Below are 72089 nucleotides of genomic sequence, written 5' to 3'. Positions count from 1 at the left end.
AATGGAAAGGAACCTTGATATCAATGGCTTTTATTGCCAAACTATTTACCTTATATATATTTTTTTTCAATAAACTTTCAATCTCACTACCCCTCACTTCTCTGCTAAATCATCACCCTTCCAGGCTAAATTCTTCCATTCCCCATCTTGACTCTTTCATAAAATTTGTTCACCTGTTCAAAAACTTTTCAAAAAGATACGACTTTTTAACTCCTTTATCCTTTATTTAACTACTAATCTTTCTTATCAGGCCTCAATCATGCATGACTTTATCTATTGCCTTCACTCCTATTCATTAGCTATTGGACTAAGCTAGAAAAAAAAATCAGAAATTCTATAAATTGGACCTATTACAAGTTTATGTTATATAATCTAAACTGAACCTTCATTGGGGTAAAGCAATTCTTTTAGACCTCCCTAATTGAATCTCCATCTCATTCATTACAGAGACTTTTCCCAAATTTTTAATTCCTTCTCAAACTTTTCACAGTGTCTCAACTACAAAGCTTACTTCTTATTTTATTGAAAAATTTGAGAGTATTATGAGAAAGGCTCATTTTTCTCCTCATCTCTTACTATTCAGATGCCTTTTTATAACAATCTCCATCTCTCTTACATGTAGACATAAATCAAAGGAGGGTTCCTTTGCAAAGGAATGCATATCTACATGGACAAAGATTCAATTTTACATCATCTTCTCTAACAGATTCACCCTTCTATAATTCCCTCTCTCACTTATCTTTGAATCTGTAAACCTCTGTGAATACATGAATATGTCTCCTTGATTAATGATTGCTTTTTTATTGCCTAGAAATGTGGCTGTCTCCACCACACTCAAAAAGCTGTCAACCTATATTTCTTCTCCCTTCTGTGTCTCCCCCACATTCAAAAACTTATCATTCCTTATTTCCCTCTCTTTTTTTTTGGCTAAAATACTTGAGAAGGTTGTTAAAATAAGGGCCTCCATTTCCTTTTCAATCACTGTCTTCTTAATGCTAAAATCTAGTTTCTGATTTCATCATTCAAATAAATTTGCCTTCAAAATTACTACAGATATGATTGCCAAATAAAATGAACTTTTCACTATTTTTATACTTCTGAACTTTTTTATAGTTTTTGGCATTGTCAATGACCCTCCTTTTTCTAGCTTTTGCCACTAATTCTATTCTGTTCTCCTATTGAAATTTTCTTCTCTGTCTTCTTTGCTGGATCTTATCCAGGTCATACTTATTAATCATTTTGGGACCCAAACCTTTCTCATCAGCCTTCTTATCTTCTTCCTTTGTATAATGTCACTTATATTTATGCATATGACTCTCAGATGTACTTATTTATTCCTAATCTCTCTCCCTATCTTCAGTCTTTTTCCCTTAAAGTCTCCACTCTTCCCACCTTGTATATTATTGTTAAGACTACCACCATCACCCAAGCATGAAGCCTAGATGGCATATTTAACTCCCTACTCTCTCTCATTCTACTACATTTAATCACTTGCCAAATCCTGTAATTCTACCTTCATAACATTTCTTAAATATAACTTTTCCTTTCCTCTGATGCTCTATTCCTGTCATTTTTCAATAACCTATTGCTTGTTCTGCCTGTCTCATCTCTCCCCCATTAAAGTGCATTCTTCATTCAACTGTTAAATTAACTTTCTTAAAAAGCAAGTACAACCATATCACTCCCCTCTACAGTATAATTCAGTACTAACTGAAATACCGTGTTTTAACTTTAAAACTATTTCTAGACTTACTTATTCCTATATGTCCTAGATTTTTTTTTTTTTTACTTTTATTTCTTACTCCCCTGTATTGGTGTTTTAGTGACATTGGCTTCCTTGTTGTTCCTTATACATTATATAACTCTCAATGCACCATTTTTACTATTTCTAATACCTAAAATAATCTCCCTTCTCCTGTGTACAAATTTTTCATATTATCTTTCTTTTAGATTGGGAGATACTTGAGAACAGCAACTTGCTTTTGAAGGAGAAAATGAATGTTTATTTGTTTCTTTTTATTTTACTTGGTTTGTATTCCAGAGTTTAGTACAGAGCCTTCATTATAAATAAATAAACAAATAAATGTCCATGTATCTGGGTCCTCTATGTCCAATGTTCTGTTCAAGGGGTAAGTGGCTAAGTCAGGGCCAGATTATCCTTTTATGAAGTCAGTATTCTTTCCCCACTTATAAACCCTTCTTCAAATTTTGAACATGACACGGTCTACTGCTTTTGTGACATATTTGTGTATATGGCTTCAATGGCAATAGTGAACTAATATAAAGCTTTATGATTTTGATCTATTCATATTATGCCTATATGTATGCTTTCTACATATTTTCATGATAAAAAGAAAATGTAATCTTATTCAAGCTCACTATGTGAATTTATTTGAATAATGATTTTGTTATGGATATTTGTATTCCTCTTCATTCTTTTATTAAGTATGGCAGAGAATATTTGAGATTCTGATTAAATCAATCAGGATATGTCAGTCTTTGGTATTCTTTCTTGGGTAAGGGCTGTGATTTGTTAATGAATATGTCACTTGTGAAATTTAGCTCTTAAATGGGGTATGACTGAACCATGTCATAGGCAGAGGTAATGGTAACATAAATAGTTATTCCCCTGTACAGTAGACTGACTCTTTGCTACTCATAAAGATTATGCCAACTTTGAAGCAACATAAAACTCTTACACTGACTGTTGAAACTATTGACATAAGCTTTTATCATTTTTGATTATTTTATCTCAAGTAATAAACTAAAGTAAGAGTGAAGAAATTTCAGATATAACTGAATTGTAAAAAATGACTTAATATTCATTTTTCCATCCAGTTCTCTTAATCTCTATTAAATTCATGTTTAATCCCTTAACAAGGAAGGGCTGATGGGAAGTAAATATTGTTTTCTTTTGTTTTGTTTTCTCAGTTGGAATAAAAGGCCATATAATAATTGGAAATGTGAGGTACTAGGACAGGGAAGACTGAGATCTAGGAGTTCTAGGAAACAGTAATAACAAAGTACATGCTCCAATATAAAGCAAATTTCCAGTGACCAGAATGTAAATGTGAACATTTAGAATTATATCTAGCTCATTGAACTGCATGTTTTGATTTGGGTGGAGAGAATTTGCTGTACTTCTGTTATGACCCTAGGATGAGGTGAATTCATTCAGTCTCCATATCTCCCTCCTTTTTGTCATATCTGCCTAGCAAAACAGATATTGGTTGCCCTCATCAATTTTTGGCTTCCTTTAAATCTTATGCTACCTATAATTTTATTATAAGTTTTATCTCAAAATAAAGATAAGCTCATTTTTTATTGCATTGTGAAAGATGGTCTTCTTTAAAAGAGCAGATAATATAGAAGTAAGAAAAAAAGTAAAACCTGTGAGACTATCCTAAATCTAAGTAAAAGTTTATTTTATTCTCTTTCAATTTTCTCCATAGCTCTATCATTATCCAACTTCTCCAGAATCAGGTTTACTTCCTTAAATTCTATCTTGTTTATTTTCTTTTTTGTTAGACTTTCTGAAGGAAGAAAATTGAGGTCCTACACTAGTATGTTTTTATTCTCTATTCCTTCCTGAAACTTATTAAATTTCTTCAAAAATTTGCATGCTATTCCATTTGTTGCACATATATATAGGACTGATATGATTCATTGTCTGTGATGTCTTTCAATAATATGTTTTTCTTTCCCCATCTCTTCTAATTAGATCTAATTTTGGTTTTGCTTTGTCTAAGATCATGATTGTCATGACTGCTTTCCTTGTTTCAGCTGAATATATTAGATTCTGCTTCAACTCCTTATCTTTACCCTATGCTTGTCTCTGTTTCATATATGTTTCTTTTAAACAAAATCATGTAGGAGTCTGGTTTTTAATATATCCTGTTATCCTCTTCTGTTTTATGAGTGAGTTCATCCCATTCACATTTATTATTGATAATTGTAGAGGGCCTGACTCTGGAAAAAATATACTTGAAAAAAAGTGTTAACTCGGTGAAATTGATGAGATAATGATTCTCTAGCTCACGTATATACTTAGTACTTAGTATGGTGATATAATGGTTCTCTAGTTCACACATACATAGTATACTGTAATGATGTGATCATACCATAGTATTTTAGGGGTGAGAAGAATAAGAAAAGAGACATTCCATTTTTGACCATCCTCCTGATGGTTTCCTCCCTCCTGCCCTCCTCTATTAAGATTGAGACTGGGTCAGAAATAAAGATTTTAGACTATATTCCTGACCATTCTTGTGATGTTTATCCTGCTGAGACTAAGGCCTGTTTGAAAGACTTTCAGAAAGCTAGCCTGAACATTACATTTTAGAAACCAAACATGGACGTAAGGACCTACACTCAGCAGTTCAACTGATATGATGTTAAGTTCAGTCAAGAAGTCCCTGTGACTAGGAAATAAGGTGAGTAAATTTGTAGCTTTTATTTTTCAACTACAATGGGGCAAATACTAAGAAAGGAGCATTCCTCACTGAAGGGAAGTGTGTAGCAAGCATAGTTAGGAAAATAAAGGAGCAAGGTTTGTTGGTAACTTGGGAGCAGATCATTGGACTCTTAGATATATTAGAATACACATCTTCTTGGTTCTCTAAAAAAGAAAAATTAGAGCCAGGTAAGTGGAGAAGCAAGTAATTGAATATTACAATGATAATGATCCTGATTCAATTCCTGAGGAAACATTCTATATATACAACATAATAAAATTGGCTATAAGGAATTATATAAATTCTAAAATAAGGAAAAAGGAGAAAAAGCAGGGGTGGGGGGGTGGGGGGGTGATACTGACAAAATAGCTGAAAAGCATGAAGAAATGGACCAGAAAGGAGTTAAGTACAGTGCTGATGAAATTAAGTAGTGGTGCTTCTCAGTCAGCACCACACATGCAGCAGCTTTGTCCACTCCTATGACACGATTACAAAAGACATTAATTAAAGCTAAAAATGAAGAACAGGGTATATCTGATTTGAAAATAGAAGCATACCCTGTGATTGAAGAGTTTGACTCTTCAGGTCAAGAAAAAAGAAAATTCACTCTGTTTAATCTAGAAATTACTAAAGATCTGAAAAAGGCTTGCACTCTTTTTGGATCTACATTATATATTAAGATGTTATTAGAGAATTTGGCTTTTGGTGTTTTAATCCCTAATGACTGGAAATACATAGCAAGGACATGTTTAGAATCTGGACACAACTTGTTGTGGCTTTCTGAATATAATGAACTCTGTAGAATACAACCTCAATGAAATAGGCAACCTGGAGTTAATATACCAGCCACCTTTGATCAACTAGCAGGTTTAGGTCTTTATGCAGATACTTTAGCACAGATTAATTACCCTATAGCAGCATATAAGTAAATTGATGCCACTGCTATCAAAGCATAGAGCACACTCCCAGAAAGACAAGATAGAACGGAAGCCTTCATGAAAATAGTGCAAGGTCCAAATGAACCCTTTGTTGATTTCGTGGATCATCTAGAGAAAGCTGTCATGTGAACTATTGGTGAAAATGTAGCAACAGAAATTATGATAAGACAATTTGCTAAATAAAATGCTAATGAGTTTTGTAGAAGAATTATGCTAGGACTATACAAGGATGTTCCTTTAGATGAGATCATAAGAAGTTGTGCCACAATTGGCACAAATACCTTTTATACCAAAGCTATGACTCAGACTTCCCAAGATTCAAACATGGGAAGACAGGGTACCTTTTGGCAAGGGACTTCCAGAGAGACTCCTCAATGATTTCAATGTGGTAAAGTAGGGCAACTGAAAGCTCAATGTTGTTAGAGAAGACAGGATGGGGAAGACCCAAAAATGCCACAGAAGCTTCCATTGAGAATCATAATGTAGACTAATTCAGAGAAACAGGATTGGGAGCCCAGCCCCAGGGCCCAAGGCAAAAAAACACTTGGGGCATGATGGCAGCCAATGTGATGATCCAATAGCCAAGAAGTAAGCCAATGAGATAAAGGGAATATAATTGGGGAGAATAGAGTTGTATGCAGCTGGAACTACTGAGATACCCTTGGAGAGATGAAATCTGCCCCTGTCCAGCCTATGGATCCTTTCCCTCCAGGCACAATAGACTTGAGCATTTCACCTCCTGAAAGTGCTTACAAAAGAGTGTTCACCCATACACTGATGTGGGAAACTGGGGAATACATAACTAATATCCCAGTCACTAATATGAGTAGACAATGTGTGACTTATCACCTAGGAGAAGTAGTAGCATCAGGTTTACTGTTACATACCCATAATAGGCAATTTAGTGATATTTGCCCAGATATTGACTTCCAACAACAGAATCCAGGAATATTCTGGACTGCAGCTGTTAGAGCTGACCAACCAATGCTCACTAGCTATGTAAATGACATATCATTAGAAGGTTTGCTAGACACAGGTGCAGATCATACAGTCATTGGAGCTGCCAGCTGGCCCAGTCACTGACCAAAGATTAAGGCAGACACCTATATGTCTGGCATAGAAGGATCAATAGCAGCTGAAATTAGTGCTAACCCTTTGAGATGGACATTTAAAGGTGAAACAAGAGTTTTCACTCCTTTATAGTTGAAAAAATCCCCATCAATCTATTGGGGAGAGATATCTTACAACAATTAGTATTACAAATGAATGTTTTGGTTTTTTAGGCAGGACTGCTATTGAAGGCCTGCCTGCACTCTTAGCTGTTCCCATTTAATGGAAAACTGCTATACCAGTATGGGTAGAACAGTGGCACTTACCAAGTGAAAAAATTCAGGCCTTATTAGATATAGTACAGGAGCAACTTGACCAAGGACACTTACAATCTTTTCTAAGTCTTGGAATTTCCCTGTATTTGTTGTAAAAAAGAAATCTTAAAAATGGAGGATGTTGACTGATTTAAGAAACATAAGTGAATAGATGGAAACTATGGGAACACTTCAGCCTGGACTTCCATCTCCTACTCAGTTACCTAAAGAATGGCCTCTCTGGATTATTCTATCCCTATGCATAAGAAGGGTATGAAAAGATTTGCCTTTTCAGTATACAGTCTTAATTTTGCTGAACCATATAAAATATATGAATGGACAGTTTTGCAACAGGGAATGAAAAATAGCCCTACTATGTGTCAAATTTATGTTGCTGCTGCTCTTGCTCTAGTAAGAAAAGCATTTCCAAAAGTTATGTTGTTACATTATATGGACGATATCTTGGCATGTGTACCTGAGGAGCATATGTTGGAAGTATGTCTACAAAAGACCATAGAAACACTAAGGAACTAGAAATTGCATATAGCTCCAGAAAAAAATTCAAAGGCATGCTCCTTTTCAATAGTTAAGATATGAAGTATATCCTAAGATACTTACAGTATAAAAGCTTCATTAAGAACAGAATTTGAACACCTTAATTGACTTTCAGAAATTTATAGAAGATATCCAAATGGATGTGTCAGTATTAGGCTTAACTACTTATCAATTAAAACTATTATATGACATTTTAAGAGCAGATACTGATTTAAACTCACAATGCCAGCTAACAAAAGAAGTTCAAGAGGCTTGAGAGAGGTTGAACTGGCTTTACTCAATGAGGTTGAAAGAGTCACTCAAAAACCCTTGGAAATAACAATTTTTGCTATAAAAGAGGCCCCCACAGCAGTCCTTCATCAAAGAGATCGTGTGATAGATTGGGTCTAACCTCTCAGCACAACCAGACCAAAGCCTCATTCTTTACCCCATGCTTGTGGCTAGAATTTTATTAAAAGCAATTAAACGAGCAGTCCAATTATCTGTGATAACTCCTGACAAGATATACACCTTATATACAAAGGCACAAATTTATCTATGCTGTGAAACCATCCCAGATTAGCAAATTTTATTGGTCACAGTCCCAAATTTTACACCCGAGTTTCCATTAAAGATAACCAGACTATTACATAATTGACAATGGATTTTTGAAGAAAAGTTTTCTAAGATTTCTCTTAAAGGATCAACTGTCTTTATGGAGGCATCCAAACATAATATTTGTGCTGTATACTCTCATGACTTAAGTATAAAGAGAGTAGTCAGACTTCCTTTCCAGTTCACTAAGCAGAATGAATTGTATGCAATCATGCTAGCTTTTACTTATTATCAAGGAGATATAAATATAATATCTGATTCAGTCTATTCAGTAGGTGTGGTACAAAGAATTGCCACAAGCAGTTACTAAAACCATTTGGTATTGGCTAAGAAATAGACTAGTTGATCAATGGAATAGGTTAGGTTCAAAGGACAAAACAGCCAATAACTTTAATAATATAGTGTTTGACAAACCCAAAGACCCCAGTTTCTGGGATAAGAATGCACTATTTGACAAAAAATTGCTGGGAAAATTGGAAATCAGTATGGCAGAAACTAAGCATTGACCCACACTTAACACCATACACCAAGATAAGGTCAAAATGGGTTCATGACCTAGGCATAAAGAATGAGATTATAAATAAATTAGAAGAGCATAGGATAGTTTGCTGTGGAAGAGGGAGGAATTTATGACCAAAAAAGAACTAGAGATCACTATTGACCACAAAATAGAAAATTTTGATTATATCAAATTGAAAAGTTTTTGTACAAACAAAACAAATGCAGACAAGATTAGAAGGGAAACAATAAGCTGGGAAAACATTTTTACAATCAAAGGTTCTGATAAAGGCCTCATTTCCAAAATATATAGAGAATTGACTCTAATTTATAAGAAATCAAACCATTCAATTGATAAATGGTCAAAGGATATGAACAGACAATTCTCAGATGAAGAAATTGAAACTATTTATAGATACATAAAAATATGCTCCAAATCATTATTAATCAGAGAAATGCAGATTAAGACAACTCTGAGATACCACTACACACCTGTCAGATTGGCTAGAGTGACAGGGAAAGATAATGGGGAATGTTGGAGGGGATGTGGGAAAAGAGGGACACTGATACATTGTTGGTGGAATGGTGAACACATCCAGCCATTCTGGAGAGCAATTTGGAACTATGCTCAAAAAGTTATCAAACTGTGTATACCCCTTTGATCCAGCAGTGTTTCTACTGGGCTTATACCCAAAATGTTTGTGGCAGCCCTGTTTGTGGTGGCTAGAAGCTGGAAAATGAATGGATACCCATCAATTGGAGAATGGTTGAGTAAATTGTGGTATATGAACGTTATGGAATATTATTGTTCTGTAAGGAATGACCAGCAGGATGAATACAGAGAGGACTGGTGAGACTTACATGAACTAATGCTAAGTGAAATGAGCAGAACCAGGAGATCATTATATACCTCAACAATGATACTGTTTGAGGATGTATTCTGATGGAAGTGGATCTCTTCAATAAAGAGAGTTAATTCAGTTTCAATTGATCAAAGATGGGCAGAAGTAGCTACACCCAAAGAAAGAACACTGGGAGATGAATATAAACTGCTTCCATTTTTGTTTTTCTTCCCGGAGTATTTGTACCTTCTGAATGCAATTCTCCCTCTGCAACAAGAAAACTGTTTGGTTCTGCACACGTATATTGTATCCAGGATATACTGTAACCTATTCAATATGTAAAGGATTGCTTGCCATCTGGGGGAGGGGGTGCAGGGAGGGAGGGGAAAAATCGGAACAGAAGTGAATGCAAGGGATAATGTTGTAAAAAATTACCCTGGCATGAGTTCTATCAATAAAAAGTTATTTTAAAAAAATCGCCACAGCCCAAATCAAATTTGTAGCTTCTAATTATATCAGCTCTTTAAGGAACTTCAAGTTTTCCCAGCTTATTGTTTCCCTTCTAATCTTGTCTGCATTTGTTTTGTTTGTACAAAAACTTTTCAATTTGATATAATCAAAATTTTCTATTTTGTGGTCAATAGTGATCTCTAGTTCTTCTTTGGTCATAAATTCCTCCCTCTTCCACAGCAAACTATTCTATGTTCCTCTAATTTATTTATAATCTCATTCTTTATGCCTAGGTCATGAACCCATTTTGACCTTATCTTGGTGTACGGTGTTAAGTGTGGGTCAATGCTTAGTTTCTGCCATACTGATTTCCAATTTTCCCAGCAATTTTTTGTCAAATAGGATGAGAAGGCATCCAGGAAAGATTTATATCTTGCATGTCCACTCTCATAGTGGACTTCCAGGTTCTATTTTTTATTGAAATTCAAAGGCAGATAGCCTTCTAACCATGTTTGCTAATACACCTTTATTTCAGGCAGCCCAAGAATCTCAATCTAAATATCATCAAGCTGCTCAAGCTACACATTTGCAATTTAGAATAACAAAGAGGAATCTAGGAACATAGTAAAAGCCTTCTTTTTCTTCTTTTCCAGGCTCTTACACTCCCTCCAGGGAAAAACCTCATTCTTTGAAACCCAATGAAATTTGGCAAATAGATGTGACTCATTATAAATATTTTGGTCATTTGTCTTTTATCCATGTTGTAATAGATATCTTTTCAGATTTTACTTTTGCAATTCCAGCAGCAAAAGTCACTGCCCAAGTGGTCTCTGAATTCTTTATACAAGCTTTTGTAATTATGGGTGTGCCATAAGCAATGAAAACAAATAATGGACTTGTCTCTGAAAAACTCAGATCAAAATGCCTCCATGTTTTTTGACTCTTCTGTTTTTGAAAACCTAATTTTCAAGCAACAGTAATTGGTTTCATTGCAATTTCTTGTATTTAATCCTTGAATGAGTATTAGTTGCTTTGGGGTGAGTTATTTCTCTTTTCAGGCATTAAACTGGCAGAGTGAAGAGTGTTAGGTTTGGAGGAACAAAGACTCATTTTTTTAGTTCTAATGGGACACCTGGTAGCTAGGTGATCCTGCAAAAGCCACTATTTACCTTAATTTTCTCATCCTTAAAATGAGCTGGGGAAGGAAAAGACAAACCACTCCAGTATCTTTGCCAAGAAAAGTCCAAATCACTTTCTAAGAAGCAGCAGCAGCAGCAGCAGCAATAGTTCCCAATCTACATTATACATATACATATATTGTTGTGACCTTCAAAAGACTTATGAAGAAGTGTCCCAAAGACTATGTTCATTATAACTATTATGAGGAAAACAGACCCCCAAGGGGAGAAAATTTCAGAAAACAGGGTTTTAGAATAGGTTTGGAGATAGTGAGTAGGGGGAATATACAGCAGTAAAGAGACCAGGTGGTATAGTGGATAGAGTTTTGGCCCTAGAATTAAGAAGAACAGAATTCAAATCTGGATTTGGATCCTGGACAATTCACTTAATCTGCTTGCCTCAGTTTGTTCATCTGTAAAATGGGATGATAATAGCTCCCATCTCATAAGGTTTTTGTGAGAATCAAATGAGATAATATATGTAAAGCACTTAGCATAGTACCTGGCTATTAAAATGTTAGCAGTGGTGATGACCTCATATAGACCCTATTTTTTTTTTTTTGGTTTTGTTTTTGTTTTTGTCAAATACCTAAAATAACTTTTAGACTAATGCAGCATCCATTATTTGGAGATCCTCAGTGGTATGAACTCCTTTGACCTTATATACATTGTACTAGTCACTGTTTTGAATATCTTTCCAAATGTTTTTTTATATCCTTACAAGCTGAGTAACATATAACACAGATAATGTTACTTTTCTATGTTCTAAATTAACATGTAGACAGTAGTATTGGACAGATACTTGATTTTGACATCACTGATTTGCATTATGTTCCTACTTGAATGTAGTCTGGCTTTCAGAAGCCCTGCTAAGACAATTTCTTCTTTATCTCAATTTGAAAGCATTGCCTTTCTTGTTCAGATCAGTATTTTCCACTGTCTTTAGTGATATGGAGATATGTTCTATCTCAATCCATTCTTATCTTTATATTTTCCATCTAGAATGAATTTTTGCAAGCATGAATAGAAACTCATTTAAGTGCCTTCTAGGTACCAGTTACTAGGCAATAAGAATCGAAATATGAAATAAGACAATGCCCTCATTACTTATATTTCTATTTTTTTTTATTTTAATCTTAACATATACCAAATAAAATCAGATGTTATACATGAAACTATCAAGCTTTATTATATACAGCATGATTTTCATTTTAAATATGTAATAAATGGTAAATGTAACTTTCAAATTCTTCCAAACCTTCCTCTTTTACCTGACTATTAAAGTTACCATCATATTCAATGCCTCACTTCCTCATACCTAAATCTAAGTGGTTGTCAAAGCCTGTTCATTTCCATTGAAAAACAATTCATATATAGACTTTTTTCCTTTGACACTGTCATGAATCTGGTTTAGGCTTTTACCACCTCACTCCTGATTATCTTAACAGCTTGCCTTATGTCTCTCCCCTCTCCATTCAATTCTCCATTATGCTGTCACATTTTCCCAAAATATTAAACTTATCCTGTTACCACCTCATCAATTAATCAACCACTAAACATTTATTAAGTGTCTTCTATGTGCCAGGCACTGTTTTAAGTGTTGTCTACTTAATAAATAGCAGTACTTCTCTATTAACTCTGGATCAAGTATCCTTATACTTTACAATCCCTCCTTATCTCCAACTTGTGTTAGGATCTAATAATACCAGCCTCCTTCCTAGTTGTTGCCCAAGACACTTCATCTCTGCATTTTTGTATCTTTTTTTAGGATATTCCTTATGCTGGAGACATTGTTCCTCCTTATTTCCATGTCTTGGCTTCCCTGGCTTTCTTGAAGGTCTAAACTAAAATCACACCTTCTCCTAGAAGAAATTCCTTTAATTCAAGTGCTTCTTCTCTGTTATTTATGATTTATCTTTTATATGTTTTGTTTATACATAGTTGTTTATATGTTGTTGTCTTTCTCATTAAAATATGAGATCCTTGAGAGCACAAATTATTTTTGTGTATTGCATTCCCAGAGTTTAGTACATTGCCTGACGTATTGTAAATGCTCAATAAAAGTTTATTGACTGGCTGACTGATTCATCCTGATCCACCTTTTGTTCTCTTCTGTATGTTAAAATACATGTTATGTGCTTTAATTTATTCTCCCTTTCTCTCTCTCTCTCTGTCTCTCTCTCTCTCTCTCTCTCTCTCTCTCTCTCTCTCTCTGTGTATCTGTCTGTCTCTCTCTCTCTCTCTCTCTCTCTCTCTCTCTCTGATACTCTATCACTAATATTCCTAGGGGTAGAAGTGAAGTGGGGAAGATGGGAGAAACTTATAATGAATATACATATTCATGTAGAAATTACTGCTTTTATATTTAAAATTTAAAAGCCTCACAAATTTGGGTTGTCAAACAATTAATTACTCACATCAAGCATGTTCCAAAATTTATGTGTTATTCTCCATCCCGAGTCTACCAGTTCTCAGGAGGTAGAAAGCAAGATTTATAATCAGTCTTCTGCAACTGGAATTGTGGTTGAGCAGAGTGTTTTCAGTATTTCAAAATATTTTTGTTTCTAAAATGTTTTTTTAATCTTTTATTCTCTCAGTTCTGCCTACTTGATTGTATGTCAATTTTACAAGTTTTCCACACTTATCTAAAGTTTTTTTATTTATTTATTATAACATAATAGTATACACCTATCCCATAGTGTATTCTGCCAATTGATGGGAACTCCTTACTTTTCAGTTCGTTGCTGCTAATATTTTATTATTATCATTTAAAAATGTTATATTCTTTTTTGATATCTTTGTGGTAGAATCCTAGCAATGGTATCAATGGATCAAAAGGTATGAAAAGTTTAGTAACTTTGGGAGAAAATTTTCAAATTCCTTTCAAGAATTGTTCTACTAACTTGTCTCTTCAACAACAGTGCCATTACTGTTTAGATCTATTTTTTCATAGTCCATCTAGCATCTGTTGTTTTCCTTTGATTTGTCATCAGCTAAATATAATTTGGAATCTCAGATGTCCTTTACTGAAATTATTATTCATTTGAAACATTTTACATAATTACTAAAAACTTAATTGTTTCCTCTAAAGTGGTCTATTCATATCTTTTGACAATTTATTGATTCTCATCAATAAGAATTATTTCTTTTTATATTTTAGATATGAATCCTTCATTAAAGAACCTTGCTGCAAAACTTTCTTTCCCCAACACCTAATTTTCTTCTATTTTAACAACATTGATATTATTTATGCAAAAATATTTTTATCAAAAATTACATCAAAATCACTTTATCTTCTGTAATCATTTCCCTCTTCATGTTGTAGAAAGTATTTCTAGCTTTACAAAGAACTTTCATTCTACTAGGAAAGCAAATCCATATAAAAGTAGTGGTTAGGAAAGGACAGTAGGCAGCTCATTCTTTAGGCAGGCTCAGGTTAAACCAATTAAATCCTTGTGAAATGAATACCTAAGGGAAAGGATTCCAAATATGACAAAACATAAGTATCTACTCTCTCTTTCTCCCCACATGGTGAGAGAGGGAGAAAGACAGAGACAAAGACAGACAGAGAAAGAGAGGCAGAGAGACAGAGAGGCAAAGAGACAGCGATAAAGACAGAGACAGAGACACAGAGAGACACAAAGAGAGAAACATAGACCCAGACACAGAATGACAGAGAGACAGAAAGTGTGTGAGAGGGAGAGTGTGAGAGTGTGTGTGTGTGTGTGTGTGTGTATGTGTGTGTGTGAGAGAGAGAGAGAAAGAGAGAAAGAGAGAGAAAGAGAAAGAGAGAGAGAGAGAAAGAGAGAGACAGACAGACAGACAGACAGAGACAGAGAACAATTCCTAGAACATAGAGACTTGAATAAGAAAGGCCTGAGTTCAAATGCAGACTAAGATTGTTCCAAGAAATGTGACCCTAAACAAGTCACTTAACTTCTATTCTCAGATTCATCAACTATGAAATAGGTATATTTGTAGCATCTGCCTTGCAGGATTTTAGAGATAATATTTAAAAAGCACATATCACTGTACAAGCTCATAATAAGTTATATTTGTTTATTCTCTTCTACTACTCAGAGGAAGAAGGGGATTTATATTCTTCTGACATGTGCAATTAAAATGAAAATTTTAAAAACTATGTATTTAATTTCTAATTTACCCCTATTTCTTGTTGTGAGGAAAAAAGCAAACCTTTGAGATAAAAAAAAAGATAGCTTATTCTCAATTGCATGAAATTGTCTTCATCATACCAAATAATGTTTTCTCTGACACAAAGAAAAGAATAAATTCATCCAAGTGGATATAGGGGCAGTGAATACATCTTTACAGTTCGTCTTTTCTTCAAATCTCTTTTAATTTTATAGCAGTACTTAAACTTGAAGTGTTGTGTCTTTTGTTTGTTTGTTTCAGCTAAGATTAAACTTCTGATGTATCATTATATTTTATCATTTTGATTACAGCCTGTGATTTTTGAAATCTCTTTTGGCTGAAATTAATGTATAGTTATTTCAATTAGGATATTGTCCTTAAATAAGTCGCTGATAGATAGTTTTGGTAAAGATTTTAAAAAATATCTAAGAGTTTTAAGTCTTCAATTTTAAGCACATCACCATTTTTCTGTTAATTTCAATAAGTAGCATAAAAATAACATTAAAACCCACTAAATTCAACATTTATCAATCTTGTCATAATGAATAAGATATATAAAAGCATATATCCCAGATAGGCACTAAATTTGCCAACCAATCCTAGAGAAGTATTACTCTAATTAACTGATTAATTGAAGAGAATAGAAAATAACTCTATAAATAAATTTATAAAATAGATTTCTATGATTTCAGTAATTATATTCTACTCATTTCCTTCTTATTTAATGGATAATTTTATTAAGGGCAAATTCAATAAATAAATATCTTGTAGAGAAGAAAATATAGGAAAACATATATTTACCTCTTGCCAAAAAAATAACTTTTAAAAGAAACTATATATTCTAAATCAAATATTAGGGCAGAAGTATTTTCCCTTTCCCCCTCCACACCTATTCTATTTTTCTTTTTCTTAACTTTTTTAAAGGAGATTCAGAGATTAAAATGTTTAAGAACAGTGGTGGAATCTTCTTTAAAAGATTAGAAAATATATTTCTATAGATTTCCAATGTCCTATTTTTGCCAGGAGCATAGCAAAGCGTTGGAGCTAATAGCAGAAAGACCAGGAAAAACAAAAGGAAAAAAAAAAAAAAACAACTCAGACACTTTGTACCTGTATGACTTGGGCAATCACATAAAGCTGTCTAAAAGAAATGGGAATCATAATCACAGCATAAAATTCACAGGATGTTTCTGAGGATCAAGTGAGATAATATTTCATTGAACTTTTGCAAACTTTAAGATCATCTTTTTTGTCTTTCATTCTTGAGGAAGACATTGTTATCTATGTTGATCTCAAGGTTTAGAATGCATCCAACCATGGATGATCAGAGCAACATGAACTCACTACTATAGGTCAGGCACAAATATTCCATGTGAATATTTGGAGAGAAGATAACTGTAAATTTGTGTATCTTCTGTCTCTTCTGAGCTACTATAATTCTGTTTTATTGATAAAGCATAATGTCTTCTTCATGAAGGCATATTCTGCTAGATGTTCCTGGACCAATATTTCCTACATCTCACAAAAATTTTAAAGTTCTTCAGAGAGACATTGAGAATGTATTGTATTACTTCTTATGAGTTTGAATATGGCATTTCAGCTATAGAAAGGATCTTGATTTATGGTACCTTATGCTGCCAAATGGTCTTAAGAATCTTCCTAGGACAATTCCAATGGAAATGATTTAGTTTTCTTTCATGATGCTCGCATACTGTATAAGTTTTTAGTTACATGTAACATGAATACAACAATGAAGTCAGCTCTGCCATACTTCTTTTCTTCCATAATGGCCTTTGGAGTCTCCCAAATACTGAGCTAGCTCTGGCAATGTAAACATCAACGTTATTCTCTATATATACATACCTAGAAAATATTCTGCCAAGGTAAGTGAACTTATTCCCAACATTGAAAATTTCTCTATTTGCTATAACCAATGGTTTTACTTGTGGATAGTGTAGTGCTGTAGTATAATCTTGTTGCCATGTACAATGATCTCTCTCTACTCACTTCACTCAGCATCAGTTCATGTAAGTCTTTCCTGACCTTACAGAGAAATAACATTCCATTACATTCATATACTATCACTCATTCATCCATTTCCCAAATGACACTACAAAAAGAGCTGCTACAAACATTTTTGCACATGCGTGGCCCTTTATCCTTCTTTAATATCTCTTTGGGATACAGACCAGTAGAGACACTGCTGGATCAAAGGGTAAACACAGAATGATAACACTTTGGGCATAGTGACATGTTGCTCTCCAGAATAGCTAGATCAGTTCTCAAGGATTGTATACTTTCCAAGTTAAATAATTCACTATGTGGTAGCTGACTAAAATGCTATTTTCATCCTCATTGAAAGCATCTGATGACATCAAGGAAATCATCCTGCCAAAAAGCCTGGAATCAAGCCTGTGATCCTTCTTCACTCTATTGGTGACTGGAAAAAAAAAGAGAAAATACTGTCCATTATCTAGAAATAATGCAAGGATCATGAAAATAATTTACAAAACTTATTAACTTCTCTAGGCAATAACATTTGGACATAATTTTTCATAAACTCTGATGACTGACAATAGCAAAATCTTCATTAGATTGAAAAATGTGTATAGATCTGTCTTCTGCTTTGGGCATTTCTCCTAGAGTTGTTTAGCAGCAAACACCATACCAACCATTCTTCAACACTTTCTCAAATCACAGTGGCTCTCAGGTAGATGTTCATCTTTGAGTTGAATGATCTGTCTATTAAGAATTTTGCCCAGGGGGAGGGGAGAGGGAAAAGCCGAGGACACATGCTCCTTACTGAGCTCTCCTACTATGCTCACACTAATTATGAAATTCAACCTCGGATATAGTGCTAGACTGGCAGAATCCATGAATATTGGGAGTGCAGCAAATTACCTGCAGAAGATAATTCTGAAGATCAACAGAAAAAGTCTGTTTTCATCATTGTGGGCATGGAAGGTGGCCAGGCTCCACAGAGCCAGATCAGGAAAGCACACCACAGGCCAGTACATGCTGAGCAGGTTGGGGGCAGGAGGAAGGGGGCGCTGTGTCCATGGGGCAGAGAATCTACAGGGAGGACTCTACCATGGAGTTGGCTATTCTACCCTAGTTGCAAGCTAGTAGATCAGCAGAGGAGTTGTGAAATATGCAACACAAACACAAAAGATAAAGCACTGAAGTTTCATGGAATCTGGCCACACTCACCCAGCACAGGGAGTGAGTCAGCATGATCTCATAACAGCCGCTGTTGCTTCCGGGTGTCTGTAGAGGAAGCTTGGAACATCTTTGCCTTAAAAGCAGATCCATTTTTTTTAAATGAGTAAAAAAGCAAAGAGAGCTCTAATTATAAACAGCTTTTATAGTGAAAGAGAAGAACAGATTTCAAACCCTGAGGAGAATAAAAGCAGATTGACTCCAGATGAAATCCCAAAGGGTGATATAACCTGGTCCTCACCACACAAGGCTCTCCTAGAAGAAATTTAAAAGGTTCTTAAAAGAGAGCAAGAAGAAAAAATCAGGAAAATAAATAAAAACTTTGCAAGAGGGTTTGGGAAAAGCATACAACTCATTAAAAGACAGATTGGAAAAAGAAAATATCTCCCTGAGAAACAGATTATGTGAACTGGAAAAGATAAAGAACTCCCAGGAGAACAAAATTTGAGAACTGGAAAAAGAAAATAACTCATTTGTTTTATTTTTTTCAGTTTCAACATAAAATATTTACTCTGTTTCTCTGCATGTAAGCCAAAGGGAACATTGCATAGTACTGGTATATTGTGCCATTCCTGTTCTCAAGGGGAGACCAGGAACCAGGACATTAGGAAAGGAGAGACAAGGCAGGCTAGGAACATAGCCTTTGGCTTGCTGATGTAGTGCAAGAAAAGGGGATTTTCCCCACCCCTGGCAGGTGCTCACAAAATTCAAGCAGCCAAGGAAAGGAGAAAGCAACACTAGAAGAGGTAATAATATCAGACCCATGGGACATCTCACTTAGGCGAAAGGGGGATCAAATAAGAATTTGGTGCTACTCTCTTCCTGATTGGTGAAAGATGCTCCCAGAGTCAGAAGGCTAATGCAAAGATCTCCTAAAAGTCTTGAGCACTTTCCATCCTCACCTCAAGGAGGGGCAACACCTAATCATTCCCTGGCTCTGGAAGATCTTCAGGGTCCCCCGAAGGCAGGGATTTGATGACCTCTTCTCAGGAGTGTATGGCTGCCATCTGCAGGTCAGCTTCTGCCAGGAAGGCAGTGGGTGTGCTGAGGAAGAGGCAGCTAACAGGGGACACAATAAAGCTGAAGGGGAATTTAAAATCCAAGTCCAATGCTCCCTCTCACCATAAGATTGCTTAGATTTCTCACCTCACATGTCCTTCAAGTTATTGCCTACTGTGCCTAAGGCACAAGACAAAGTTTCACTTCCTCACTTTTCCACATGCCTGTACAAACACATCCCACTTATCTGGTTGATGAAAGGGATGAGGAGGAAGGAAAGCTTCATCAACATATCATTTCCAGGCAATTTTGCTTAAAATCACTGAATGATATGCAAGTGGTGGAGCAGAAAAAAGAAAAGAGGCCTAATACCAGCTGGCAGCTGCTGTTTTGACCCCAGGCTTTTCCTGAGGCAATTCTGAAAAACCCAACCCTCACTCGCTATCTGGCTTTCCCTTTCCTCCTGCTGGGATAACTGGGTTACTGAACCCAAGCTGTGTCCTAAACCAATGGGGATCACATAACTCACTGGGAATTATGCGGGGGGAAATCTCAGACATAAGTGAGGAAGAGAACTGGTTGTGAGTTTAAGAGGGTCTAGCGGCTTTTCTCTCATTCATACACACACACACACACACACACACACACTCTCTCTCTCTCACACACACACACACAAACACACCAGAACCCCCATGTCTGAAAAATGGCAGAAAAAGTGCAATCGGCTTTGCTACATATACCCATCCAAGGGATGGACCTTTGGCTCTCCTGCTTTTTGATTTAAAGCATAATCTCACAGGCCTCAGTGTCTAATCTCCATTGCTGTATGTAAGAGATCAGGATGTTTTTTCCTCTCTCCCTCCCACCTTGGATGTCGCCTGGCAGTTACAAATAGCCATCACAGGCTGACTCTCTAAGGGACTGGTAAAATTCATTGAAGAGGAGAACCACGTCTTCTATAAACTCCAAATCCCTGAACAGTTAGCTGTTGTACAAAGGAACTATCCGGATGATTTCCTGTCTACTAATAGGGCACTTCTTTAGCTCGGGCAAAGCCTGGTAGCATTTGCTGCATGAGCAGATGTGATGGCACTCCAGAAAGACACATGACTTGATGCTGCTCAGACACACGACATAAATTTTTTTGAGAGTCTTCCTCTCCTCATTGGTGGCTGCCCCTAGCAACCTCACCTCATGGAGCCAGAACTCCTCCTACATCTGCTTCATCCGCAGCCACTCTTGCTGGTGCAGGTATTGCCTCTGCAGGATGAAGAAGAGGGTGGTGCAGTTGGCAAAGCCAAAGATGACAGTCAGGATTTTCCAGAGCTTGACACTAGACTCCTGCCTCTGCAGGAGGGTGTTGAAATCCTGGCTGCTCAGGTAGTACTGGAGGCCCTGTTTGGGAGGCTGCAGGTGGATGGAATTGTTGTCAAGCACCAGCTCCCGCATGTCCATGATGGTGGCCCCCACCTTGAACATCTCCTCCATCTCCTGGATGCCTTTGTTCTGCTCCCCACTGATTTAGTGACCAATCACATCAGTGAAGGACTGGATTATGGGGTGGAACTTCTCATGCAATGTTTCCAAGCCAAGGTCAGCTGAGTCCAGGGGCTTCAGGACTCAACTGCAACACCTATGCCTTCCTCATGGGGCACCAAGTCAAAAGGCACTGTATTTGTTCTTTGGTGGATGATTTTTTCACAGTCATTCCAGAAGTGGGTTATACTATTCCACACCATCTTGTGCTCCTGGAGGGTCAATCTCTGAATTACTCCTTTGCAGTTTTCTACAAACTGGCTGGTAAGGGTCTCCTTAACAGAATGCACAGCTCCTTCAATGACAGCATAAGGCACACACTTCCCAGGACCATCAGTAAGAATTATCTTCAAATCTTCACCCAAATGAATTTTTTTTTGGCTCCCTTAAGTTCATGCTGCCTTGATCTTGTGCCGATACACGGAGTATAGAGCGGCAGCCACAGCCGAGCTGGTGCCCAGCAAGATAAGCTAGACCTCTGAGGGCCATCTGCTTTTATCCGTGGTGCTTTCTCTGATACCTCACCCTGGCCAACACTCCCGCTCTCAGGTTGGGCTGGCAGAAAATAACTCATTTTTTAAATATTGTGAAATGGAAAAAAAAATCAATAGAACAAAACAACTCATTTAAAAACTCAATTATCCAAATAAAAAAAGAAGTAGAAAAATTTAATGAAGAAATTGCTTCATTAAAAATAACTGAAAAAATGGAAATGAGTGACTCAAGACATCAAGAATCAGTCAAGCAAAACCAAAAAAAAGAAAGAAAAGAAAGAAAGAAAAAATAGAAAAAATATTAAATATCTACTTGGGAAAGCAACAGACTTGTAAAATAGATCTTAGAGACATAATTTAAGGATTGTTGGACTCCCTGAAAATCATGATGAGAAAAAGAACCTAGATACTATTTTTTAGGAAATCATCAAAGAGAACTACCCAGATGTCATAGAATCAGAAGCTAAAATAGCCACTGAAAGAATTCATCAAGCATCTCCTGAAAGAGACCCCAAAATTAAAACTCTAAGGAATATCATTTCTAAATTTCAGAAATATCGGCCAAAGGAAAAAATATTATAAGCAAACAAACAACAACAACAACAACAAAATTCAACTATCAAGTAGCCACAATAAAGATTATTCAGGCTCTAGCAGCTTCCACATTAAAGGATCCAAGGGTCTAGAATCCCATATTCCAAAAGGCAAAGGAACTTGGGATGCAGCCAAAAAGAAATCGCCTCACTAAACTGACATTTTTTTTTCCAGGTAAGAAGATGGGCATTCAATGAAACAGGTGAATGCTATTTATTTGTGATGAAAAAAACTAAGGATGCAGCCAAAAAGAAATCGCCTCATTAACTGACATTTTTTTTTCCAGGTAAGAAGATGGGCATTCAATGAAACAGGTGAATGCCATTTATTTGTGATGAAAAAAACTAGAGCTAAACAAAAATTTTAACCTCCAATTACAGGATTCAAGAGAAGAATAAAAAGGTAAAAAGAACTCTTGAGAACTGTATTTCTGTTATGGGTATAGAATAAAGATAAGCAAAAGTCCTTGGTCTTTAGAGGGAGAAGTGAAGGGGATGGACAAAACTTCCACAAGCTCTCCACCAACCTCCCTTCTCATCCTCCTCCAAAGTGACTCCGGCTTGTCTCACTCCACCCCCAATCCCTCCTACGATTATCTGTATACACCAAAAGATCAAGACAGCAAGGAATAGTGAGAAGGGCCATTTTTCCAAGCATATGCTAATAGAGTTATTGAACTATAGGTAATTAGCCTTAAGCACTCAGTTGTCCGATTCCAGTGTATCTGTTCAGAGTTTCAGCCCTTTACATCTCCTAGTTTCTTTTGTTTTGGAACACAGGTGGTCATGCCATCCCTGACTTCTCAGGGAGGGGACAAGCCCAAAAAGGAGGTGATCACATTTAAAGAACAATTAACCCCAATACTATATAAATTATTTGAAAAAATAGGGAGTGAAGGAGTCCTACCTATTTACTTTTATGACACAGACATGGTACTTATATCTAAAAAAGGTAGAATGAAAAGAGAGGAAATTATAAACTTTCTTTCCTTAATGAATTTCCTTAATGAATATTGATGCAAAAATCTTAAATAAAATATTAGCAAAAATATTACAGAAAATCATCCTCAGGCTAATATACCCTGACCAAGTAGGATTTATACCAGGAATGCAGGGCTGGTTTAATATTAGGAAAACTATTAGCATAATTGACTATATCAGTAACTAAATTAACAAAAACTATATGATCATCTCAATAAATACAGAAAAAGCATTTGATACAATCCAAAACAAATTCAAATTAAAAACACTAGAGAGTATAGGAATAAATGGACTTTTCCTTAAAATAGTCAGTGCCATCTATTTAAAACTATCAGCAAGCATAATTTGTAATGGGCATAAACTGGGGATAAATAAATGGTCAAAGGTTATGAACAGATAATTTTCAAATGAGAAATTAAAACTATTTCTGGTCATATGGAAAAGTACTCCAAATCATTATTGAATAGAGAAATGCAAATTAAGACCCTCTCAGATTGTCTAAAGATTGTCAGAAAGTCTCAAGTCTCAGATTGTCTCAGATTGTCAGAAAAAAATAATGACAAATGTTGGAGAGGATGTGGGAAAACTGGGATGCTGCTACATTGTTGGTGGAATTGTGAACGAATGCAACCATTATGGAGAGCAATTTGGAACTATGCTCAAAAAGTTATCAAACTGTGCATACTCTTTGATCCAGCAGTGTTACTATTGGGCTTATATCCCAAAGAGATCTTAAGGAGGGAAAGGGGCCTGTATATGTAAAAATGTTTGTGGCAGCCCTTTTTGTAGTAACTAGAAACTGGAAATTGAATGAATGCCCATCAACTGGAGAATGGCTGAATAAATTATGTTATATGAATGTTATGGAATATTATTGTTCTGTAAGAAATGACCAGTAAGATGATTTCAGAGAAGCTTGGAGAGACTTACACGAATTGATATTGGGTGAAATGAGCAGAACCAGGAAATCATTATACACAGCAACAACAAGATTATACGATGATCAACTCTTATGGATGTGGCTCTCTTCAACAATGAGATGATTCAAACCAGTTCCAATTGTTCAGTAATGAAGAGATTCAGCTATACTCTGAGAAAGAACCATGGGAAATGAGTGTGGACCACAACATAGAATTTCAACTCTTTCTGTTATTATTTGCTTGCATTTTTGTTTTGTTTCTTAGTTTTTTTTTTTCTTTCTAGATCCAATTTTTCTTGTGCAGCAAGATAACTATAAATATGTATACATATGTTTGATTTAACATATACTTTAACATATTTAACATGTATTGGACTACCTGCCATCTAGGGGAGGGGGTGAGGGGAAGGAGGGGAAAAGTTAGAACAGATGGTTTGGCAAAGGTCAATGTTGAAAAATTACCCATGCATATATTTTGTAAATAAAGAAAATTTTTAAAAAAGAATTTTTGCCAGCAATGAGTTTAAGAGAAATTCCTCTGTAATTGTCACAGGAAAATCCTTTTCCTTTTCCTTTAGAAAAATAGAAAATGAAAGCATCCTTGAATTCTGGGAGTTAACCCCTTTTTGCCATGTAAACTAGAAAATTTTCATAAGTTTTTTTATGATCAGAAGACCACCCAATTTATAAATCTCCATTCAAACAGAATCATCACCAGATGCTTTGCAACATAAAAGGAGCCTAATTTCATTTAATAACTCTTCTTCATGTGAAAATTTGAGTAGAAAAGGGATTATCTTCAACTTGAGGTAAAATGCCATTGACTTTGTTATCAATTAATTAATTAGTATTATTTAATGATTAATTAACAGTGTTATTTTGTTTTTCTCTGTGGAGAAAACCATGTTATTGTTCAATCCATCTCTCCAGGACCATATCCTTATCACAAATCAATGTGGCTCAATCAGTACTCAATAATTGAAATTTACAGTAGGTCTTTGGCCCATACATTGCCTACAAGGCATCAGAAAAAATATTTGGCTTGTTATAATCATCAAAAAATGAAATTTCATCTGCCATCTTACTGAGCCAAAAATGTTGCCTCTCTCAGTTTCACATGCACTTTACTTCTGATGAAATTAAACAATGCCTTCTTAAAGACAGATGGACTATCCTCCTGGCAAATCCTGTGTAGTTCTCAACTTTTCATTTAGCAACTGGTATCCCTATCATTAAATTAATCTTCATGTTTGTCAGTATTCTGTTCCAGATGATTAAATGCAGTGATGTACACCACATCTCTGAAAGCTGCTCATCCCTTCTCTGCTTCACCATGCCAATCCTGGGTTGTTTCAACTTTCCTTTCAAGTTAGCAACAAACTGTTCCTTCCCAGAAAAGCACTCTAATCTCTTGACATAACGACTTCTGATAGTTATCTTGTTTTGGGGCTGCTACTTTTGTTGAATGTGAATGTTTACCTTGGAGAGAATAAGTTTATGATCAGCCTAGCACTCTGAGTCACAGATCACCTTTGTCTCTCTCACATAATATGAGTCTCTTCTCCTTACAATAACATAGTTTATTAACTGATGATACTTGCTGAAAGGGTACATCCACAATTTTATTGCAATTACATAAATTAAAGATAGTGTTGCTGATGAGAAAATAATGAGATGCATAAGTCCTTGGTCATAAGTGAATATTGCTACATTTCCAATTTCATTCCTCCCTAGGATTCCCTGCTGTGTCTGATAGTCTGTGCTTTACTCTTCCATTAAAGTCACCCAAAATTATAAACTCATATTCTTTTAGCACATTGATGATGATAGTCTTTAAATTTTCTAAAATGTTTCTTTGACCTCATCAGAGTTTGTCAGGGTGAGCACATATGCACTGTTAATGTTGAAGTGATACTTTCCTGGAAGGAATAATCACTTGAATATGTCATTAAGTCTTTTGGTAAGCATGCAGGCTTATTGACTAGATTGGTTTGATTGCAAAACCTATGCAATCTATGCCAGTCTCATTGCTGCTTTAGACCATTGTGGGCAGAGTTGTGACTAATGATTCCCAATGTATCTGCACCTTCCTGATCCACAGGACTTCAACATAGGTAAAAATGGTAAAATAGAAGGGGTGATGTCTTTTGAATCATACATAAATTGAAATTAAATGAGGCAGAATTATGCCAAATTGGCCGCAGTCTATCTTTCAGAGTCATCAAAGTCCAGGGACAAAAGTCAAAAAGACTGAAAATGGCTCAAGATGCAGTGGATGACCTTGGTATCTTCAATGGCTAACCAGACTCTAAATACTCCATAGCACCTACTACAGTCATCTTCATTCACTTAGCACAAATTGTTCTCATCTCTTTGTTCCACTGGGGAAAATATTCATACACTTGGAATAGACACACCTCTCTAAGACACAAATGACTTTGAGACCCTTGGTTTCTCTAAACCTGGTTTATCTTATCTGCTGAACCAGTTTACTAGAGTGTGGCTGAAACACATGCTACAGTTTCTTGGAGCTAAAGGTGTGAGTTGAGGGAATCAGCTGGACATTAAAGTTGGAAAGTAATCCTGAAAAGGGATGAAGAGTCCTCACACCAGAAGTAATTGTCTTCTCTGAATATCCTACATCATAATATTAACACATAAACATATAATTGTATATAACATAACTGTATTTTATACATAAACATAATTGATTTTTTAGTCAGTCAGAAAGCATTTAAGTGTCTATTAAGTGCCACAAATGGTGCTGAATGATATGAATGTAAAGAAAGGAAAAAGGCTTTTTACACAGACTGTAGAGGGCTGAAACTATTGAGTCGATGCATTGAGGTCAGGACTGCCAAGCACTTGAGGCTAACTACTGATTGGACAATACTCTAAGGGCATATGCTTGGAAAATAGTCCTTCCCACTATCCTGTGCTGGCTCAATGATTGGTGTATACAGATGATTGTAGGAGGGACTAGGGGGTGGAGTAAGACTAGTCAGGGTCACCCTTGACAGTAGACGAGGGAGAAGGAGGTCGTGGAGATTCTGCTTCCATCCTGTTCAATCCTGCTTCTAAAGATGAAGAATAATCTCTACAACCAACTAATCAAAGAGGCAATAAGCAAACAAATATGTACTGTGTACAGAATGAATGAGGATGCTAAATTAAAGAAGAGAACACATTAGAAATAAGGGAAAATTAGAAATTGGGAAAATATCCCATAGATGATGAAGGTTTATCTGGGATGTGAAAGAAGCCAGAGAAGCCAAGATTCAGAGATGAGGAATGAAAATGAAAACATTCCAGACATGGGAGATAGTGAAAATGTCCAGAACTGAGAGATGATTGATTGAATGTCAGCAGATCAAAGAATGTATGACAAATATTAGGTCTCTAGAGAATCGTAAAGTATTTGGGTATGGCAGGGTTACTAAGTTATGAAGGTCTTTGAATACAACAGAGATTATTGTATTTGAACTTAGAATTCATGGGGAGTTACTGGAGTTTATTGAGTGGGCAGGGATAGGGTAGAGATGAGGATGCAATTGGAGTAGTTTTATAAAAATAAAAAAAATCTTTTGGCAGCTGAATGGAAGATGTTCCAGACTGCATAGAGACATATGGTAAGTAGAACAATAAGCAAGCTATTGAAATAGTACAGATGTAACATTATAAGAGTCTCCACCAGGGTGGTGGCAGTATCAAAGTAGAGAAGGTTGTACTTTTAAAAGATGTTATCACAAAATCCTCAGGTTTTGACAACTGCTTAAACATAGGGAGATGAGACAAAGTGGAATCAACAATGGCAGGCAGTAGGTAAGGAAATAGTAAATAGCAAGTAATTCAGAAAAGTGATAGAGGGGGAAATGGAAGGTGCAAAACATTGAAGGATATGATTGAAATGAGATTGTTTATAAAGATAGAGGAGTTCATGTGACAAAAGGGTTAAGGGAAGAGACAATGATAGAAATCATCTGATATGAAATAAGAAGAAAAGGAGAAAGAGAAAAATAGAACTCTTAGTTAATGGCCTCAAATTTTTTGAAGTAAAATATGAGACAAGATTTTCAGCTTAGGAGTGTTTTGTTCTTTGATGCAATCATTCTTTACAATTAGATTGTTTAATTTCCAAGTGGTTTTTAGCCTATCTTTCCCTGGCTCTTTATAATTTGTATTGCATTGTGGACTGAAAAGAATGCATTTATTATTTCTGCCTTTCTGCATTTGATTGTAAAGTTTTATGCCATAGTATATGGTGAATTTTTGTGTAGATGACATATACTGCCAAGAAAAAAGTGTATTATTTTGTCCCTATGAAATGTTTTCCTGATGTCTATTATAACTTGGTTTTCTAGAATCCTATTAACCTCCCTAGTTCCTTTCTTGTTTCTTTTGTGGATGAATTTGTCTGATTCTGAGAGAAGATTGAAATTCTCCACTAGAATAGTTTTGCTATTTCTTTCTGAAACTGGCTTAAACTATCTAAGAATTTGCCTGTTCTACTACTTGGTACATATACATTTAATATCATTATTACTTCATTAATTAAGGTAACCTTTATCAAGATGTACTTTCGTTCCTTATCTTTTTTAATAAGTTTTATTTTTATATTTGCTTTAAATGAGCTCAGAATGGCTACCCCTGCTTTTTTTTTTTTAATTTCAGCTGAAGCATAATAAATTCAATTCCAGCATTTTACCTTTACTCTGTATGTGTATCTCTGTGTCAAATGTATCTCTTGTAAACAACATATGGTAGGATTCCATTTTTTAATCCACTCTGCTATTTGCTTCAATTTTATGGGAGAGTTCATCCCATTCACATTCATAGTTTTCATTACCAGCTCTGTATTTCCCTTCACCCTATTTTCTCCCCTCTATATACTTTTGTTATCTCTTTCCATCCTATCCTCAGTCATATTTTTTTTTACTCAACCCACCTACTTCTTTATCTCTGATCACCTCTTCCTCTTATCTTACTTCCCCACCTAATATTCCTGTTCTTCCTTGTATCCTTCCCTTTCCTTTTCCTCATTTTCCTAGTTCTTTATAGGGATAGGTAAATTTCTATACCAATGTAATGGTTAAGTTATTCCCTCTGAGCTAAAACTGATAAGATCAAAGTTCAGACAATGCTCAAACCCCTTTCTTTTTCTCCTCTATTGTAATAATTTTTTGTACCTCTTCATGTGATCTAATTGTCCCATTATACCATTCCTTTCCTCTTTTCACAGTACAAAATTTTTGACCCCTTTATGGCTTTTTCTTTGCTATCATTACATCAGAGTCCATTCAAAATCATTCCCTTAGTCCATGTAATGCCTCTTCTGTCTGCCCCAGTGATAGATACACCTCTCATGAGTTACAAATATTGTTTTCCCATCCAGGGATGTAAACAGTTTAACGTTTAAATAATATATATTTTCCTCCTGTTTACCCTTTCTATGGTTCTCTTGCATCCTGTGTTTGTAGATCAAAATTTATCTTTAGTTCTGCGTTTTTTTTTTTTTTTCAATAGAAGTGATTGAAAGTCTTTTACTTCATTACAATTCTGTATTCTCATCTGAAAGATCATGCTGAATCTCTCTGGGTAGTTAATTCTCATTTTAAGCCCAGGTCCTTTGCCTCCCAGAATATAGTAGTCCAGGACTTTTGATCCTTTATAAATGAGCTGCCGGACATTGGCTAATCCAGACTCTTGTTCCTTGATATTTTAATTATTTTTGCCTGGTACCTTGCCGTATTTTTAACTTGAGATTATAGTTTTGGTTTTGCAACACTGTTCCTTTGGATTCTCCTTGTGGAATTTCTTTCCAAACATTATTGATGCATTGTTTCAATCAATATTTCTCCCTTTGTTTCTAGAATAGTGAGGCAATTTTCCTCAATGATATCTTGTTGAATGATATTAAAGCTCTTTTTTGGTGATAGCACTCAGGTAGGTCAGTAATTTTTAAATTGTCTCTTCTGGATCTATTTTTCAGGTAGGCTATATTTTCTTTTTTTATTGTAGCTTTGTATTTACAAGATATATGCATGGGTGATTTTTCAGCATTGACAATTGCAAGACCTTTCATTCCAACTTTTCCCCTCCTTCCTCCCACTTCTTCCCCCAGATGTCAGGTTGACCAATACATATTAAATATGTTGAAGTATAAGTTAAATACAATGTATGTATACATGTCCAAACAGATATTTTGCTGTATAAAAAACATATATAGGACTGCTTGCCATCTAGGGGAGGGAGTGGAGGAAGGAAGGGGAAAAATCGGAAAAGAAATGAGTGCAAGGGATAATGTTGTAAAAAATTACCCTGGCATGGTTCTGTCAATAAAAAGTTATTATAAAATAAAAAAATAAACAAATAAATCTGAAAAAAAAATAAATGTTTGGTAGCATTCACTAAAAAAAAAAAAAGAAGACGAAGTGAACAGGATGGAAGTAGAATTTCTGCAACTGCCTTCTTCCTCATCTACCACAAAAAATGACCCTGGCTGGTCTTACTCCATCCCCTAATCCCTCCTAGAATCCTCTGTATACACCAATCATTGAGCCAGCACAGGATAGTGGGAAGGGCCATTTTCCAAGCATATGCCCATAGAGTATTTTCCTATCAGTAATTAGCCTCAAGTGCTTGACTGTCCTAATATCAGTGTATTGACTCAAGAGTTTCAGCCCTCTACAGGCCAGTAGTGATGTGACAAATAACACAAATCAACATGAGGAATTATACATGTCCATAAGTCCTAGAAATAATCCAAAAGGAATCTATTGTTCATTACTTCACATGTGTACGGAATCCATTTATTCCTGCAAGCTTTGAAATCCTGCAATAGTTTCATCAACAATTTTTCATCTCAGGGAATCCAATGATTCCTGCTGATTTTGAAGTTCTGCAACAGTTGTATCAACAATTTTTTTTTCTTTCAGGAAATTCAATGATTCCTGCTGGTTCTGAAGTTCTGTAACAGTCTTATCAACAGTCTTATCTCTTTTTTTCTTTTTTTTTTAAAATCTCAGGAAACCCAAGAATTCCTGCTGGTTTTGAAGCTCTGTGACAATCTCATTATCAACCATGCTATTTCAGTGTCAGATGTTTTTTAGGTTTTCTTTGTTTTGATGTTTTTTTTAATCTTTTTCTATCTCTCTTTGATGGACAAGGCGAATACGGCTCATTGTCACCCATCTGATTCCTTCTCCATCTGTAGAGATATAAGCAAACTCTTATTCCCAAGCAGTTGACCTATCTAGTCCCTTCCATTTACCACTTTCTCTCCATATCACCTGGCAATTACATTAGGGCTGCTCACGCTGGACACTACCCTTCTGTTGGGTTAAAAAACCTATATTTTCTCCATTTGTAATCCCTTTATCCTATCTGATTGCTTTTTGACTGATTGATCATGTAATCCCTTTCTGCCACCTGATTTCTTTTTGGATGATTGAGTATATCAGAATCCTGAACTTCTAAAGACTCTCTGGGTGTAACCTCACTTCCATCATGCCCCACCTGTTTTTTTGTTTGGGACCTTGGAGCTGGGCCCTGCCTCTCATTTTTCCTGGGTTAATCTACATTCTGAAGACCAGTGGTAACCTCAGTTGCATTTTGGGCATAGGGTTTTGGATCTTATTCTCTCACCCTGTTTTCTCACTCTATCTCTTTGCCTACATTGAGCTTTCAGATGCTCTATTTTACCACACTGAATGGATCAACAAGTTTCTCTGGAAGACCCTTGCCAAGAGGGACCCTATCTTCCCATATTTTGCATCATAGCCTAGGTATATTAAGCATTTGTGCCCATTGTGACACAGCATCTTATGATCTCCTCTAAAGGAGCATCTTTGTGTAGTCCCTATATAATTCTTCTATAAACCTCATTAGCATTGTCCTTAGCCAGTTGTCTTATCATAATTTCTGTAGCTGCATTTTCACCAATAGTTTGCATGACAGCTGTCTGTAGTGGTCCCACAAAATCAGCAAAAGGTTCATTTGTTACCTTGTTCTATTTTTGTGAAGGCTTCCTCTCGATCTTTTCCTGGGAGGGAGCCACATGCTTTTATAAGCAGCAGCAGCAATTTGTTCATATGTGCTATAGGGTAATTAATATGTGCTAAAGTGTCTGCATATTGACCTTTACCTGCTAGTTAGTCAAAGGTGATTTGTATATTGACTCTCTTTTGCTTATTGCATTGGGCTTGTATCCTGCATAGTTCACTATACTCAGAAAGCCACAACAAGTTTTGTTCAGGTTCTAAACATGTCCTTGCTATGGATTTCTAATCACTAGGGGTTAAAATTTCATTAGCCAAATTCTCTAATACCATCTTAACATAAGATGATGTAGACCCATAAATAGTGCAACTCTTTTTCAAATCTTTATTTTTTTCCAGATCAAAAGAAGCTTATCGTCTCCTTCCAACTCTTCGATTACAGGGTATGCATTTATTTTATAACAGGTATATCTTGTCTTTATTTTTTAGCTTTAATTAATACCTTTTGTAATCTTGTCATAGGCTGCTTCATAAATGGTGCTGATTGTGTCACTGCCCCTCCCCCTCCTCCTCCCTCTACCCATGAAGGATTAATTGAGGGGAGTAGGTCAGCAGCTGGGGAATGCCCTAATGGCTCCTTCTGTGAAGCACCACACTCCTTCATTTCATAAGAATTGTACTGAACTCTTTTCTTGTCTAATTCTTCATCCTTTTCACCTAGTTTGTCTGGATCCTCCCCCTTCTGCTCTTTCTTCTTTTTTGTTATTCTAATATTTATATAATGTCTTAAAGCCAATTGTATTAAGTTACATGTATAAAATGTTTCTTTAGAAATTGAGTCAGGTCCATTATCCTTGTAGTATTCACATAGTTGCTTTCCTCCTAATTTCCACTCCTCTGGATCTAATTCTTTTTCCTTTGAGAACCAAGGAGATGTGTATTGTAATATTTCTAAAAGTTCAATGTTCTGCTCCCAAATTGCAATAAATCTATTTTTTGTTTGTTTAACCAAGCTTTCAACATATTTTCCTTGAATTGGAAAAGAAGGCTGTTCAGCTGAAGCACTAGTTTAACCCTTTACAAAGTTTCCTTCTTGTACTCACCCTAATTTCGGGGTCACAGAGACTTTTCCACTGAAATCAGGATCAGAGACTTTTTCACTGAACTCAGGATTTTGCAGTTCCTGTTTGGGCGCCAAAATGTAGTGTTCTCTTGATCAGTTTTCTTGGAGTCTGTATGGGCAGCCTTCATTTCAGTTCAATTAAAAAAAAAAAAAAAAAAAAAAAAAAAAAAAAGGTCAGAGGGAAACATTTTTTCCCTGGCTTAAGACAACACAAGAGGTTTGCAGAATTGGTCTGTAACACTGGAGTGGAATTAAGCCCAGAGTGCATCATTGGTCAGTAACACAAGAGGCAGCTATAAAGACAGCCACAGCAGCAGCAGCAGCAGCATCAGGCACTGTACTGTTCTCTTTGGTTTTCTGGGGGTCTCTGGAGCAGCTTTCTTTTCAGTTCAGTAATCACCACAAGAATAGGCAGGTGTTAAAGTCCAAAATCTTTATTTTCTGCTTCACAATCTAGTTGTCTTGCCTGGGACTTGGGTAGCTTTCTTAGATGCCTTCTGGAGTCTTGGTCTCAGTGGGAGAAGTGCAGGAGGCCATCCACCAGGAGCCTGACTGAAGATGGAATGAATCTCTTTGAGTCTGAGGGCTTATGCTTCAGCCTCCAGCCACCACAAAGGTGGATGATGGAATGAATCTGTCTCTCCTTGGCTCCAAGAGCTTGAGTTCCCACCTCCAGTGTGCTTGTCTTCTCTGGCTCTTATCTCTAAGCCTTGTGGTCCCTCAGGAGAGCCACCAAGAGCCTGATTGAAGATGGAATGAATGTGTCTCTGGGGCCCTTCCAAGTCTGTGTCTGGCCCTTCCTTGTCTCAGAGTTGTGGCCCATAACAAGATGCTCTCAGCCCAGAGATAGTATGTGGTTGGAGGTGTTCAACAAGATTATAGATCATTTGTGTGCACAGATTATAGTAGATGCTAAATGGAAACTCATGAACAGTTCTGGGATGTTATTATAGAATGGAGTGAAGAACTTGTTATTGATCACAAGGGAGCCACTGCCCTGTTCACAATCTAAGGCAAAGAGGAGCACTAAATAATTCAAATATCTTGGAACCACAGTCAGGATTACACAAAATTTAGCAGTTTCCACGGTAAAGAAATGGAGAGCTTAACATATGATATTCCAGGGGGTATGGGGAGCCAAGAATACAATCAATAATAATCTCTCCATCAAAAATGATACTTCAGGAAGGAAAAAAATGATAATTAATGAAATAATGAAAAAATTCATCATGACTGATGAAAAGATCAGAGCTGAATAGAAAATTTGACATTAGAACAGAAGAGAGATCTTGAGAATATATCACTTTTGAATTCCCTATATGAGAATTTGCCAGAAAACTCAAAAGAAGAATTAAAAAGGGAAACAGGAAAGAATAGCTATAAGGGATTCAGTGAAGTTAAACTATTCATATATTGAGAGTGGAAGATAATAAATATAACTTCTAAGAATCTATTTCTGTTTATGATGATCTCATAGTTCTTATCATGTGGCTCACAATGGTACTTTTTATTTCACTCTGCATCAGTTCATATAGTTCTGTTTGTTGGAAAGAATCTGCATAAAAAGTGCAGAAATATGGGTTGTTTATGTTGGGATGATCTCCAAAAAGAAAAAAAAAAGATTATATTGTGTAGGGGGGGAAGGAGAACAGAGAGTTAGAATGAGAAAATTTTTCTTATATAAAGGAGACATATTAAGAGGAGCTTTTATGGTGTAGGGGGAAGTAAGGGATTGGTGGACAATGTTTGAACTTTAGTCTCATTAGAATGTTTCAAAGGGTGAAGAATGTATATGCAATTTTTCTTATCCAGTTGGGAGATATATAGTAAAGGAGATAAGATTTATGGAGTGGGAGGGATATTAAGGAGGAAAGGAGATTGAGAGAGAGAGTGGACAGAGGCAAAATATGCTTTTAAGAAGGGACAAGATGGAAAGAGAGAATAAACAGGAAAATGAGATGGAGGGAAATGCACAGTTAATGATCATAATTGTGAATGGGATGAGCTAATAGAAACAGATAGCAGAGTGGATTGGAAACCAGAATACATGTTGTATGTAAGAGAAAGATTTGAGACAGATCACAGAAAGGGGGGAATTGAAATGAAGGACTGGAGAAGAATCTATTATATTTCAGCTAAAATAAAGATTGCAGCAATAATCATGATGTCAGGAAAAAAAACACAAGTAAAAATAGACTTAATTGAAAAAGATGATCAGGGAAACTATATTTTGCTAAAGTGAACCACAAATGGTAAAGTAATATCAGAAAATTTTACAGCAAGTTTCTCTGGTAAGGCTTCATTTCTCAAATATATAGGGAAATAAGTCAAATTCATTAAAAAATAAGAGCATTCCCCTGTTTATATTTGGTCAAAGGATAGGAACAAATTTTTGAAGAAGTTAAAACTCTCATATATGAAAAAAAAGTTCTAAATCATTATTAATTAGAGAAAAGCAAATTTTAAATTTCTGAGGTACCACCTCATACATATCAGAAATGACAAGTGCTAGAAGGGATGAGGAAAATATGTACATTAATAAGCTGTTCATAGAATAGTGATCTCATCCAATAATTCTGGAGAATATTCTGGAACTATGTCCAAAAGGCTAGAAAACTGTTCATTTCTCATGATACAGCATTAAAGTACTAGTTCTATACTAGATAGAGATCAAAGAAACAGGAAAAAGACTTTAAAATACAAAAAAAAAGCAGCTTTTTTCATGAGAAAGACGTGTCATATTGTTTTCTTTTTCAGTGAATGGAGAACTAGAAGAGAGTGAGAAAACCTAGAACTCAAAATATAAAAAGTAAGAAAGCTTAAAACATTGAATAAAATATTTTAAAATAATTATAAATAATTCTTAACAGGATTCTAGGGACTTAAATTTTAAATTTGAACAAGTTTAGAGTTTGAGGTGGCTTCTATAAGACAATCTAATCTGATCCATATCTAAAGCATGAATCCTACTGTAAAGTAAATTTAATGAGTAGTCATTGAAATCCTTCTTATATCTTTTGACATTCTGCTTTTAAGTAATCCTAATAAAATTTATACAGTGGCTAAAATTATGACAGATATGATACATGTTAATTGAGAGAAGGAAAATTCTAACATAGCATACATTGGGTGACTAATCAATCAATAAGCATTCAATAAATAAATATTGCAAATAAATATTATAATGATTTATCTCTTTTATATATGAAAGTAACTAGTTTAAGTCATTGTGATAGAGAAACAAAACACTAAAGGACAAGTATTTGTTAAACACGTATTCTTGGTGAATTCCTATGCTAAGCACTAGGAATTCAAATAGAAAATGATACAATTCATGATTTCAATGCTCTAACTTGAGCCTATAACACAAAGAGAAAAGTTCAGTTAATAAAAGGTTTTAGAATCAAATAATTTTAACTTTTTAAAAAGTTATGTTCTATTGAGGGAATACAAAATGCAATATGAGCATTGAATAAATATAAAATAAGGTAGTTTAGGGAATGGAGGATGCTAACATTGATTGGGAAGAGAGGAGTACCAAGAAAAGTAACATGTAGGAATTGGTATTTATGCTGAAACATGAAGGCAGAAAAAAAAAATTCAGGCATGAGAAAGAATTGATGCAAAATTGTAGAGTAAGGAAATGAAGTGTCACATGTGAGGAACACAAAGAAGTCCAGTTTAACTGGATTATAGAGTTTGATAAATGAAGTAACATATAACAAAATCCCTCAGGAAATAAAAATGACTTCCTGGATATTCTCTGAAGTACTCTCTCCTTTTCTCTCTCCCTTACAAAGAAACACATGAATTAATAATGGATATTGTAGAAACTATTTTTGCATCTTAGGTTTATAGCTAAGAGTTACATTTTAAATTGGAGGTATCAGCAATCAAAATAGATCTATTTCTCAGCTTAATTTCAGTTGAAATCACCAAACCTGGTTTAGAGAAGGAAGGAAAAAAAGGATATAGACAGAGGAGTTTCTTATTCTTTTTGCTCTGAGAAAAATTATAGACATATTGCCTTTCTAGATGTTCCTACAATGTACAAAAGTTCATACTGCTATGATTTATGCTAACATTTGATTTGATGCTAACAGTAGTTGTGAACTACACACCTTTCTTTCTCAATTGTTTAATTTTCACTTATCTTACAATGTCCTCTTTTTCATCTCTTCTCTCTCTTTTTGGCATGTTTCTTAATTTAATTCCCCTTTTATCCTCTAATTTCTGATTATTAGATTTTTTCCCCTGCTTTATTCATGACTCTTAGCTTTTAGATTTTGTACTGTCTTCACTTTTCATTTCCTTTCCTTTCACATAACATTTTTTTTACCTTTTTTTCTTCTTATCAGCCTCCTGCATTTCTTCTTCATTACTGATTTACTTATTCATTTTCTTATCAAATTGCCCCTTCCTAATCACTTGTCCCTATGATAAGAGTACTAAGAACTAGAAGGAAATTTAGAAGCCATATAGTCCGCCCCCTTATTTTCTAGATGAAAAAACTGAGACTCAGAGATGAGATGTAATTTGACCAACTCATAAAGATACTAAGTAGAAAAAGCAAGGAATGGAATAAAATTTTACCATTCTCTAAATTATCCTTCTCCTTCTTGACTTTCTAGCTCTCCATTTCTCCTATTACCTCTCTTTTTCTCTCCCAGACACACACACACACACACACACACTCACACACACACTCACCTGCACGCCTTGTTATACCAATGATTTTATTTTCAGTTAGCAACATAACATTAGACCAATGAAAGTCATTGTAGGGAAGGAGCAATGGCTCCTTTTTAATTATTACACAGAAGCAGCTGCTACTCAATTATAGCATTGCTTATTTATATTTATGCCTGTTCTCTTACACAATAAAAACAAAACACTTAATTACCCTAAGTAAAGCTTTAATTAACTTTTCTCTTAAATTTTAAAGTTTTTAATTAGAAATATATTAGATTGAGTCATTGATTAAACATGGGGGAAGTGGCTACATTGTGAAGGAGAAAAATGGTAGAAAAACATGAACAAATAACTTTTTTTCAAAGTGCAAGATCATAAAAAATTCTAAATTAACAGTAAGAAAAATTCAAGTTTAAAAAAATCTGACATTACATCTGATGCCATTAATTTAGTAAAGATAACAAAAGTAGAAAATTCAAATTTTTAGAGGGCCTATGTTATGATGGACAAATGAATGAACTTTTGGTAAAGCTATAATGGGCTGAAATTCTTTGGAAAGCAACTGGAATTATAATTAAAAACATTAACATTATATCATTCAAAATATGTCCATCATTACACATTATTCAACCAATAAAAATAGCATAAAATGTATATATTTGAAATGTATAAATGCTTATATTCCAAAAACAGGGAGAATATTCACTTGTGCCTAGGTTTTAACAGCACTTTATGTTATATCAAAGACTTGAAAAGAAAATGGGATATGGCTGAACAAGTTGTGATATAATACAATTATAAAATATTGAAATGTAAGCAATTACAATGTCAAAATCAGAGAAATCTAAGGCTCAGATTACAGAGTGAAGTGTAAAATATTAAGATAATTTATACATTATTAAAATTTTGTAAAGGAAAACAAGCTAAAAAAACTAAAGAATTATAATCAATGAAATGACCAATGATGTTACTAGAAAACTGATGATAAAACTTGTTTTCTATTTTCTGTCTTATGAGGCCAGAAGTGTGTAGTGAAATATATTTTTAAACTTATTCAATAGATAGATTTTTTTCTTTGAATATAGATATAGTAGATATACTCAAAAAGACTATTATTCTTGATTGTGAGTAAGGAGTAGCAAGAGGAAGTATATGAACCTTGACTGTATTGCCAAAAACAAAAAGGGGGTTAAAAAGAAAACTTTAAAATGCACAGGAGAGAAGAAAACGTTCATAACGAAACATAAATACAAAAAGCAAGTTTGATACTAAGGTGTTAAAGTAAATATATACTTTCAAATTGTACATAATTTAACATTTCACATTGTCATATACAATCCCTATTTTCTGGGTTTTTTTTCTTTATTTTTATTTTTTGAATTTATTTTAATACACACTGCTTCATGAATAATGTTGGGAGAGAAAAATCAGAACAAAAGAAAAAAAAATGGGAGAAATAAAACAAATAGAAAAAAGAAATAAACTTACCATTTTAATTTACATTTCATCCCTATAGTTCTTTTTCTGGATTCAGATGACATTTTCTGTACAAAGTCTGTTAGAATTGTTTTGGATCATAAATCACTGAAAATCACTGAAAAGACCAAATCTTTCATGACTGATCGTCACACATTCTTGCTGTTATTACGTACAATTTATTTCTGGTTCTGTTTGGTTTGCTCAGCATCAGTTTGTGTAAATATTCCCTTTCTAAAATGAACTTGTTCATCATTTTTATACCATCATAATATCCCATTATCTTCATATACCACAACTTATTCACCCATTCCCCACTGATGGACATTTTCTCATTTTCCAATTATTTCCTACCACAAAGATTGTTTCCACAGACATTTTGCACATGTGGGGTCCTTTTGCCTTCTATTTCCTTGGGATACAATTCTGATAATGGAACTGCTGGATCAAAGAGTATGTACAGTTTGATAGCCCTTTGAGTGTAGTTTCAAATTATTCTCCAGAATGGTTGGATCATTTCACAACTCCACCAGAAAAGCATTAGTGTCCCAGTTTTCCCACATTCCCTCCAACAATGATCATTGTGTTTTCATGTCATTTTAGCCAATCTGAGAAGTGTGAGATGGTACCTCAGAGTTGTTTTAATTTGCATTTCTCTAACCAATAGGGATTTAGAACATTTTTTTTTTCATATAACCATAGATGGCTTGAATATCATCATCTGAAAAATTTCCGGTTCATTTCTTTTGACCATTTATCAATTGCCAAATGGCTTGAATTCTTATAAATTTGAGTCAGTTCTCTATATATTTTAGAAAAAAAGACTTTTATCAGAAACATTGGCTGTAAAGATTTTTCCAGCTTTGTTAAAAGCTGGGAAAAGACATTTCAATCTTGTTTCTCTTGGTTGTGTTTGTGCAAAATTTTTTCAGTTTAATGTAATCAATGTTGTCCATATTGTCTTTCATAATGTTTTCTAGTTCTTCTTTGTTGATAAATTTCGTCCTTCTTCAAAGATTTGATAGATACATTATCCCTTGTTTTCCTAATTTATTTATGGTATCATCCTTTATGCTCAAATCATGTACTCATTTTGACCTTATTTTGCAATGGGGTGTGAGGTCTAAGTCTATTCATAGTTTCTGACATATTATTTCCCAGTTTTCTCTGCAATTTTTTTTTCAAATAGTAACTTTTACTCCAGAAGCTGTAGTTTGAGGGTTTAACAAATACTAAATTACTATATATAGGCCTTGATTATTGTGTCATGTGTACCTAATTTACTCCACTGATTTGCTACTTTATTTCTTAGCCCAGTACCAAATGATTTTGGTGATTGCTGTTTATAATATAATTTTAGGTTTGGTAGTGCTAAGCCACCATCCTTTGTATTTTTGTTTCATTAATTTCCTTGATATTCTTGAATTTTGTTCTTCCAGATAAATTTTCTCATTAGTTTTTCCAGTTCTATAAATTTTTTTTTGACAGTTTGATTGGTATGGCAATGAACTAGACCAATTTAGGCAGAATTATAATTTTTATTATATTAGCTGTTTTTCAATTGTTTAGATCTGACTTTATTTGGGCAAGAAGTGTTCTGAAATTGTGTTCACATAGTTCATGTTTCTGTCTTGGCAAGTAGATCCCCAAATATTTTATTTTGTCTACAATAATTTTAAATGGAATTTTTCTTTCTATTTCTTGGTGATGGGCTTTGTCAATAATTTATAAAAATGCTGATGACTTCTGCAGGTTTATTTTATATCCTGAACCTTTGCTAAAGCTGGGAATTATTTCAATTAGATTTTTGGATGATTTTCTAGGATTCTTTAAGTATCTCATCATATTATCTGCAAAGAGTGATAGTTTTATTTCTTCATTGCCAATTCTAATCCCTTTCATTTCTTTTTTTTTTCCTTATTACTAAAGCCAACATTTCTGGTACAATATTGAATAATAGTGGTGATATTAGGCATCCTTGTTTCATCCCTGATTTTATCAGGAATGTATCCAGCTTCTCTCCATTATAAATAATGCTTGCTGTTGGTTTTTGATAGTTATTGTTTATTATTTTAAAGAAAGATCCTTTTATCCCTATGTTCTTTAGGGTTTTTAATAGGAATGGATACTGTATGTTTTCAAAAACTTTTTTTTGCAACTATTGAGATTATCATATGATTTCTGTTGGTTTTGTAATTGATACAGTTGATTATGGTTATAAATTTCCTACTATTGAACCAGTCCTGCATTCCTGATATAAATATCTCTTAGTCTTAGTGTTAATATTCTGTTGTTGTAAGCTATTTGCTCGAATTTTATTTAAATTTTTTGCATTGAGATTCATTAGGGAGTTTGGTCTGTAATTTTCTTTCTCTGTTTTGTTCTTCCTGGTTTAGTTATCAGTACCATATTTGTATTATAGAAGGAATTTGGCAGGACTCCTTCTTTACATATTTTCCAAGTAATTTACATAGTATTGAAATTAATTTTTCTTTAAATATTTGGTATCATTCACTTGTGAATTCATCTGGCCATGGGGATTTTTTTTCTTGGAGAGTTCATTAGTGCTTTGTTCGATTTCTCTTTTTTTAAAAATGGGACTGTTCAAATAATTTATTTCCTCTTTTGTTAATCTGGTCATTTTCTATTTTTGTAAATATTCATCCATTTAGTTTATATTTTCAGATTTGCTGCCATACAGTTGGGCAAAATAGCTCCTTCCTAATCATTTCTATAATTTACTATTGGTGTTAAGTTGGCCCTTTTCATGTTTGTTGCTGTTGATTTTTTTGTTTGTTTGTTTGTTTTCTTTCCTTTTTCTAATCAAATTAGATACAGTAAATACAATGCTGAGATGCTATCATTGCAAACATGTTCCAACATTCTCAGCAAAGTTACACAGAGGCATTTTTTTTTCTATTTCTTGCTCATTCTCTTTCTTTTTCCTTTGGTATTTCCTTTTTTTTTTTTTTAACTTTTTTAAACTTTTGCTCCTGGGATAAAGGGAGCTCCATCTCAACCTTCCCAGGCAGCTCTGAACCTTGGCTGTGAGCACAGAGCCCCCTTGTGTTTGCAGGGATTAGCTTTGCCTGTTCTGTTCAGGAAAAAAACTAGTTTCTCAGAGTTTGCCTTCTGGGCTAGGACTGGAAGCTGCCCCCTGCTGTGCTCTGCTACTGAGCCAGGACTGAGGGTTTTTAGTTGCTGATTTGCTGTGATTAAGATGCTCTCACCAGCTTTCCCAGAGTGTATCTGAGCTGGGCTGAGCATCCTTTTCAACCCATTGAAACTGACCTTTCTTGAAGTTTTTTTTTTTTTTTTTTTTTTTTTTCAGTCAATCTTAAGCTGGAAAGGGCTTTCATTCTATCAGATGCTGTTCAGAAGCTTGGTTTCATTTGATTTTTGAGAAAACTGAGAAAGTTAAAGAGCTTCTTGATTTTACTCCACCCTCTTGGCTCCACTCCCACAAATCAGTTTTTTTTTTTCTTTTTATATTGAAATGTTTAGGTTTTGTTAATATTTGTTAAGTTCTTAATAATATTTAAAAAACACAAAAATATCCCAATATAAAATAGCAAGAACCCCAAAAATAACAAAAAGAAAGTTAAGACCCATGTATTTTAGAATCTATTCTAGTATCTAGAAAAATTATCAAAAAAGATTACTATTACTATCTGTAGTTTTCCCACACTGGAGTCAAAAGAAAATGTGTGTGTGTGTATGTGTGTGTGTGTGTGTGTGTGTGTGTGTGTGTGTGTCTTTTATCAATCAGTAGTAGGTTTATTAGGTAATATACTAACCATTGAGCAAAAAAGTCAGAGAAATTTCACATTCTACTTCTTATAACTAACCACTCTTTTAATCTCCAGCAAGTCATTCATAAGCTGGGACTTCACTCTACTAATTTCTAAAATGAGGAAATCAGTATATATGGTCTTTAAGATCAAGTCCAGCTTTCACATATCATTGTCTCTTTCTTTCTCAGAGAATACACAAACTCCCATACTTCTATTACATCTTTGTGTAGACTTTGTTTCTGTCTCTCTTGTCTTTCTGTCTTTCCATCAGTCTTTCCCTTAGAGTCCTGTCTCTCTCTGTATGTGTATATCTTTCTCTGTTTCTCTCAAATGTCCAGTCCTACTCTCTCTCTTAATCAATGTCACACATCAACAGACATTAAACATTTAAACATTTTGTATTGAATGACCGACATCTCAAAGTCAACATGTCCAAAACAAACTCATTAGCTTCAACCTAAACTCACCCTTTTACTAATTCCAATCAGTCTGTTATATATTCTCATAATTATCATTGACTATTTTCCTTATTTGCAACAATGGCTATGTAACATAAAGTAGAAAGCTCTGACATTCATTAAGTTTGACTTGGCAAACTCCATCTTCTTCTCCATCTGCTTCTATAAAACAAAATCATATTTAGCATATCTGCATTAGCTATTTCATAGTTTGTTATAAGGAAAACACTCTATTACATGTAAATTATAATAATTAAATGACAATAAGGATCATAACAAGTAATGGAAGAATGAACAACTAAACATGTAATTCTTGGATTGATATCCATCAGTTTTCAAACTTAAAAATATTAAGTGGGATTTTTGTCTCAAATATTCCATTTCATAGTATTTCAAACATATACTCTGAACAAGCTTCATCTAATAAATGGCCCGAAACTTAGGCAACCGTTTCAATCATTCCACAGTTGTTGGAATGTTGTTACCCTTACCTCCTGAAATATAGGTGGACAGACTCAGATTGTATCATCCTTAGGGAAAGAATAGCTTTTCTCTTTGAATCTTCAGGGCCGATCCTAGAATCTCACACATAGTAGGTATTTGCTGACCATGTGATCAATTGCACTGAGACTTTGTGAAAGAATACAAATATATCAGTATAAAGCCAAATGCACTAGCTCAGCTTAGTGTTGAAAAAAATTATTAAATAAAATTAAAAGAAAAAAGATATTAGCACTGGTTTTATATGGGAAGTTACACATTAAACTCTTTTAAAGCATTTTTTGGGGAGAAAGAATGTATCTAACTGTGATTTTATTAGGATAGGGGACTCCCGGTGAAAATTTCCATAACTGATATAGTTCTGTTACTGATCTGTATGTTATTCTTTTAGGGAATTATCTGGAGAAGCTGCAAATTTAGATTATTTGTTTAATATTTTAAACCAAGTCTCGTCTCATGCCATGGCGAAGCCATTAACCACTAGATAATGCTATCTTTGTATGCTCAAAAAAACTCTAAAATTCATATAAATTTCTATTTATTGGGATTCATCAAAAACAATTTTAATACTGCACTATTTAAAAAAGAAGGAATTATTTGTGTGTGTGTGTGTGTGTGTGTGTGTGTGTGTGTGTTTAGGTTTACATCAGTGTACACATATATTTGGCTTCATTTCACATTTCTTTCCTTATAAAATAGGGGAAATTGTATTTGCAAATAAGATAAATCTAAATATCTAAATGAAAACACTTAATTGAAAGGAGATGATTTTACTTTTTATAGGCAAATTTTAAAAAGCAGCTGTGCCAAACTTTATGGAAAACATTACACAACTGATTTGTCCACAAATGAGTCGTTTCTATGAATGTCATAGATAATGTTGCAGGTGGCATTTTTGTTGACAAAACAGGTTTATTAAGGTTTCTGTATATTAATGTAAAACCTCCTCCACCTTAAAGGAATTTAAAATTGCACTGTGAATACTACCATCTCAAATGTTCTTTCATTTAATTGAGTTACTTTAGAGCTTCCATTACCACACTACCCAGAAATCTTACAGAAAATAAACAATTAAGTCTAACAATTACAACTTAAAGGTGATAAACCAAGATTGAACAGGCCTCAACGTGTGTCATAGAGACAAAAGAATCTGCTTATTGTTTACATATTTGTAAAACAAATATCATGCTTCCTTATTAATTTTCAATATTGCTTATTGAAATTACTTGTTTATTACTTGATGATGTCAAAATTAAACTCAGATACATGGGATTAATATAATGGAGAAATGGAATTAAAGAAAAGAAAAGGAGACTAAAGGGAAGGAAAAGAAAAAATGCAAAGCCCTTTAGTCCTTTACACCTGTATACTCATGATCCATTGATGAGTTGTAAGTAGGTAGCAAAATGGATACAGCATTGGTCCTGGAATCAGGAAGAACCGGCCTCAAATCTAACCTCCTCAGGTACATACTAGTTCTCTGAGTCTAGGTAAGTTAATTCATCTCAATCTACTTCAGTTTCCTCATGGATAAAATGGGGGTAATGATAGCACAGACTTGAAGTAGGCAGAAACTTGAACTGTACACAGCAACCACAAGATTATGTAATGATTAACTGTAATTAACTTAGATCTTCTCAACAATGCAGTGAGTCAAGGCAATTTCAATAATTTTTGCTTGGATGATGTTAATCATATCTAGAGAAAAAACAATGGAGACTGTGGAGTGAAGCATAGTATTTTCACTTTTTTATTTGTTTCTTTTCTTTCTCATTTTTTCTTTTTTTGTCTGATTTTTCTTGTACAACATGACAAATATGGATATATGTTTAAAAGAGTAGCAGATATTTAGTCTCTCTCTCTATATCTATATATAAATGTATCTGTGTATGTATACACACACACATATAGATCAGAAACCTTGCTGTCTTGGGGAGGGAGAAGGTGAATGTTAGAGGAAGAAAATTTCAGAATACAAAGTTTTACAAAAATGAATATTTAAAACGATTTTACAAGTATTTGGAAAAAATAAAATACTACTGAAAAAAATTCTTTGAATGATAGCATTGACTTTCAGGGTGGTTGAGAGAATGTATAAAGTGCTTAGTACTGACTTTGACACAGAGTAGACACTTAATATTTACTTATTTGCTTCCTTCTTAAGCTTCTTATTTTAGAGAATTTAGAGAATGGCTAATGTTGATAATTCACATCTCTGCTCCCTCTCATTCATTTTCTGTTCTGTGTATTTTGTTCCCTCATTAGAATCTGAATTTTTTGAGAGCCAGGAATTTGTTTTGCATATATTTAGATTCCTAGGACTTGGCACAGTGTCTGGCATACAGAAAATAAATAAAGGCTTGTTGCCTATCTGCCTACTTTCCAAGGATACAAATCTGGTTGATTCCTCCCATCATAACTTCTTAATATATCAAGTTCAATAAGTATATTAGCCCTTTCATGAATTAAGTATTTTTTTAATGTATAAAAATAACCCTTAAAAATGAAGTAATGCTCAAAATTGGTTTTGGTATTTAAGAGTTGGTTGAACATATGTATTCATCATATACATACCCTAGTTTTTTCATTTTTAGTGAAATTTCTACTAAGACTTCATAGTTTCAGACTGGAGAACTTTTTTTTTTTAAACTTATTTTATCATCATTTTGCCTAACGTTCTTGATCTAATTGAGTTCAAGTTAAGTTTTACACTTGAATCCAAAAACGCCCAGTAAACAAAAAATACAAAATGCTTGAGGCTCTTTTAGATGAAGTTTGATTGATAATTTTAGTGGACTGAGATGTTAGTTAATAGTATTAAGTGGAAATCAAAAAAGTTTTGCAAGAACAGAGTTAGGGAGGAGAATAATACATAATAGATGGGAACTGCAAAAGATTATGCATTTAATGTAAGAAAAATCTTGAGAAAAATCATATTTGTCTAAAAACTAATGGACTTTCTCCAGAATAAGAAAGTTCCTATTTAATGGATGTCCTTAAAGACTGAATAGCAGCTAAGAACATTGTAAAGAAAGTCTGGTTTGTTCATGTGGTTTAAACTCTCAGGTGAACTAGATGGTCACTGAGGGGGTTTCATTTCTGAAGTTCTATGATACTTCTAATCACCTTTTTACCTATATAATTTCCTTGAACAAATTCTCCAATTTGTGTGACCCATGCTTCAATATTGGAAATTTGGATCTATTTAATTTAATGAATTATGTCTTTAGTTACTAGTGACATAAGCATTTAAATGAAACTCCCAGGTGTAAAAGGAAAGCAAACCAAACAAATAACTGAATTGGACTAAGAGAAGTAACTAGTTGGTCAGCACTACTTGAGCTTGAATCCTGTCTCAGGCACAGGTTTTGAATTTGAATAAGTTACTTCTCTCAGTTTTCTTACTTGTAAAATGGAGATACCACTCATCTTACAAAGTTGTGAGAATCAAATGAGATGACATATGTAATATAATTTACTAAACTTAAAATGCTATTTAATAAATTTTATTATAAGCAAATCTTTACCAATTACTGGGATAATTCAACACTAGTAAATTATTGATTTAAACAATCACAGCACATGGGGGTGGGCAGAGAGACAGAGGAAGTGAGGGCAGTGGAGAAGCCATCTTTTCTGTTCCTGAGAGAAATAATTATATAAGTGATTAAGAGTTTCTGAGCCTTTATACTAAATGCCTGGAATGAGGATCCCCCCCCCCATCATGCTAGTTTTATAAAATAAGAAATTATGCTGACCAACAAAGTTGTAACATTAATGGATATTCATTTTTAATATAAAAGCAAAAATTGCTAAAAACTTTTCTTATTAAGTAAACTCAATTTATCACAGCAGGCTTCAAAACCTAGAGCAATCTATATTTTATCAAAATGTTAATATCAAAACAATCATTAATAAGTTATCCAGAAAAAAGATAAATATAAAAATTCTTGATATTGTATAAGATTAGTAAAATTGCCACTATTAAAATAACCATTTGATTTTTTTATTTCATTTTTTATAACCTAACAGTTTGAATTTTTAATTTTTCTCTTCTTTATTTTATATTCTATATCTAATGTATATATTATAATAGATTTCACTTGCATAAACATTGAACCTTGCCTTTTGTCCACAGGAAGAAAAACACATATTAGAAAATCATGTTTTTGTTTATTCTTCTATATCTAAGCAAAACAGGATTACATTTTACTGATGCTGTGAAGATATGAAACTCATACATATTGTTCATTTGGAAAGATGTTGATAATCATAATTATAATGTGAGATTTAGCTGAATAAAGCTAAAGCTGTGCCTTTCTCTTCACATTTCTTCCATATTAAAGTCTGTTTTCAGCAGGTGGTGGTCAGTATGAGTGACATACTTTTAGATTGGTTTTTTAGTATCATTTTTCTACTTCCCCTTTTATTTGGTTTCTATAATTTCTAATACTGTGTTCCACTATAGTAAAGTATTTTCACCCACTTTAGTCTAACAAATTGTCAGCTATTGTAATTATGGTACTGGGGGAAAGAATTGTAATAATAGGACTAAGGTTTGAGTCCCAACTCTAACAATTACTAATTGCATATCTTTTGAAAATTAATTAAACATTTTTTAATTTTAGTTTTCACATCTGTAAAATGATTTAAAACAATAACCATTATAAACCTGTAACATCATTATGAGTTTGCACCTTCATCATTGCTATTGAAAATAATTTATTTTTTCTCTCAGTAAACTGGTTCTTTAATCTCATATAAAGCTATGATGACATATAGATGGACATATGGATAGATAGATAGATGAATGATGGATATAGATATAAGTATAGACATAGATATTATTTATAAGAGGGTGTGGTATTAGCCATTTATTTTCCATTCAGGTTTTAGCAAATCAGAGCAGGGCAATTTTTAAAATTTTGGTCTCTGTAGTCAAATGTTGATTCATTTTTAAAATGGAAAGAAAACAGACTACTATCCTTCATAGGTTAGGTTGTTAACAATTGCAGGCTAATGAAGAAAAATGACTTCAATTTAAGGCAACAGAGGCAATTAGTGGCATAATGGATAGAGTGCTGGTCTTGGAATCAGAAAAACCTTAGTTCAAATTCAGTCTCAGACACTTAATGGCTGTGTAATCCTGGATACTTTACTTCTATTTACCTCAGTTTGTAAAATGGGGAAAATAATAATAATTGCATGATATAATATTTATAAAACGTGTGGCACAGTGCCTGGCACATAATAGATATTATATAAATGTTTACTTTCCATCTTCTTTGAGAGTATGTTTCTGAATATTTACATGCCAATAACAAGAAGCATGTATTGTCTCACATGTTCCAGGTATTGTGCCAAGAATTCAGGATATAGATAAATGCAGAAGACAATCCCTGTTCTCAAGAAGCTCACAGTCTATTGGGGAGACAACATTCAAAAATGTATAAACCTGATGTAGAAAGGATAACTCTTCAAGAAAGATAATCTTCTAGGGAAGGAAGTAATATTAAGGAGGATTAAGAAAGGCTTTTTACTGAAGGTGAGTTTTTATCTGAGACCTCAGGGATACTAGAAAAAAGGGAGTTAGGAAGGATAAAATTACAGTATTAAGGAACAGACAATGAAAATTCATGAAATAAGAAGATGAAGTGTTTTGTGTAGGGAACAAGCCATTGTCACTAGGTCTAAATGCAGGATGGGATAAAATATGAGAAGACTGGGAAGAACAAGAGATTGCACTATCAAAAAATAGTCTTTAAAGGCTAAACAGTTGAATACTTTATTATAGCCTTAAAAGAGAACCACCAGAGTTTCTTAGGGATGGTCAGACCTACACTTTTGGTGGATAATTTGACAATTTGAGAATGAATAAACTGGAGCAGGGTCAGATTTAAATCAGGGGAAACAACTAAGGGACTGCTGCAGTAATCCATGTGTTTGTTGATGAAGGCTTGAATCAGACTAATTGCAGTATAAGAAAAAATAACATGGTGTTTACAAAAATATTGTTAGGAATTGTGATAGAGAACTTTTGAAAGAGGGCAAGGAGAAAAATGGCTTTATTGGGGTCTATGATATCTACCAAAGTCTAAGATATCTATCAAACATTTAGTTTGACTTACCCAGTAGACAGTTGGAAATGCAAAACTAAAGATCATCTGAGTGATTAGATCTAAATACGTATAGGGAAGATAAATAGATTACCTAGGAGCTGATGAAATCATCAAGAAAAATAGGGTAGAATAAGACAGGAGAATACTGGACAGAGCATTGAAAGGTTCCTATGTTTAGCAAAATGACTAGATAAAAATCCAGCAAAGAAGATTGAAAATATAATAATACAAGGGAAAAGAGAACCATTCCATGTCAGTCCATAGTCAAAAAACTCAGCTGTGTGACTATCAGATACAATAACTAGATTTAGCAATTATATTTTTACTGTTGAATTGTTTCAGTCGTGTCTAACTCTTTGTGACCCCATTTAGCGTTTTCTTGGTTAAAAATACTGCAGTGCTTTGCCATTCTCTTATCTAGATCATTTTACAGATAAGGGACAGAGGCAAATAGGATTAAGTGACTTGCTGAGTTGTCACACAGATAGTAAATGTCTGAAATCAGATTTGTGTGCACAAGGATGATTCTTCTTAATTCCAGTTCCCACACTATTCACTGTACCACCTAGCTACTAGTACCTACCACATGTCAGGTTTTATTCTAAGCCTTTACAAATACTATCTCATTTAATTTTAAAACAATCCTAGGAAGTAGGTATTATTTTTCCCATTTTACAGTTGAGGGAACAAATAAATGGAGATGACTTGAACAGTTATCCAAAGATAATATGTGTCTGAGGTCAGATTTGAAATCAGATCTCCTTGACTCTAGACCAAGTACTATCTGTATAGCATCATCTAATTAGCTTGAATTTAGAAGAAAGTTCTCAAAAGCATCAAATTCTGCAGAGAAGTCAAAATGATTAGTATTGAGAAAAAGCCATAAGATTTTACAATAAAAATCCCTGGCTACTTTGAAAAGAGCTGTTTCAGTTGGATGATCAGGTAAAAAACCAGCATGTAGAGAATTTAAAAAGACAGTAAAAGAAAGGAAGTGGAGATAAAGGCTCAGGGCAGCCTTTTCATGGATCTTAGTCATTTAAAGGAAGTGAGATATATAGGAAGAGAGGATAAGAAAGTCAAAAGAAGTTTGGTTGACTTTTGTTTTGGTTTGGTTATTAAGGAGGGGAAGTGATGAATGTGTTTTAGGCAATAGAAAAGCATACAGTAGAAAGGAGGGAAATGAAAATCTCTGAAAGAGTAGAAGTGATAAAGGGATAAAAGCTTCTGGAAAAGGGATGGAATAGGATAACTTGAACATGTAGAAAGGTTAATCTTGTCAAGAAGGACAATCTCTTCATGTTTCTGTCAAACTTAGGTGCTAAAGGGAGAAGTCACTGTACTTGTACAATGTTTTCTGCCTACATTAAACAAAAGAAAATGCTAGTCATAAGACAGAGTATTAACAATCTAGGAATGGCTCTGATTTAATGAATGAAAAAGTGATGTTCCTTGCAGAAAATAATTCTTTATATGGCAGAAATACATTTTGAAACAAAAATTTTTGATGAAATGTCTTGTAGACCACAATAAGTTTTCATGTTAACAATACAATTCCCATGCCTGTGTGTAATAGTTCATTCATTCCCAGAACATGTGTTAGCTGTCATGTAGATAGAGCCAATACTGCTATTTCAATATTAAATCATTTTTGATAAGCATATTTTGTCATCTATGCAGTATAATAACACCTACTACAGAATATATATTCTAAAACTTTCTTCAGAAGTTCACAATCTCCCTTGAAATAAATAAAACTAACTTGTGATTTCAGACAATAAGAATATACTAACATTTCTGTAACATCATTCCCTGTTACCTAATTTACCAGATTGCATTTCTTCATTGTTTGCACTAACTTGTGTTTCTACATGTGTATATATTTTAAAATATACATTTCTGATGATTAGGAAGAGATTAACTTCAACATTCAAAGAATCATTTTCTTTTTATAGGTTTTTTTATTGTATATTTAAATAATCTCTTAAAGGAAAGGGATAACTAGAACAAGGCCTATGCACATTAGATGAGCTTTCTCAGAATAGCAAGTATGCTGAAAGGGTTGTTGGGAAAAAAACATCATTAGTTAAAAAGGATGAAAAAAAAAAACATTTAAAAACTATTCTCAGAAGAGGATATTATGTTATTAGGATGATGGTGGTTACAATGGCAGTTTGTAAGGTTGTAGATTTTAGAAAGCAGATAAAAATGAATAAATTAATTAATTAATAAGTGTCTGTGTGTATGTATATGTGTGTGTATGTGTGTATTTTTTTTTCTTAGAAGATTTTTCAGTGAACCAAAACATTAAGACACAATTCAAGAATAGCTCGAGGGCCTTCTCTAAAGAATTAACCTCAGCCTGAATAAACAATGGGTAAACCAGGCAATCTAAATAAGACTAAAACAGATCTGCAAATGTGGATGAATGGATAAATCAAACACATTCAAAAAGATATGTGTGTATTTCTTAGTTGGAGAAACGTGTTACCTCACAAATATAGCAGTGAAGAGGAAGTTGGCCAGGGTTCTGCATAAGACTATATAGCTGAATTTGCAGCTCCTTTGTTTAAAAAAAAAAAAATCAATTTCTAAAGACTAGGTATTAGTTCAGATGGACTCTTCTGTCACCATGTACTGGCAATGTGGATCAGAAAATGGAAAGTGTATAAATAAGGAGCATTCTATGATCAGCCCTCATAAGTATAAAATTCTAAAACTTGTTCATCTTTTAGAGTTTCATAGCTCTGTGTGTGTGTGTGTGTATGTGTGAGTGTGTGTGTGTGTGTGTGTGTGTGTGTGTGCGCGTGTGTGTATATTGATTCGAGTGGCAGGAATTTGACATTGAAAAGTCACTTATTAAAGAGGGGTTATAACCTGGGAAGGTTGAAATTATTGTTCTAAATTTTTAATAATTGTTTCTTGACCTCATTTTAATCTTGTTTTTAATCCAATATATCTTATTTTCTTGATTTAAAGACATTACTTTTTTAGAGAGGGTTCAATTGCTTCACCAGATTGCTTTTAGATTCTACAGCACACACACACACACACACACACACACACACACACACACACACACTATTAAGTATTGCTGCTCTAAAGAGCCTGTGGGTGTCCTGTTCTCCATTTACATTTCCATCAGGTTTATGTGACAGATTATCATTCAGGAAAAGAAGCTTTAAAAAATTAATCCAGAATCAAGTCTGGAACTACCAAAAAATTTGGTATGTCTGTAATCTCTATATTCTTAAGAAACATTCTGGAAAAATTAGGCTCTAACTCATTTTAATTCTCTCTAAAGATTATTAACATTCTTATTCAAAGTTAGAATATAGGACAAAACAATCAATGATTATAGTAATCTAGTATTTGACAACCACAAAGACACTAGTTTTGGCGATAATAACTCACTATTTGACAAAAACTGCTGGGAAAATTGGAAACTTGTATGTCAGAAATTAGGCATTGACCCACACCTAACAACCAATACCAAGATAAGGTTGAAATGGGTTCATGATTTAGACATAAGGAGTGGTGTTATAAACAATAGTGATATTATAATCAAATTAGATCTGTGGAGAAAGAAGGAATTTGTGGCCAAAGAGACTTGGAGTACATTATTGGATACAAAATAAATAATTTTGATTATATTAAGTTTAAAAGTTTTTGTATAAACAAAACTAATGCAGACAAGATTAGAAGGGAAACAATAAACTGGGAAAAATTTTACATTCAAGAGTTCTGATAAAGACCTTATTTAAAAAATATATAGAGAATTGACTCAAATTTATAAGAATTCAAGCTGTTTTCCAATTGATACATGGTCAAAGGATATGAACAGACAATTTTCATATGAAGAAACAAACTGTAGTCATTTGAAAAATCGCTCTAAATAACTATTGATTAGAGAAATTCAAATTAAAACAGCTCTGAGGTATCACTACATATCTCTCAAATTGGATAAGATGACAGGGAAAGATAATGATGAATCTTGAAGGCGATGTGAGAAAACTGGGACACTAATACACTGTTGATGAAGTTGTGAACTGATTCAACCATTCTGGAGAGCGATTTGGAACTATGCCCAAAGGGCTATCAAACCATGCCTACACTTCGATCCAGTGGTTCTACTGAGCTTATATCCCAAAGAGATTTTAAGGAGAGAAAGGGACTCACATGTACAAAAATGTTTGTGGCAGCCCTTTTTTGTAGTGTCAAGAAGCTGGAAACTGAGTGGATGCCCATCAATTGGAGAATGGCTGAGTAAGTTATAGTATATGAATGTTATAGAATATTATTTTTCTATAAGAAACAACCAGCAGGGTGATTTCAAAGAATCCTGAACAGACTTACATGAACTGATGCTAAGTGAAATGAGCAGACCTGGGTGATCATTGTACACAGTAACAACAAAATTATATGATGATCAATTCTGATGGATGTGGCTCTTTTCAAGAGCAAGGTGATTTAGGCCAGTCTCATGATGAAGAAAGCCATTTGCACCCAGACAGGACTGTGGAAACTGCGTGTAGACCACAATACAATATTTTCACCATTTTTGTTGTTGTTTGCTTGCATTTTGTTTTCTTTCTCATTTTTTTTTCCTTTTTGATCTGATATTTCTTATGCTGCATGATATTTGTGGAAATATGGATAAATTATCAATACATATATTTTGAAAATTAAAAGCATTAATTAAAAAAATAAACTTTCCTATTCACTTTTCTAAGCAAACCAAGATTTCCAGTTGCTATATAAACATATGTAACCTGTAAGCCATGAGTTCTCCAAAATCTGGCTTCACAAATATTAGTCTTCAATCCCAAGAAGTGACTCTAAAGGAAAAAAAATTTTTCTGTTTTATTGGCATATTGTAAAGCTTTTATTTCACTCTACAGAAAAACGACTGTTAGGATGAGCAGAATATTTTATTTTATTATTTTTTAAATTATTCATTAAATAACTTTTTATTGACAGAATTCATGCCAGGGTAATTTTTACAGCATTACCTCTTGCACTCACTTCTGTTCTGATTTTTCCCCTCTCTCCCTCCATCCCCTCCCTGAGATGGTAAGCAGTCCTTTACATTTTAAATAGGTTATAGTATATCCTAGGTGCAGAACTAAACAGTTCTCTTGTTGCAAAGGGAGAATTGGATTCAAACGGTATAAATAACCCGGGAAGAAAAACAAAGACGCAAACAGTTTATATTCATTTCCCAGTGTTCTTTCTTTGGGTGTAGCTGCTTCTGTGCATCCTTGATCAATTGAAACTGAATTAGCTCTCTTTGTCAAAGAAATCCACTTCCATCAGAATACATCCTCATACAGTATCGTTATTGAGGTATATAATGATCTCCTGGTTCTGTTCATTTCACTTAGCATCAGTTCATATAAGTCTCACCGGTCCTCTTTGTATTCATCCTGCTGGGCATTCCTTACAGAACAATAATATTCCATAACATTCATATACCACAATTTACCCAACCATTCTCCAATTAATGGGCATCCATTCATTTTCCAGCTTCTAGCCACTACAAACAGGGCTGCCACAAACATTTTGGCACATAGAGGTCCCTTTCCCTTCTTTAGTATTTCTTTGGGATATAAGCCCAGTAGAAACACTGCTGGATCAAAAGGTATGCACACTTTGATAACTTTTTGAGCATAGTTCCAAATGAGCAGAATATTTAAGTGTGAATCCCCAGAAACTCATGGGGAACCAATAGAGAAACATTGAGGAAAGTCCCAGAATCTTCCTTATGCTGCACTCATTGATTCAATGGCAGTTAAGGGGTCTGAGTTCCATCTGCTCACTGTTTTATCTGTTTACCATTGTCTTTTCTGCCACTGCCAGTCATTGCTAGCACCTGTTTGATATTGTCATTCAAGCTTTCAATTTATGACTTCATAACTCTATGGCCTCTACCCAATAAAAAAAAAAAAAAAAGATTTCAGTAGCTTTTGCAGTTCCTTTGTCTGTCCTGGGGAATTTTAAATGAAACTGCTTTATTCTGTCAATAGAAATGAGCAAGTGGAAAATAGCTCTAGAATTGGAGTCAGGAAATCCAAACAAAAGTCCAGCCTCAGATAATTCCCATCTTTCTGGCCCTGAGAAAATAATTTAAACTTTGTTTGCCTTAGTTTCCTCATTTGTAAAATCCATATGCTAATAGCGCCTATCGCCCAGGTTATTGTGAGCATAAAATGAGACAATATTTGTAAAATGCTACATAAATGTTAGCTGTTATTGATATTATTTTCAGAAAACTTTTTTCTGCATATCCTTCCTTTTTCTTCTATTTTTTTCCACCAGAGGCTCATATCCAGTATTTTTAGCCTTCAATCCACAGCATGCTTTGAAAAGTAGGGCTTTTCAAAGTAGACATAAAGTCTGCTATAATTCTTGAATCCTTATTTTCCTCCTTCCCTAGTTTTTGAAAATAAGGTAACAAAGAGGAAAAAAGGTATGAAATATTGTTCATTAATAGTTTTTATGAATATAAATTACATTTTCTCTTCCTTTTTTATCTGAATGTCTGCATATAGATCCCTTAACCTTAATTGTGGACCTAAAATAAACCAAATAAAGTAAACAAGTGCTTATTAAATACCTTATATGTGCTACACAGATTTATCTCAAAAGTGTCCTTCTGTGTTATGCCTTTCCTGATTCACCCAGTGGGTAAGAACACCTCCAAGGCTTGGTGGATCTACCTTATAGGAGTTTATTATATACACAGGTATGTACATGTTATTTGTCCTGTTCCTTGTTCTGAATTCCTTTAGATTTGGAATTGTTTCACTTTTTTCTCTTTATTCCCAATCTACCATAGCACAAACCAGCTTAAAAAATGCTTACTTGCTTGGTTGTTGAAAGTATCCAAGTAGAATATTAGAGGAAAACCAGGAACTCAAAATAGATAAAATATAGGTTGCCCTAGTATACATAATGCATTTTAGAGTATTGTGCTCAGTTTGCCACATCAATTTTTTAAATAAAAATGTATAAAGTTAATAAATAATCTTGAGTATGTATAGATCAGGATAGTAAAGAAAAGAGGAAACTAGGTGGGGCATTAGATAGAATTTTGGATTTGAAGTCAAAAAGACTCATCTTCCTGAGTTCAAATCTAGTTTCAGACAGATGTGTGAACCTGGGCAATTCTGTTAACCCTGTTTCCCTCAGTTCTTCATCTATAAAATTAACTGAAGAAGGAAATGGGAAATTACTCCAATACCTTTGCCAAAAAAAACAAAAACAAAAACAAAAGCAAATGGAGCCACAAAGAGTCAGACACACTGAAATTATTATCAACAATATAATTGTTGTTGTTATAACAACTAAAATGAACATTCTTGAATATAGGTTTTATGAAAAAATATTTTAAAAAACAGAGAATATTTAGGAGGGAAATGAAAAGATGTGGTAAAGGAAGAAGTATCTGATATCTGTCATTGAGTATTTGAAAGGATGTCACCTGGAAAAGAGTTTGGGCTACTTTATCCAGTCCCAGAAGATAGAATTAGAAGCAATGAATATGTTTAAAAAATATTGGTATGGGGGTAGGGTGGAAAAACTTTAACAGCTAGAACTACACCAAAGTATAATGGGCTACTTTAGAAAGTAAAAAGTTCTGCCTTATTAGAAGTATCTGTGGAGGCTTGTCAAACTTACATGAGAATTCCTTTTATTATATGTTAGGCTACATGACTTAGCCCCAAAGTCTCTTTAATCTTAAATCTTACAATTCTAGGAGTTTTAAAAAATACATGTTTCAGCTACATTCATTTATATATATGTAGATAGACAGATAGATGATAGATAGGTAGATAAATATATTATCCTATAAATTACTATAATCTGTTTAGGCTATATCACCACATAAGATAGGGAGTTTTAACCATATTCATATGCATGTGCACACACATACTAATATTCTGAATCAGTAAGTATGGTTCCTGATTTCACCTCTCCTTTTACCAAAGAAAGAAATAAGAAAAAATTTGAATTTAATGAGGAACTATACTTGATGCTTTCCAGAAACCCTCCATGGGAGTCAAACTGATTACAAATTACAGAAAGGAAATGGAGAATCATATATTCAAATATAAAGTACTGCCAGGTGTATTGTCAAATCATTTTTAAATGTGAGAATAATAATGGAAAAAGAAAGGGAGAGATGGGTAATTGTGAGTTTATCTTAAATACAAGCTGTTTTAGTGATGCATATGTCATGAGAAGATTCAGTCTATTTAATCTGATAGCACTAGAGAGGCTAAGAAATGGTACAATGAGGGAAAAATACTTTAAATCTTCCCCCCTCTGGCAATTACTTTGATGAGTAACTGGTAATGAATGGATTTTTATCAGTATTATTTTATAACATTAATAACTAAAAATATATTTTTTAAATTTTCTTTGTTTTAAAAGTTTTTCTATTAAAGCTTTTTAATTTTCAAAACACATGCATGGACAATTTTTCAACATTAACCCTTTTAAAATCTTGTGTTCCAATTTTTCCCCTCTTCTCCCAATACCGTACTCTAGATGGCAAGTAGTCCAATATATGTTAAACCTATGTTAAAAATATATGTTAAATCCAATATAGGCATACAAATTTACATAATTCTCTTGCTGTACCAGAAAAATCAAATCAAAAAAGAAAAAAATTAGAAAGAAAATAAAATGCAAGCAAAACAACAAAAAGAGTGAAAATAGTTCCCACAGTCCTCTCTCTGGTGGTAAATGGCTCTCTTGTCACAAGATCATTAGAAATGGGATCAATCTACATCGCACTGTAGAAAAGAGCCATGTCCATCAGAATTGATCATCATTTAATCTTCTTGTTGCTGTGTGTAATGATCTTCTGATTCTGCTCATTTCACTTACATCAGTTCGTGTAAGTCTCTCCAGGCCTCTCTGAAATCATTCTGCTGATTATTTGTTATGGGACAATAATATTTCATAACATTCATATACTATAACTTATTCAATCATTCCACAACTGATGGACATCCACTAGTTTCCAGTTTCTTGCCACTACAAAAAAGGACTGACACAAATATGTGGGTCCCTTTCTCTCTTTTATGATCCCTTTGGGATATAAACCCAATAGAAACACTGCTGGATCAAAGGGTAAGTACAGTTTGATAGCCCTTTGGGCATAGTTCCAAATAGCTCTTTAGAATGGTTGAATCAGTTCACAACTCCACCAACAATCTATTGGTATCCCAGTTTTCTACATCCCCTCTAACATTCATCATTACCTTTTCTATTTTCCTGTCACCTTAGCCAATCTGAGAGATGTGTAATGATATTTCAAAGTTTTCTTAATTTGCATTTCTCTGATCAATAGTGATTTAGAACACCTTTTCATATGACTAGAAATGGTGCTAAAATTTTTAAGGTTTCAAGACAAAAACATATTAGTTGCATTAGTTGGGATTAAGGGTGTAATATTGTAGCATCTCTTAATGCTACCCTAATTTTGTAGCTCCTCTTTGAGCTACTCTTAACGCCCCTCCATCAGTGGCACAGCTAGACCACACTTACCTGTCTTCAGGCACTTACCTGGATAACAGGAGGTAGGGGCTAAGTGAAAGAGAACTTTATTCTTAGATAGCACATATTTATACCCCCTGAGGATTTGGGGGAAGGAGGAGATCCTCTAAAAGCCTGGCATAATATGATTGGCCTGAGAAGAGGGAGGGAGGCGTGCTAGGCTTTGAGAGCACTAAGGAGGGAGACATAGTACCTGGAGTCAGACACCGCCTCTTGGGGCTATGCTCCACCTCCAGGTAGGACTCACCTGCTCTTTGGTACCTTTCATCTCTCAGGTCCTCCTACATGCCTTGAACTGTATTCCTTGCTCCTAGAGCCTTTTAACCCTTACATCTCCCCCTCTTTTATTAATAATACCAACATGTTCTCATGTTGACAAATGAAAAGCTCTTCCATAAGCATCCTAGCAAAGCAGGCAAAAGCAAAAAGAAGCAACAATACAAAAATGGCTACATAGAGCCCATGGGATACAATAGAAGAGTATGGGAAGGGAAGTATGTTATATCCAATCACTAAGCCAGTCCAGCGAGGGTAGTCATCTCCCTGCTATGGTGCTATTCGGGTATTTCTTGGGTCATCTCCTTCTCTTCTTTTTCAGACCCTATTTTAATAGGGGAAACTTTTCTTGTCCTTCTTTCTGGAATCCAGCAACCTTCCCCATCAGGATCTGCAAGAAATAAATATCCTGGCCCTCTCCAAAGTACTAAGGATAGACCTTGCCAATGTCCTTCCTCGTCTTTTCAAAGGATCTTTTGAATGTTCTCCAGCTCTTAAAGTGCAGTTTTCATGGAGCTTAGTTTTCTGTCCTGTATATAAGATTGTGCCAAATGTATCATTCCTGAAGAGAGGCTGGTATCCCTATCCAGGCACAAAAAAAATTGTAAATATATAAAGTCTTATACACATCTGACTGTGTGGGCCATCAAAGGTTCTGTCTACTTCCTCCCCCTTTCTGTCTAAGAAGGGTGGCCTTCAGACTATGATGGGCCCCTTCCACTAGGGCCTGACCCTGTGGATTATAGGGAATCCCTGTAACATGTTTAATGGCGAACTTGGCCAAGAAGATGGCCATCTGCTTAGAGGTATAAGCTGGGCCATTTTGGTCTTTATGGTTACAGGAACTCCGTGAGAAGAGAAGCAACTATATAAATGTTTAATGACCAAAGGAATGCTCTCAATGGGAGGCCACTCTGTCCCAAAGGAATCTAGAAAAGGTGTCAATACAGATGTGGATGATCACACGGCCCACATGTGCCACAAATTTGGGGGAATAAACCCCGGGGATTAACTCCTTTACTAGGTGGAGGAGGGAGAAACTGAACACACTGCTTCCCTATATGTTGGGCTTGTTCCCAAGTGAGGCCATAAAGGCGATGGAGAAAATTAGTGGGTAAGTGAAGAAATCCATGGGCACGTTCAAGGGATGTGGCGACCGTGACAAGAGAACATTGTAAAGCACGGTCCACCACCTCATTATCTGCAAATATGCCTCCTGCACAGCATTGGTGAGAGTATCTATGCAGGATGTAAATGGGATATCTCTTAGTCTGTAAAATCAGCTGCAAGTCAGTAAGAAGGTTAGGTTATCAATCAAAGAGTTCTGAGGTTGTAAGACAGAATCCTCAATGCCTCTGAGTACTTGGACAGCATATAAGCTATCTGATATGATGTTAATAGGCTCTGGGTATCCTTTGAAGATGTCATATAAAGGCTGCATCAAAGAAATAGGAATAGGGACATGAGTCCTTAAGCATTGAATTTGTCCCGGTTTCTGAACTCGATTCAGAGTATTCACCTTGTCTAATTGTAAGTTAGATATCTGATTAGTAACTGTAGAAATCCCCATGCAGAGTCCCAGGTAAATGATGGGATAGTTATGTGGTATCTTTTCTGGGGCTATCACTAGTCCATGTTGAGTGAGAATGTGCATGGTCTCTTTAAGCAGGGCAGAAAGCTCTTTCCCACTGCTCATTGATAACAGTATATCATCCATATAGTGCAGTATTATGGCAGGAAGCCATGCCTTCCTAATTGATTCTAGCACTTGTGCTACATACACCTGATACAAAGTGGGGCTGCAACACATCCCTTGGGGGAGAACTTTCCATTGTTAGTGCAGATCTGGTCCTGCATTGTTTATAGAAAGAATGTAAAAACAAATCTTTTCTTACCCCCTGGGGACAGAGGGATGGAGAAGAAACAATCTTATATGTCTATTACTGTAACTGGCCAGCTGGGAGGGTACCAGATTAGGAGATGGCATGCCAGGCTGTAGGGCTCCCATAGGTTCAATAGCAGCATTAACAGCCCTAAGGCCCACAAGCATTCTGAATTTTCCAGATTTTTTCTTTATAATAAATGCAGGGCTATTCCATAGGCTGAATATTGGTTCTATATGTCCGGCCTTCAACTATTGTTGTATAATTTCATGTAAGGTTTAGCCTTTAGAAGCTGAGAAAGGCCATTGGGGCACCCAAACCAGGGTGTTAGGTTTCCATGTTAATGATATGGGAGTGATATGAAAGGTGGTGCCCAAACACCCAATGATCCCAATTAAAAATTCTGTGATGGTGGTATATAAACTGAGACCCCACAAGCCTTCAATATGTCCCTGCCCCATAGATTGTACTTGAGACCTGCGACCATCAGGGATCGGAATATCCCCTGTCTGTCTGAAAACTGCCAGGGCAGGTCTTCTGCTGCAACCCCTTTATATATAGCAGCCGTGAGGACATCCATAAAGGCATTGGAGCGGACATTCTCACATCACTTTATCATCTCTTCCAGGCCAGCCTCCCCATCTAAAGTAAGCATGGCCTTCTGGCAGTTAGTATTAGCATTCTCCTGTGCCAATTTCTGTATGAGGAGGCTGGAGGCTTTTCTTCAGCCCACTGACCTCTCAACAGCCGCCTGTAGGCAGGCCACAAAATCAGGAAAATGGTTCATCTGGGCCCTGTTTAATTCTAGTCATTGAGAGCCTCTACTTTCCAGCTTGAATTTTGCTAAATTTTCGTTGGGCACATTGGGGCACATTGGGACACATCTGCGTATACTGCTGTATTATATTGCATGTGATCCTCATTTCTTTTATACTTTCCAGCTTTCTGTATTATTTGTCCTAAAATTGTCTGGGAATCTCCAAAGCCTTCACAAAGGGTTGCAGAGGGAGTGAACGAGAGGCATATCTCCTCAGGGAGGGCAGAGGATGGGGGAGAAGGCTATGCCTCGGATACAAAGGTGACCTTCCCTCTGTTCGCTTTCTTCTCCCTCATCTTATCACTGTCCATTTCCTTAAGGTTATATGTCTCTCTGTTTACTTTCTCATTACTCATCTTATCCCTGCCCCCTCCTATTCCATCATATCCACTTCCTGCTTCTTCCTCACTACCTCTTCTTTCTTTCACTTCACATCCACCTCCTTCATCTTCCTGTTTATTTCCTGATTCTTTCCTACAATTAACTTCCACTGGCTCCATTTTATGGGCATAGCTGGTCCTGGTGAGTGCCAGTTTATGACCCTCATTTGTTTTATGATTTTCATTTGTTTTATGACTCTCCATTTGCACTCCATTATCTACTGTTAATGGATTGCAGCTTGCACCTCTTAAAGTGCCCCCAATCACTCAATGCCATTCCAAGATGGCTCCCAGAGTTTACTTATCATAGGAAGACATCTAACTATCTACTATCTCCCACTTTTTAAAATCCATTTTCAATCTTGCTTGATTTACTATTCTATAAGCTTCTTTCCCTGGTACCTCCTGGTCTGGGACCCTCACAACAGTTTGTCCCATTTCCTAACTTTCTACTCATTTTAGAGCAGAGTTCTGTTTCTCTTCCCACCTATAGGCCTGCTACAAGATGAGGTCCTAGCCAAAATTGTCCCTGTTTGGGTGCCACTTGTAGTGCCTCTTAACACTACCCTAATTTTGTACTCCCCTTTGAGCTGCTCCTAATGCCCATCCATCGATGGCACAGCTAGGCCACACTGACCCATCTTTGGGCAACAGCCCAGATAACATAGAGACAGACCACCAGGAGATAGGGGAGAAACGAAAAAGAACTTTATTCTTAGATAGCACATATTTATACCCCCCCTGAGCATCTGGGGAAAGGGGAAGGTCCTCTAAAAACTGGCATAATGTGATTGGCCTGAGAAAAGGGAGGGAGGCATGCTAGGCTTTGAGAGCACTAAGGAGGAAATGTGGTACCTGGGGTCATACACTGCCTCTTGGGGCTAAGTGCCACCTAAATGGAGGACTTACCTGTGTATCAGTACCTCTCATTCCTCAGGTCCTCCCACCATGCCTTGAACTGCGTTCCTTGATCCTAGAGGCTTTTAACCCTTAAATAAAATGTTCTATTTTACCTATAAAACTTTTTTCACAAGCAATGGAAACAACAATGACTCTATTTTGTTTAATCTATCAGTAGATGGACAGGAATTAGAATATAATTTCTTGATCCGCAGAAGTACTCTTAAAAACCACATTCTAAAAATAGATAAATGAAAAATAAAAACTAACCAGGAACCACCTTTGAGATCTAAATATTTTGCTAAATTATTTTATATATTGCCTCTTTGGCTGTGGCCAAGATGGACAAGATTGATGCATTTTATTCATCTGACAATCTAGATATTTATATAGGTATATATGTATATACACACACACACACGCACACATATGGATATATGGATGATATCAATGCATTGAAGATTTTGTGATATAAGAAATCTCATATAATGATATAACTTTCACTAACAGGGTTTTCAACTATCAATAATTCACAGTTACCCTTTTCTTAGACAAGCTGTGACATGGTCACCCAGGTTAGAAATATCAGAGACCATACTTTAACTCTTGTTATCATTTCATCCATTTTTATCATGATGGTCCTCAGATTGTATCCTTTCCATAATGTGTATATAAATCCCATCTGTCCCAATACATATATGATTATCTATTTACATATATGTATATATAATGGAGAACTATTCAATCCCACATTGTATAATTATTAATTTCCAAGATACTTTATCAAGCTATTGTCAAGCCATTCAAATTTTAGCACATTGTGATTGTTCCTAAAAAGAGAACTACCAAATTCTTATTTTAAACTAGATGTCATTTTAACATATCAAATTTAACATATGGCAAATGGAATTTATTATATAAGTTCTCTCTCGAAAAAGAATCCCACCACAGTTGTTAAATTCTTTATTTATGTGAAGAGTACCACCATCCTTCTAGTCACTCAGGTTTCCAAACTCAGTATCATCCTTAATTTCTCACTATTCCTCTATTCACAAATCTAATCACCTGTCAAACCCTGCTGTTTGTACTTCTATAACATTTTTATATTAATTTATTTACAGCTATGGTCATAACCATAGCGTGATTCTCATTGTCCCTTTATATCCCAATTGGCCTTCCTTTCTTAAATTTATTCCCTCAGTCACCAAAAAATCCTTATTATTCATTACTACACTTCATTTACTCTACAAGCTATCAAAATTGTCTTTTTTCTTCCTTATCACTTATGAATCTCTCCCATCTTAATTGCCTTTATACATGTTGACGCACATTCTCAGAATTAATTCCCTACATACTCCTGCACCTTAGAAATCCAAATTTCCTTCAAAACACAATTCAAACATCATAATGATACAAGACCTTAAAACAAACAAACATGGATTGCATGTTTTCATGGAAGGTCAAACCACAAACAGAAATAAGAATGATAGAGGGAAAAAATGTTAAAATTAAAACAAAGAAAAAATAAAAAAGACAATTAACAGCTTAATAAAATAAAATTTTGTACAATGAAAGAAAACTTTGAAACAGAAATCTGCATAAAATGTGGAAGAAAACAATATCTTAAAAATTGGGCAAATGAAAAGAGACAAAAATTTACTGATAAAAATTATTTTCTGAAATTTATAGTTGGCCAATTGAAAAAAAAAAGTGCAAAATTTAACCAAAGAAAATATTTTTTAAAAATTATAACTAGACAAGTAGAATGATTTCATGAGACAAAAAAGAATTAAAAAATCAAAATAATAAAAAAAACTGAAGAAAATGTAAAATTTTGTATTAGCTGAAACAACTGATCTAGAAAATATATTAAGAAGAGATAATTTAAAAATTATTGGAATACTTGAAAACCATGGTCAAAGAAAGAGATCAGACATTACATTGTAAGAAACTGTCAAAAATAAAACACCTACCCAAATTGTAATGTCTGGGCTAGCTCTCTGGAGGTCTTCCAAATAGGCCTTGGTTTCAACAGAATAATCACCACAAGAATACTCAGGAATAAAGTACAACATCTTTATTGTCTCCACAGTCTTTCTCCTTCACCTGGGGCCAAGCTAGGTTTCTCGGGGGACCTTCAGATGATCGTTGGTCTCAGTGGAGAAATGCAGGCGGCAGGAGAACCACCAGGATGGTGGGAGATGGAATCTCTTTCATTTCTTATTGGTTCTTACATACTCTATCACAATTAAATCCCTTCATCATACTGAGTATAAGCCAATCATTATATCACTAGGGAAAGATTATTTGTTATAAGATTAAATCAATCATACTGAACTTAGAGAACTATTAATCACCATGCTAAACTAGATAACCATTGTATCATCAATTCTTCTGAGTTAATACCTTGTTCTAAGTACACTTCTTCAGAGTTCTGGCTCTCTACATCTCCTGAATTCTTTTTTTTTTTTTTTTTGAACATAGGTGATCATGCCTTCTCTGACTTCTCAGAGAGGTGAGAACCCCAAAAAGGAGGTGATCATGCCCTCCCTAACATCTCAGGAAGGGAAGCAAAAACACCAAAGGGAAATGGGGAGTCAAACGAGATTTTGTTAGAGGGTTTCTGAAGGGTCTTAGCTGAAACAAGTATACCTAAATCCATCAGCATGGGAGATATTACACAAGCACATAATAATATAACAGGCTAGTAGTGATGGCTCCCCCCACAGCCAGGCTCAATGTTGTGTAACAAATATGAATTATACATGCAAGTAGTGATATAATAAACAGTATGAATCAACATGGTATTGCAAAAGATTTCCCAAAATCCTAGAAGGAGACTATATAAATAACAATCACACATATGCCTCCTTTAGCAGCCAAGAGGTAGTCCCAAACCAATCTATTGTCCATTATTTCATATGTCAGGGAATCTAATGATTCCTGAAAGTTTTGAAGTCCTGCAATAGTCTTTTTATGTGTTAGGGAATCTAATGATTCCTGAAGGTTTTCAAGTCCTGCAACAATCTTATGATGGCTCAGGGAATCCAATGATTCCTGTGGGTTTTGAAGTTCTGTAACAGTCTCATCAATAATTTTTGATGTTAATGAGTCAATTGCCATACACATTGGGTTAACAGTCATGCTTTTTCAATGGCACATGTAGTCAGAGATGGAATCATCTGATGTTTTTTGAGTTTTCTCCTTTGTTTTGAGGATTTTTTCTTTTTCTCTCTCCAATGGACCCATATGATTCCTCCTCCATCTGTAGAGATACAAGCAGTTAACCTATCTGGTCCCTTCCATTCACCACTTTCTGGATCTCTCCACATCACCTGGAGATTATATTGGAGCTGCTCACACTGAACACTGCCCTTCTGTCATGTTATAAAACCTATATTCTCCCCTCTGATTGTTTGTCAGGTGATTGATAATGCCTGAGCCCTGAACTTTTAAAGACTCTCTGGGTGTAACCCTGGCTGCCATCATGCCCCACCTATTTTTTTACCTGAGGCCCTGGAGCTGGGCCCCACTTCTGTTTCCCTGAATCAATCTACATTCTAAGGCTCTATGGAGCCTCTGTTGCATTTTGGACATAGCATTTTGAGTCTTGTACTTTCATCCTGTTTTCTCACTTTATCTTTATGCCAACATTGAGATTTCAAATGCCCTACTTTATGCCAACATTGAAAGCACTGAGTCTCTCTGGGAGTCTCTTGCCCAATGGGACCCTATCTTCCCATGTTCAGATCTTGTGAAATCTGCATCATAGCCTGGGTATAAAAGGTATTTGTGCCCATTATGGCACAGTGTCTTATGATCTCTTTTTAAAGGAGCATCCTTGTATAGTGCCAGAATAATCCTTCTACAAATCTCATTAGCATTTTCTTTGACAAGTTGCCTTATCATAATTTCTGTTGCTGCATTTTTACCAATAGTTCATATGACATCCCACACAATCAGCAAAGGCTTTATTTGGACCTTGCCCTATTTTTGTGAATGCTTCCCCTCTATCTTGTTTTCCTAGGAGGGAGCCCCATGTTTTGATAGCAGCAGCAGCAGTAGCAGCAGCAGCAGTACTTTGCTCATATTCTATCAAAAGGTAATTAATTTGCACTAATTATTAAAGGTAATTAATTTGTCGGCATAATGACTTATACCTGCTAGTTGATCAAAGGTGATTGGTATATTAACTCCAGTTCATCTATTTTCATTGGTCTTGTATTCTAGAGTTCACTATACCCTGAAAATCACAACAAGTTTTGTCCAGATTTAAACATGAGCTTGCTATAGATTTCCAATCACCAGGGCTTAAAATTTCATAAGCCTAATTCTCTAATACCATCTTAATGTAAGATGATGTAGCCCCATAAAGAGTGCAAGCCTTTTTCAGATCTTTGATAATTTCCAGATCAAAAGGAGTATAAGAATCAAACTCTTAAATAACTTTTGAATATGCTTCTATTCTTAAGTCAGATGTATCCTTCCATTCTTCTTTAGCTTTAACTAGTGCTTTTTGTAATCTTGTCATAGGAGGTGGACAAAGCTGCTGCATGAATTGTGATGATTGTGTCACTGCCCTTCTGCCTCCTCCTCCTCCCTCCACCCACGAAGGGGAAATTGAGGGGGGAGGATCAAGGGATGGGGAATGCCCTAATGGCTCTTGCTGTGAAGCATCACACTCCTTAATTTCATCAGCACCATATAAATTCCTTTCTTTTCTAATTATTCATGCTTTTCAGTTATTTTGTGACTACCACCCCCGCTCCTGCTCTTTTTCTTTTTTCTCATTCTAATATTTATGTAATTCCTTAAAGCCAATTGTATCATTGTATTATGTTGTGTGTGTGTATGTGTATGTGTAGATATAGATATATAGATAGATAGATAGAATGTTTCTTCAGGAATTGAATCAGAACCATTATCATTGTAATATCGAATTAGTTGCTCTCTCACTACTTTCCATTTATCTGGCTCTAATTTTTCTTCCTTAGAGAGCCAAAGAGATATGCACTTGATTGTTTCTAAAAGTCCAGTGATCTGCTTCCAAGTTACAACCAAATCTTAGTTCTTTATTAGCTTCATTGCGCATTCCATATACTGTCTTTGGGGTGGGGAAGGTTCTTTTCTAAGCATTTGTCCCATTTCAGCTGAAACACTAGGTTAGCCCTTACCAAAATTTTCTGCTTGTCTATTTTTGTACTTGCCCTATTACTGGGTCATAGGGACTTCTCCACTAAACTCAAGATAGTGTGAGTCGAACTGCTGAATGTAAAATCCTTACATCCAACTTCAGGTGCAAAATGTCATGTTCTGGTTGCTTTTTGGAGGTCCTCCAAATGGGCCTTGGTTTCAGCAGAATAATCACCACAAGAATAGTCAGGAGTGAAGTCCAAAGTCTTTATTATCTCCTTCACATTCTGTCTCCTTCATCTGGAGCTGGGCTAGCCAGGACACCTGTGGATGATCCTTGTTCTTAGTCAAGAAATGCAGGAAGCAGGATGATGTGTCCTTATATACTCTATTACAATTAAATGCATTCATCATACTGAATATAAGCCAATCATTACATCACTAGGGAACCATTATTTGTTGTAAGATTAAATCTATCATACAGAACTTGAAAACTATTAATCACCATGTTAAACTAAATAATCATTGTCTTATCAATTTCACTGAGTTAACAGCTTGTTTCAAGAATACTTCTCCAAAATTCTGGCTCTTTTCACCAAATATTTTAGGACCTGAGGATAAAATAGAAATTGAAAGATTATACTTATCACCACCTTCAAGAGAAGCTCAAGTGTAGAATCTCCAAAATATTATAGTCACATTCCTGAGTTCTCAGATAAAAGAAAAAAATTATTCAAATAGTGAGAAAGAAATTATTCAAATATAATGGAGTTACAGGATCATGTAAAATTTAGCAACTCTCATGTTAAAGGAGCAGAAAGGTTGGAATATAGTATGGGTATAAATGATGTTATCAGACAAAGCAAAAGCAAAAATATATGTAATTAAAAAGGACAACCAGGAAAACTATATCTTGCTAAAAGAAACCATAGACAATAAACTTATATAAATTTAAAATGCACCTATTGACATAATATAAAAATTATTAAATACAAAGTTAAGTAAATAAGAACAAACAATAAATACTAAATCTATTCTGCTGAGGGGTCTCAATTTTTCCCTCTCTCAGAGTTAAATAAATCTAGCCATAAAATAAATTATAAAATAGTCAAGAAGATTAGCATAATCTTTAAAAGTTAGACATGTTCGAACTTTGAAAAAAACTGAATGGGAATAGAAAGGAACATGCCATTTTTCCCTTCAGCTATATATGGTATCTTCAAAAAAAACTAACCATGTATTAGGGTATAAATAGTTTACAAAGAAATGCATAAAAGCAGAAGTATTAAATGTGCATTTTTAGACCATTAAGCTATAAAATTATATCAAATAATGGACCATGGAAGCACAGATTAAAAGCACTTAATAATTAAATTGTCTAATCCTAAAGAATGAGTGGATCAATAAGTCATGGAATTAATCAAAAACACTATTAATGAGAATGACAACAGGAAGAAAAAACAAAACCATAATCAGGCAGAATTTATATCTGTAAATACATCTATCAATAAAAGAGAGAAATAAAAGATCAATAAATTAAGCATACAATTAAAAATAGAAAAAAAATAAACTAGAAATCCTCAATTAAATGGAAATCCTAAAAAGTAAATGAGAAAAATTGAATGTTTTAAAAAATTGTAATAATAGATAAGACTAAGAGCTTGTTTTATGGGAAAATAGAAAATAAATAAACTTTGGTTAAACTATTTTGTAAAAGAAAGAAGAAAATCAAATTTTTAGTGAATGCACCACCAGTGATGAGAAAATTAAAACAATTATTAGGATTTATTTTGCTGAATTATATGCCAGCAAAACATACAATCTAAGCAAAATGCATGAATAAGTATAAAAATATAAATTACCCATATTACCAGGAGAGGAATTTCTAGTACAAAAGAATTAATAATGACCTATTTAAAGAAAAATCCCTGGGACCTGAAGAATTAGCATTTTATCAAACATTTTAGCTATATTTAATTTCAATAGTACTATATAAATACTTTGAAAAACTAGGCAAAGGAGTTTTATCAAATTCCTTTTATTATACAAGTATAGGTTTGATATCTAATGAACAAAAAGAGAGAAAGAAAATTATAGACCAATTTCCCTATGAATACTGATAAAAAAAATGTTAAATACAATGTTAGCAAGGATAGCAAGCTATTCGTCTCAAAGATCATGTACTATGATCAAGCAGAATTTATATCACAATGTGAAGTTGATTCAATATTAGAAAATTTATCAGCACCATTGGTCTTATCAATAACAAAATCAACCATAAATCATGATTCTCTCAATAGAAGCAGAAAAAGCATTTTAAAAAATACAACAACCATTCATAATTTTTCAAAATGAGAAAGCATTGGCATCAATGGTGCTTAAATGATACCATCCATTTAAAGAGAAGAAAATGCTCATGTAATGGAGATAAACTTGAAACCTTCCCAATAGAATCTCATCATTATTATTCAGTATTGTTCTAGAAATGTTAGCTATAGTAATAACACAAGAAAAAATAACAAATAAAAATAAGTAATGAGAAAATAAAGCTATCACTTTTTGCAGATGGCGTGATGTAATATTTAGAAAATCCTAGAGAATCAACTAAAATTTATTTGAAATAACAACTTAAGTAAAGTTACAAAATATTAAAGAAATCCACATAAATCATTAGCATTCTTGTACTCTAAAGGTAAAACTCACTCAGAAAAGATAAGAAGAGGAATTTCCCTTAAAATAACAGCAAGCAATATAACATATTTGGGAGTCTACTTACCAAGACAAACCCAGGGATTATAAAATAAAATTACAAAACACTTTTCACACAAAAAAGACAAAACAAAACAAATGGAAAAATACTACTTGCTCAAGGGTAGGCTGAACCAATATAATGAAAATGAAAATTCTATTTAAATTGATTTACTCATGTAATAGCGTATGGATAAAATTACCAAAGAATTATTTTATAGAACTAAAAATGGTAATAAAATTCATTTGGAAAGAACAAAGGTCAAAAATTTCAAGGGTATTAATGAAAAGTTAAGAAAGATAGCTTAGCAGTCACAGATTTCAAGCTATATTAAAAGGCTATGATAATTAAATAATCTTGTACTGGCTAAGAAATAGAATATGGAATAAGTGGAATACATTAGGTATACAATAATAATAAATGACCATGGCAAACTAGTGTTTGATCAACCCAAAAGT

General features: G+C 34.6%; 1 pseudogene; it reads right to left on the bottom strand.

Annotated features, from left to right (window-relative positions):
- Positions 1 to 20224: 20224 nt before the first annotated feature.
- Positions 20225 to 61819, bottom strand: LOC127561594 (mitochondrial ubiquitin ligase activator of NFKB 1-like; annotated as a pseudogene).
- Positions 61820 to 72089: the final 10270 nt, after the last annotated feature.

This window comes from Antechinus flavipes, chromosome 4, assembly GCF_016432865.1.
Source record: "Antechinus flavipes isolate AdamAnt ecotype Samford, QLD, Australia chromosome 4, AdamAnt_v2, whole genome shotgun sequence".
In the NCBI taxonomy this organism is placed as follows: domain Eukaryota; kingdom Metazoa; phylum Chordata; class Mammalia; order Dasyuromorphia; family Dasyuridae; genus Antechinus; species Antechinus flavipes.
The sequence above is the reverse complement of the archived record's forward strand: the minus strand, read 5'-3'. Positions and strand labels throughout refer to the sequence as shown.